The following is a 57,072-nucleotide window of genomic DNA, read 5'->3' on the forward strand; positions in this document are numbered from 1 at the left end:
ATCCTCATCATTAGGATGCTTGATGGCTTCAAAGAGATCAAGACATAATTCTTCATCTTGGTACCTTAATTTCATTAAGCCATCATCAATATCGATCATCATTCGGGCCGTCTTCATAAAAGGCCTTCCTAAGATCAATGGAATCTCAGGATCTTCTTCCATGTCTATGACGATAAAATCAACAGGATACCAAAATTTGTCAACCTTGACAAGCAAGTCTTCCGCAACTCCATGAGGATGAGCTGTGGATTTATCTGCTAATGATAACGTCATTCTTGTCGGTTTCAAATCATTGATTCCTAATCTTCTCACCATTGACAAAGGGATCAAATTAATGCTAGAACCGGTATCTACCAAACCTTTGCCTATGTGGACATTTCCAATAGACACCGGTAAGGTTACCCGCCCCGGATCATTTGATTTTATCGGAGTAGTGCGTTGAATTAACGCATTACAACAAGAGCTCACCGTTACTACCTCCGGATCCAAGAATCTTCTCTTCTTCGTGATGATGTCTTTGATGAATTTTGCATACATCGGCATTTGCTCTAATGCTTCGGAAAAAGGAACATTAATTTGCAACTTGCTAAAAATGTCCAAGAACCGAGCATAGTGCTTTGCATCTTCTTTCTTTGACGGACCGGGAGGGTAAGGTAATTTCTTCACTTGTATAGAATCATCCACCTTCTTCTTTCCCTTTTCACTCACACTCAATTTTTTTCTCTCTTTTTCTACAACTTTCTCAAGAGTTTCTTTTTCCACTAATTCTTTCTCTTTCTCATTTTCAACTAAATCACCCTCAACATTTTTTTCTACTTCAATCACCCTATCTTTTTCACTCTCAACAATCTCCTCCTCAACTATTTCTCCTACACCCATATCAATATTTCTACCGCTACGAGTTAGAATTGACTTACAATGCTCACGAGGATTTTCTTGTGTAGTAGCCGGAAAAGGACCTTTGTTTTGATCGGCAAGTTGCTTTGACAATTGCCCGACTTGAGTTTCAAGGTTCTTAATTGCGGCATCCGTACTCTTTTGGCTTGCAATTTGCAATTGCATGAATTGGCTAAGAGTGTCCTCGATAGAAAGCTTTGTTTGTTGAGGTTGTTGATTGTAACCGCCTTGATAAGGATTTTGACGATTCGATGGGCCCGCTTCCGGCCTCCATCCTTGTTGATAACCTTGATTACCTCTTTGTTGGTAACCTTGGTTATTGTTGTAAGGTTGTTGTTGTTGTCTTCCACCATATCCTTGATTAGGATTAGACACATAATTCACCTCTTCACCCGGTGGAGGACAAAAACCAGTTTGATGGTCACCCCTACACAATTCACAACACATCACATGTTGATTTTTAGAAGGGCTCCCATTTATCTCTTTGATTTGTTGAGGGAGTTTTGACATTTGTTGAGTGAGCAATTCCACTTGTTGTGTCAATAACTTGTTTTGAGCAAGTATTGCATCACTAGTGTTCAATTCAAGAACTCCCGGTTTTCTTTGCAATGCACTACGGTTGTGTTGCCCTTGATGATCATTCAAAGCCATTCTATCAATGATAGCAATCGCTTCTTCAGCAGTTTTTGACATCAACGAACCACCCGCGGTAGCATCTAAAAGAGTTTTTGGTTGAGGTTGGAGTCCATTTCTAAAGATATGGATTTGAGACAATTCATCAAACCCATGACCTTTGCATTTTCTAACCATGGACTTGAACCTCTCCCATGCTTCATTGAGAGATTCATTCGAACCTTGAGAGAACACCGCAATAGAAGTTTTCGCTTCCATGAACCTATTGTGAGGAAAGAACCGATCCAAGAACTTCTCTTCTAACTCGTTCCAATTTGTCATGACATTATTAGGTTGATCAAGGTACCATTCCTTAGCTTTTCCAATTAAGGAATGAGGAAAAAGTCTCCTGAACACCTGTTCTTCTTGGTCTTCCGGAGCACCAATTGTTCCGGCAATCTCGTAGAACTTTGTTAGATGAGTAAATGGATCCTCGTGATCTGCCCCTGTGAACGGATTTTGGTATAACAATTGAAGTAACCCCGTCTTCATCTCGGAGTTTCTTCCATTGGCCTGATCACGAGCAAATTGTGCATTGAGACGAGGGCTGTTAACACATGGCCCTCGAGGTGGTGGTGGATCCGCAGCCATTTCTTCCTCAACCAAGTTTTCAACCGGAGTTGAAGAAGAAGATGCTTCTTGTTGTTGTCTTCTTTCCCTAGCTAGTTGTCTCCTCCTACGAGTTTTGCTATTCTCTCTACGAGCAGTCCTCTCAATCTCAGGATCAAAAAGGAGTTGATCTGCAGGTATACGTCCTCGCATAAACTGTAATCTGAAAAACTAACCAAGCAAATTAACAAACACAAGGAAAATAAATTTAGAAACAAGATATTAATTATAAGACTCAATACAAAACAAACTATTGCAATGCTTGCAATATCTAAACAACAATCCCCGGCAACGGCGCCATTTTGTTGAAAGAGTATTGTGGTGTACTTTTCGCTATTATCGTATCCACAGGGATTATTGCGATATCACCGCCGTTCTATAGCCTATTTTGTCTTGAGTTATGGTTACTTTAAATTTGGGTTTGCAAAAGATCATTCAATTCTTTTAGTAGCAAAGAGTAAATTAATGAAAGTTCTAAGTTAAAGAAAATGTATCAAGATTCGATTTCATCGACCTAAATTTGTATGTCTCCTTATAAATAGATGCTTATGAACTTGCTAACGATCAATATAATTACGTATCGACACCTATATCGTCCGTGTCCGCAACGATATAGTTAGATTTACCGTATTGTTTAACCGACGATTTCTCCACCGTTTAAACAATACAAATAACGTTTTAAGAACCGATACTTAGTAAACATCAAACTCTAAATCCATGTCTGCAACTTATAGTTTGAAAGATGATTAGTTAGGTCTAGATACAAACATTGATGTCTCAAACACTCATACCAAAGAAAAAGCTTTAATAAACAAACTAAACCATCTATATTGATCATCACTTGTTCATACACATATATTCACAAGAAAAACATACAAAAGGCTAGGAAGATTACATCTTATCTTGATACAAAAGTGATTTAGCTATCCATGAGAATGGTAGCTTGCATAAGAAGGTAAGGATGAAGATCAACAAGCATCAAATGGCGATTAATCGACGATCAAGGCCTCCAATCTTCAACTCTATATTTGCTACAGTGTATATTGCTCTTGTTTCTCTCTAAAAATATCTCCACACCTTCAAAAGTGATCTGGCCCATAAACAAATAAACAAAGTTTCGCAGACCGCGCTTAGCGCGGTGCAGCCCGCTAAGCGCGCTATCATTAATTGCTCAAACCGCCCAACCGCGCTAAGCGGGCTCCAGACCTCGCTTAGCGCGGAACTCTCTGCCAGAACTTCCTTCTTTTCTTCAAAAGCGCGCTTAGCGGGCTCAACCTCGCTTAGCGCGCTACCTCTTTTCAGCAATCCTTGGCTTTGGCCTTGGAACATCTTCAAAGTGCTTTTTCCATGGTCCAAGCTTCCAATTATCTATAAAAACTACAAAATCCAACATAGATTGCAAAGATAAGAACTATTCAACAATAATATAAATATAAGAATATATATATACCAAATGACAATAAAATACTACTTATTAACCACAAAAAGACTTGAGAGTTACCAAAAATTACCTAAGATATTTACACAAATTGGTAACTAACAGCGCGATACGGGGGGTATCAGCGGCTCGCTTCTTTCGTGGACGGGTTTAGACCGGCAGTATGTACCTATCCCAACGGGGATCCCTTAGTCGAGGAAGATGGAGGTCCTATGCTGGAGCCTCGGCATATCAACACAAAAGCCATCCTCGAGTGTGGGAGTTACGGGGATGCGATAATTTTGTTAGGTGAGATAACTATATCTTGTTCGAATAATATCCTTTTGGTTCTAACTCTTTATTTTGCAGGAAAAATGGCCGACCTGCATGACAGGATTGTGAAGATGAGGGCAAAGACCAAGGGGCCCGTCAAGCTGACCGTGAAGCGATCGCGGGTCGAGGAGGTCAAGGCGGCTGCTGCGGGTGCGCCTGACGGTGGCTCCCCTTCGTCGGTTGGGACGACTTCGGGAAGTTCTCCGGCCGGGAAAAAACAAAAGAAAGAAGGGACTCCCGAACTTCGCCCCCTTATCAATGACAACCCGTCCAAGGAGGACATTGTGCTGCCCTCATGTACTCTGCACAGGGGGATCTTCTCAAAGAGGAATGTACTGCTGGAGAGCGAGGAGGTGAGGCATATAGTCAGGCGTGATCGGGCGGCCCGGGATAAGGACTTGTCCGAGGATCTTGAAGGGATGATGAGGGTGGCCGCCCTGGCCTTGGCCCTCAATGCCCAAAGGGTCTGCCCTCAGAAGGACTACGATGCTCTGCAGACCAAATATGATGAGCTGGAGCACGAGTTTGAACAGTACAAGGATAAGTATGAGGTTCAGAGCGGCATCGTCGAAGACCTCTGCAAAGAGCGGAACAAAGTCAGGGATTTGGAGGCTGAGGGAGAAAGGCTCCGTGAGCGAATTGCCGAGCTAGAGAGGTCTCATCTCCCTGCTGCCGAGGAAGATGAAGACGAGAAAGCTTTGGTGACCCGCTCCCAGCTTCTAGGCAAGGTGAGAGAGATGGAGGTCGACTGTGTCGCTACTCTGGGGGTTGGTTTTAAAGCCGCAGTGGATCAGCTGAAAGTCCTCAATCCGCGCTTGGTGACGAAGGGCATCGGTCCGTACAACAAGGTTGTGGACGGTCGGATTGAGTCAAATCCGGAGTTCGAGGACTGGGAAGATGAGCAGGAGCCCCAGGGTGAGGACGACGGTGCCGAGGAGGAGGATTGTGATGTCTAACCAATTTCTTGATAGTGGCCTGCGTGCCAATGTTTTGTGGCCTGCGTGCCAAAACAGTTAGTTGGGCGATGCCCGGATAATTTTTGTAATATTTGGATATGCCCGGCCAGTTTGGTCGGTTTTTAATATTGTTCTGCGTTTTATGCTCCAATATTTATGCTTATCTGTTAATCGAATATTTATGTTTGTGCTCGGCCGAGGTTTATGGCCCGGGCGTGTGGGGAACAGTCCGGGTGCGCAGAGCAGGTGTGCGCTATAAGCGAGCTCGAGGCCGTGGTCGGGGCCAGGTGCTCGCGGCGTGAACGATCCCATCGCGAGCTGGGGTTCTGCCGTGCAGGTACTTCCGCGGAGGGTCTGTGTGTAAGGCCTGCCGCGTAGTCGGCTTTGCCTCCTGGTAGGGGTTATCCGACTGAAGCTGTCGTGGAGCATACGCGCTTGTACCATGGCGCGAGTCCTTGCCCAGCCTTTCCTCGTGTTTGTTACGAGCGGCCGGGTAGCGTTAGGTTGTTTCTAACTGTAGTAGCGTCTGAGTTTTTCAGCGTTCCAAGGTCGAGCAAGTTTTTCGCCGAGAAGGTTTTCGAGGTAATATGCACCGTTTTCGGTCTTGTCGTATACTCGATACGGACCTTCCCAGTTCGGGGCTAGTTTGCCCTCGCGCGAATCTTTCATGTTTCTGCGGAGAACCAAGTCTCCGATTTCGAACCCGCGTTTGATAACTTTAGTGCTATGGCGTAAGGCTATTTGTTGTTTCAGTTTCGCTTCTCAGAGGGAGGATCCTCTTCGGATTTCCTCGACCATGTCGAGCTCTTCTCTCATAGCTTCGTCATTGAGTTCCTCCTCGAGAGGTGACTCGGTTCGACGAGATGGTTCTCGGATCTCTACGGGGATCACGGCTTCGGTGCCATAGGTTAACCTGAACGGTGTTTCGCCTGTGGTCGAGTGTGGGGTCGTCCTGTACATCCAGAGGGCGCTGTGTAACTCTTCGACCCAAGCCTTTTTTGCCTCGCCCAACCTTCTCTTTAGTCCACGGAGAATGACCCGGTTGGCGGCTTCAGCTTGTCCGTTCGTTTGAGGGTGTTCGACTGAAGTGAAGTGCTGTTTCGTCCCGAGTTTGGTTACGAACTCTTGGAATTTTTTGTCCGTGAACTGGGTGCCGTTATCGGTTATGATCGCCTGTGGCACCCCAAATCGAGCGAGTATGTTCCACTTATAAAAGCGGAGTACGTTTTGGGACGTGATTTTGGCGAGCGCTTCGGCTTCTATCCATTTCGTGAAGTAATCCACAGCGACCACTAGGTATTTATTTTGGTAAGACCCGACCGGGAAAGGTCCGAGGAGGTCCATTCCCCATGTGGAGAAAGGCCAAGGCGAGGAGAGAGATCTGAGCTCGTTCGGGGGCGCCAGGTGCATGTCGGCGTGTCGCTGACATTTATCGCATTTCTGGACGTATTCTTTGGCATCTTGCTGCATGGTCGGCCAATAGTAGCCGGCTCTGAGGGCTTTCCTCGCCAGTGATCGTCCGCCGAGGTGTTGGCCATTGATTCCTTCGTGAAGCTCTTGGAGTACCTCAAGTGCTTGCGAAGCGTCGACGCATTTGAGGAGAGGGATTGAGAAGCCTCGTCGGTACAGTTTGTTTTCAAAGATAGTATACGAACAGGCTCGTCTTTTAATCGCTGAAGCTTCCTTTGCCTCAACGGGAAGTTCGTCTTTCGTGAGGAAGTTATATATTGGGGTCATCCAGCAATGGTCGTCCCCGATAGCGAATATTTGTGGAGCCCGCGCGTTTTCGCCTATGCTTGGCCTGGGTAGGATTTCTTGGATGACCGACTTGTTTCCTCCTTTCTTTCTCGTGCTCGCAAGTTTGGATAATACGTCGGCGCGCGAGTTGTGTTCTCGGGGGATATGCTCGACTTCTGCTTTGATGAATTTTTTCATCTTATCCTTGACGAGCATGAGGTACTCGGCGAGTACGTCGTTTTTGGCTTGGTAATCGCCGCTGATGTGGGATGCGACGAGTTGTGAGTCTGTGTAAATCTTGACCTCACGTGCGCCCGCATCCTCGGCAAGTCTCAGGCCTGCAAGGAGGGCTTCGTATTCGGCCTGGTTGTTCGACGTGTTGAAAGATAGGACTAAAGATACTTCGATGATGAGTCCTTCGTTGTTTTCTAGGATAATTCCTGCCCCGCTTCCCGAATTGCTTGAGGCGCCATCTACGTAAATGGTCCATTTGTTCCTGGTCGGATCCGGGGAGTCGGCCATCGAGGTCATCTCTGCCACGAAGTCTGCCAAAGCCTGAGCTTTTAATGCCTTCCTGTTTTCGTACTGTATGTCGAACTCCGATAGCTCGAGGGACAACCTTAGCATTCTGCCGGCCATATCTGGTCGGCTGAGGAGCTGCTTGATGGGTTGATCTGTTCGGACGAAGATGGTGTGGGCGAGGAAATAGTACCGCAGCCTTCTGGCCGCTATCACTAGGGCCATGGCGACTTTCTCGATCTGTTGGTATCGCACCTCGGGGCCTTGCAGGGCTTTGCTGGTGAAATATACGGGCTTTTGCCCGCTTTCGTTTTCTCGGATCAGAGCCGCGCTGACTGCCTCGTTTGAAACGGCTAAGTACAGATATAGAGGCTCGTTGTTATCGGGTCGAGAAAGGACGGGCGGTTTGGAGAGCACCTGTTTGAGGTGTGAAAGTGCTCGTTCGCGATAGTGCGGTGAGCATCCCGTTCAAGACTTGGATGGATTTTTTATTGTTAGGAGTGGGTAGTTCGGAGAATGCTCGGCATTTTTCCGGGTTGGCTTCTATTCCTCGCTCGGTCAGGTAGAAACCGAGGAATTTGCCTGCTCGGACGCCGAAAGTACACTTCTCCGGGTTGAAGCGCATCTTGCAGGATCTGGCCCGCTCGAACACCCGCTCGAGATGGGAGGTGTGGTCGGCGTCCTTTCGAGATTTGACGATCATGTCGTCCATATATACCTCGAGGGTGTCGCCGATCTCTCCTCGGAACACTTTGTTCATCATCCGTTGATACGTGGACCCAGCGTTTTTGAGGCCGAAGGGCATTACGTTGTAGTAATAGTTGCCCGACTCCGTCATAAACGCTGTGCACTGCTTGTCGCTCCTCGCCATGGGGATCTGGTTGTAACCTGAATAAGCATCCATAAAAGACAATAGTTTATAGCCGGCCGAGTTGTCGACCAGTCTATCAATGTTAGGTAAAGGATAGGCGTCTTTTGGACATGCCCAGTTAAGATCGGTATAATCAACACACATTCTCCATTTTCCATTAGATTTCTTAACAAGTACAACGTTTGAGAGCCAAGTTGAATATTTGGCCTCGGAAATAAAATTTGCCTCTAGGAGGTCTTTTACAGCTTTCTCGGCAGCCTCCGCTTTCTCGGGAGACTGCCGACGCCTACGTTGAACTACGGCCTTCGCGGCTGGATTGATGGAGAGGTGGTGGCAGGCGACCTCGGGGTCGAGTCCGGGCATTTCTGCGGCGCTCCAGGCGAACAAGTCTGCATTGGCTCGAAGGCAGGCCATGAGCTGCTTCCTTGGTAGATCTGGGATGCCCTTGCCGATTTTTACTGCTTTATCGGGGTTGTCGCCCAGGGGGACCAGCTCGAAATCTCCGTCGGGGATAGGTCGGACGGGATGAGTTGCCTTTGATTGCGTTTCTTCCCCGATCTTCAGTTCTTCCTCTGTAAACCGTGCATCAAGGTCGACTGAGCTGATGTTGGTTGTCTGATGCTGGTCTTCTCGAGGATGTTTGTCTTCGGCTCTTGGCTTTTTGTTGGAGTTGGTCGGAGGGGCGATCAGTTCTAGTCCTTTGACGGAGGCGTCAAAGATTCTCCTGGCAGCTTCGATATCGGCGTTGATGGTGGCCACTCGTCCTGTCCTCGTGTAAAACTTCATCTTTAGGTGAACAGTGGAGGGCACGGCGGTTAGCTCGGCTAGAGTGGGGCGCCCGATAATGCAATTGTACAGGGTTTTGCAGTCGATCACCAAGAATCTGGTTTTGACTTGCCTGGAGGCTTCCCCTTCTCCGAAGGTGACAATCAGCTCGACGTAACCCCATGGTTTGGTGGTAGCTCCGTTGAAACCTTGGAGGTCCGAACCCACATAGGGAGTGAGATGTGAGTCGTCCAGCTGGAGTGTCTGGAAGAGGTGGGAGTACATGATGTCGACCGAGCTGCCTTCGTCGACCAAGACCCGTCGGACGTCGAAATTCGCCATTCTAGCTCGGACGAGCAGGGGGATTGTGGCGTTTGGAGCTCCGCCGGGCAGTTCTTCCAGGTAGAAAGTGATTGGTTCTGACTTTCCCCGGAACTTCCGCAGCGTAGGGCCGAGGTCCGCGTTGGCGCTTAGCAACTCATCGAACTTTCTCTTGACTGAACTGATGGTGAGGGAGCCTGGATCCCCGCCGTTGGAGACGACCATGGTGAATGGGAAATTTTCCCATTTGCTGAGTGCGGTGAGGATCCCGGCTGATGGCACGAAATCCTCTGGGCGAGTGACGGACAGTGCTACTTGTAGGGGCCTGTTATCCGGTGAATTCCCTTCGTCAGAGTTTCTGTGGTCGTCCCTTCGGGAAGGTTCCCCTTTCTTTGTGTATCTCGAAAGGCGACCCTCCTTGATCAGTGTTTCAATTGCATCTTTGAGATGGATGCATTCTTCGGTCAGATGGCCGTGACTTTTATGGTATTTGCAATACTTTGATTTGTCGGTTCCCGGCCTTGCGGGGTTCGACTTTGGGGGCCTGATGTTTGATTTCTTGAAGTCGGTGTTTTGGCATTCGGCCAGAATCCTCTCCCGCGAGGTGTTCAGAGGGGTGTAGTCATTGAAGCGACCAGATGGTCCTCGGCGCTCTTTGATGTCGAGAGATCTGTCGTCTTTCCTTTTTTCATGCCCTCTCTTCAAGCCTGGGTGCTCGTAGTTTGAACTGCGAGCGGCGTCACTGCCTCGCGAGGCTTTGATGGCAGCAGCCTCTCCTTCCTCGAACGCGATGAACGCTTGAGCTTTGCGAAGGAGGGCGTTCATGGAGTGGACCTTTTCAATCTTGATGGCTTTCTTAAAGTCACTGCCGGGGAGAAGTCCCCGTTCTAAGAGGTATCTCTTCATGTAGTCTTCTGTTTGCACTTGGACGGCCTCCTTGTTGAACCTGTCGAGGTAATCCCGAAGAGGTTCGTTGGGCCCTTGTGTCACGGCCTCGAGATTGGCCTCTGATTTCGGTTGTCGTCGGGAAGATGTGAAATGGCTCAGGAAGAGTTCCTTGAGGTCGGTCCAGGAATGGATGGAGTTGGGGCGGAGGTTTCTGTACCAAGTCATTGCTCCCTTCCTGAGGGTGGTCGGGAAGATGCGGCACTTGATAGAGCCCTTGACGACGTGGTAGTCCATGACCGCTTCGATGCTCCGAATATGGTCGTCGGGGTCAGTGGTTCCATCATACTGGTCCAACGCCGGGGGTTTTTCCATCCCTCGAGGAAGGCGGGCTCTTCGGATGTTCTCGGACAAAGGGCTGCGGAAGTCCTCTTCGTCGCTCGGTCTTGGTGAAGTTGAATGTCTGCCTCGCCGGGGTCTTTCCTGGTCATTGTTGCGACCGGCGCGATTATCCCGAGGGGAGGGACGCTCGCGGGGTTTCAACACAGCCTTGGAGGGGCCCTGATGACCCTGCTCGGGGGAGAGGCTTCTTGCTTCAGTGGCCTTTGGTCTCTGATTCTTCCTGCTCTTTCTTGGTGGAGAGCGGGAATATGATCTCCGACGGCGGTGTCTTCGAGGTGGCGAGCGTGAAGAAGATGGGGAACGCCGACGGTGCCTCCTCGGAGGTGAGCGCGAGGAGGAATAGGAGCGCGACCGGTAATGTCTCTTCGGAGGGGAGCGGTACCGTCGCTTCCTTTCCAGCTCGTGGATACGGTCGTCCTGAAGTCGGAGGAGGCTGTTCGTCTTTTGCAGTTCTTTGAGCAGGCAGATAGTGATGGGATCAGTGTCCTCGGGGATGTTGAGTTGTTCCTCCTCTTCTACATGACGGGTTCTCTGCCTCTCGGAGGTGTGAGTGAATGAGGAAGCAGCGTGCCCGTCTCTGGCGTCGGTCTCATTCTCGTTCTGGGGGTGTTCAGGCCCGTTGTGGGTTCGGGCCTGCTCGTCTTCCCCGTTCTGAATGTGTCCCTCGGGAGGGTTTTGTTCGACATTCTGAACCTGTTGGAGGCCCTGCAGCTGCTGGATGTTCTGGACCCGCTGCCTCCTAGGTTGCGAGGTCTCATGCCTCGGCCTTCTCTGTCCGGCAAGGGCATGTTGTGGTTCTTCTTGCCGACGACGATTCGTCACCTCGCGGGTGGAATCTTCGATCAGATGTTCCAGGAGGAAGGGATCGGAGCTTGGGATGTTGTTGTTGTTAGCCATGACGATCGTGAAAGGTTATGCTTTGATCTTTGTTAAAGAAGGGGGAGCAAGGTTCCCACAGACGGCGCCACTGATCGTACCTGATCAGAAGAATCGTCAAGGCAGCAGAATCTGGCTTGGAGAGCAAGATGGGGGGGGGGTACCTGCAAGGTTCTCCGATGCTTAAGTTAGTAGCTATCAGAGAATGAGGGTGAGAGTGAATAGAATGGAATACCTGACCCTCTGGTGAGAGAGGGTATTTATAGCCCCCAGCGCTGGGCCAAGGTTTCCTAATTGGGCCAAATCTAATTGGAGGCCCACGTGCTAGGAAACTGCCAGAACGTCCTTGTGCTAGGGCTGAGTCAGCAGGTGACCCACGTTCTGGATGATCATAGCGTAGGGTTCGGAGGTGGTTGACCGAATCCCCCGCTGCGTGACGCGTGGTCTTTGCGCGTGGATAACTCCTTGACGGTTATCCAGTAAATGGGCCCAATGAATTGGGCCTGCTCGGCTAGTGAGAGGAGCTGGGCCTGCTCGGCCCAGGCCAGAACAAATATTTTTTAAAAAACTTATATGAAGCTCTGACACGCCAATCAGAAGGCGTGTCCCTACACCATACACATATTAGACACCGACGAGCGTACGACACGTATCAAACATGTTTTTGAAGTGTCCAACAAAAAATAAAAATAAAAATCAAGTGGACACAGATATGACACACTATTTCAAATAACGGACCCATTAACCTCTCAAATTCTCATAATTTTAAAAAATAAAAACGTTTTTCATCTTTCATTTTCCATTTTCCCACTATAAGAACAACTTGTATTCTTTGTTTTTTCATCTTCTCTGTTTGTTTTTATCTTCTTTATTTGTTTTCATCTATGCCACATGCTGCTTTGCTGCACGCCGCTATTCCATCTTCGCCACCGTCGGGTTTCCACTCTTTCTCTTCCGATACTCATTTCTTTCTTTCTTAATTGAAAGTACTCAATTTAAGTATTTTTTTGGTTGATTGAGAGTACTAAGTTTAATATACGTAAATTTTGATTCTCATTTTAGACTCTTTATAAATTATGCTCAGAAATTGCATTATTTTATTATTATATAAAATATATAGTCGTGTCCTTGTCCTATGTTTTTTACTTTAGCGGTGTTCCAGTTTCCGTGTCCGTGTCGTGTCCGAATTTGAGCTTCATAGACTTATAGTAATTAGAAGGTTTAATAGTAGAAAAAATAACAGAGAACTATAATCTTTTGTGGTGATATCAAATATATTACTTGATCCAAACTCAGTTGAATTCACAAAGACCTGAGTAAATTCAGCACAACAACAACATCAAACAAAAAATAAAGAAAATTAAATATGTAAGAAAAAAGAAAGCAAAATACTCACGACAAGCACATCAATCTCCAACATACCGAAAAATAATACTCAAGATAACCACATATCTATGTTTGAAACCAACAGTTTAAAATTTCATATGAATAAACTATACTTTCAAAATCAAACACTTTAATTCCTAAAATTAACAATAATTGAGTACAACATTGATTTTCTAGTTAGCATTTAACAAAAATCAAATTCCTTCAAATTTCTCAGCATAAAGACTTCGTTTTTATTATATTCAAATTTAAACAAAACATAAAAAAAAAATCCATTTTCCTCTCATTACTTCATTAACTTTTTTTTAAAAAAATAAAATAGATTAAAAAAATTATAAAGAAAAAAAATTACCTTTGGAGCTTCTGAGAGGTGTGATAGCTATACAATTCCCATCCCATAACATAAAACAATCTCATTCCAAAATACAAAATGATACTTCATATCTCCTAACATACATTTCAACACAAAGAAAACAATTAAAATAGTGACAATAACGGAATCAAAAGTGATTTTAGGGTTCATAGCCATTATTAGATGAGTCAAACGAATTAAGAACACAAATGGAACTCGCATGTAATACCAAATCAAACGTAAACATAAACATCATGTTGTTCCAAATCGAACACAAACAGAACACAAAATGTCATAAATATAACTCAAAGAATGTTAATCGCTCACTTTAGAATATAATCGCAATCAAATGAAGTGGAGATTGAGAAACTGTAATTTTGTTTTAAGAAAGAATGACCAAATTTTAGTTTGAATACAAAGAGGATTTAAGGAGATGATGAATTATATACCACTTGAATTATATACCACTTTTATTAATACAAAGAGGAAAATAAATTAAAGATAGAGATGATCAAAATTTAAAGAGGATCTACGGAATATAATATCTCCATGTTAAACATTTTTTTCTTTTCAAATTCTTAACAAATCTTTTTAAAAGAATATAAATTTTTAGACATATAGAGATATTAATTTAAACGAAATATGAAATAAGTTTGTTTAATTGTTTTAGTGGATAACCCACCCATATTATTAGGGTTGGACTATTTAGGCCCATAAACTTCCAATCAAAAAATTGTATTCTTCTTATTTTCCCCAATAATTTGTCAATTGGAGTCTGTGTCACAGAATAGAGAAAATCCATATCTCAATTTTCGATTTTCTTCCACTCCAGCGTAAAGAGAAGAGGTTTTTTGTTGAACCCTAATCCTAAAAAACCTCAAATCAATGGCACACCGTTTGCTCAGAGATCACGAAGCCGACGGCTGGGAGCGTTCCGACTTCCCCATCATCTGCGAATCCTGCCTCGGCGATAGCCCTTATGTTCGAATGGTTCGTCCTCTCTCTTATCCTTTTTTTCATTCATCTTCGATTTTAGGGTTTTTATTAGCTTACAATTGATAATTTTGAACATAGCCATAAAAATGAAGTTGCTTTTGTTTTTCCCCTGAGTTTTCAATTGTTTGTGTAGTTGCTGTATTTATGTTATGTTTATGTTTATCTATGGATGCAGACAAGGGCTGAGTATGACAAAGAGTGCAAGATTTGTACAAGGCCTTTTACGGTTTTTAGATGGAGACCGGGTCGAGATGCAAGATATAAGAAAAGTGAGATCTGTCAGACTTGTAGTAAGTTGAAGAATGTTTGTCAAGTATGTCTTTTGGATCTTGAATATGGGCTTCCGGTTCAAGTCCGTGACACTGCTCTGAGTATCAGTTCCAATGATGCCATTCCGAAGAGTGATGTTAATAGGGAGTATTTTGCTGAAGAGCACGACCGCAAGGTATGTATTTGTATAACGAGTTGTTATAATTACTTATACTTGATGATAGTATAACATGATTAAAGATGGGAAAATAATGTTGTTTTAAGTTTTCTATGGTTATTACGCCGTGATGATCTTTTTACTAATCATGGTGCAGGCTAGAGCTGGGATAGACTATGAATCCTCTTTTGGTAAAGCACGCCCAAATGATACTATCCTGAAGCTTCAGAGAACGACACCTTATTACAAAAGAAATCGGGCGCATATTTGCAGTTTTTACATAAGGGGTGAGTGTACCAGGGGAGCTGAGTGCCCTTACAGACATGAGATGCCAGTAACTGGGGAACTGTCTCAACAAAATATCAAAGATCGATATTACGGGTATGCACATTTGTTAATGACTTTATTATTTGATTATTATGTATCTCCATACCTGGTATTGCTTTTAAATGCTCTTTTATATTTCCCATATTGTTGTCAATGGAACAACACTTTTTTTTAGTTAACTGCATAGTCAGCATGATGATATCTCTGTATACAACAGTTACACTATGGCGGTGCTTGTATAGGAACCTTTATTCAAACTCTAGTCAAGCTTCATCCTACTAGATGGTGTCAGAATATGGGATACATGAGTTATATAGTTCTTTAATCATTTGAATGTTATTTGTCAATATTTATGCATTTGTGGAACACTTCTTGATAGCTAAGTTTCTAACTTTTGTTTGTGTCTGCATAGGTCTAAACTCCTGCATCTGTGTTTAGTTTTGGTGAAATGGAAAAGCATACTTTCGCCATTGTGTATCAATTTGTTTGTAATTTGTTACTTGCATTAACTGCTGCTTATATGTAGTATGAGATTTTTTTTTTGACATGGATGAAGGAAGGTGCCTTTAATATGCGACTTTAATCCTCTAATGTAGCCAAAAGTGAAGGGAGATGACCATTTGTCAAAAAACATGTATTCAACTTATTGTGATGATAATAAACCTCTGGTTCCCATGTTTTTAATCCATCATGGGCTAACTAGTGAGAAAAGTCTCAGTTATTAATAGTTAAAAACTTTCCTTGTAACTGCTGATACTTCAGACTCTTTCATTTGTTTAGTTTGTTGCTTTTTCTATATACTGCTTCATGCTTTAAACATCGTTTTTATCAAGAAACATTTGTTGATCATGCCTTTGAATTGCAGGGTGAATGATCCGGTGGCCATGAAGCTACTTGGCAAGGCAGGAGAGATGAACTCGTTGGAGGTTCCCGAGGACGAGAGTATTAAAACACTTTACATTGGTGGACTTGATGCTAGGGTCACCGAGCAGGATTTGCGAGATAACTTTTATGCTCATGGAGAAATTGAGTCCGTCAAAATGGTTCTTCAGCGGGCCTGCGCCTTTGTAACCTATACAACAAGAGAAGGTGCAGAAAAGGCAGCAGAGGAACTCTCTAACAAACTTGTTATCAAGGGCCTTAGGCTAAAACTGATGTGGGGCAGGCCTCAGACAGCTAAACTTGAATCCGATGGTTCTGATCAAGCAAGGCAGGCCTCTGTGGCTCATAGTGGGTTGTTGCCTAGAGCGGTGATATCACAGCAGCAGAACCAAGACCAGACCCAAGGACAACTTTACTATAACAATCCACCTCCTCAGCAGGAAAGGAGCTACTACCCTTCAATGGATCCTCAAAGAATGGGTGCTCTTATTCCATCTCAAGACGGTCCTCCTGGTGGGCCTTCTGGATCAGGGGAGAACAAACCCAGTTCTGAGAAGCAGCAAATGCAGCATTATGGCCATCCTATGATGCCACCTCCACATGGTCAATACCATCATCAGTACTATCCTCCATACGGTGGTTACATGCAGCCTGTTCCTCCTTATCAACAATACCCACCACCACCATACAATGCTGCAATGCCTCCATCCCAACCACCTACTGCTAATCATCCCTATCAACCTCCATCCCAACCGGGGTCTTCACAGTCAGGGTCTGGACAAGCTGCTAATCATCCCTACCAACCTCCAACCCAACCAGGGTCTTCACAGTCAGGGTCTGGACAAGCTGTTTCTGCACCAGCCGAAACTGGAACCTCATCATCTGGTTCACAGCAACAATAAAAATGTCTAGTTATTTGTAATGCAATTTTTTTTTTTGGAAGTACTGTGTTGACAAGGAATATATTTAGGCTCAAGCAGTCGATCAGCTTGATATGATTTTTGCCTTGTGGTTTGAACAAATTATGTGTTTCTGTAATACAAGTTGTTTTATTATTTTTCAACTCTTGAAGCGAAGTTTACATTTGGCGACTAAGTTCACTTAAATCCCACAGTAAGAGACAGAAGAATACCTTGGATATGACTTCCAAATTCTTTTTTAACTAAGCAATAATATTAGTTAATTAATGTCTGACACAAAAGCTTAGGATTCAACAAACTATGCTACCTCAGTTTGTATGCAAATCCAAGAAATTCTCTGCTACTACTTACTTATTATCCAAATATATATAACAAGACTAATTAACTAAAATCTAATGTAATCAATCACCAACAAAATGGCACAAATTCCAATTATTACCATTGTAGCTTTTCTATGTGTTTGGATTTGGATGCAAACCAGTGATGGTGAGTACTTAATTGGAGTTGGGAGTTATGACATGACTGGTCCTGCTGCTGATGTGAACATGATGGGCTATGCCAGCATTGATCAGAACACAGCTGGTATTCATTTCAGGCTAAGAGCTAGAACTTTCATTGTGGCTGAGAGTCTTCAAGGTCCTAGGTTTGCTTTTGTTAATCTAGATGCTGGAATGGCTTCTCAGCTTCTAACTATTAAGCTTCTTGAGAAACTTAAATCAAGGTAAAGCAAATTGAGTATACAAAGTTTCTCACAAAAACATATATTCAATTTTTTGTCATGGTTGTTTTTTGAAGGTTTGGAAATTTGTATACTGAAGAAAATGTAGCAATCAGTGGGACTCATACACATGCTGGCCCTGGTGGTTATCTTCAATATGTGGTTTATTCTGTAACTTCTCTTGGTTTTGTGAAACAATCCTTTGATGCCATTGCTATTGCTGTAGAACAAAGCATTGTTCAAGCTCACAATAATCTCAAGCCCGGTTCCATTTTTATAAATACAGGTTTAAGAAGTACTGTACTTGTTTAAGAATTCACCATTTGAGCAATTCTTTCTTGCTTTCATGTGTTTGTTTGTTTGTTTATAGGAGATGTGAAGGAAGCGAGTATAAACAGGAGTCCGAGTGCATATCTGCTAAACCCGGCAGAGGAGAGATCGAGGTATCCGTCCAATGTTGACACGCAGATGACCCTTTTGAAGTTGGTGGATGGTGCAAGTGGCGAAAGTAAAGGAGCATTCAGCTGGTTTGCGACGCACGGAACCTCCATGAGCAAAAACAACAAGCTTATCAGTGGAGATAACAAGGGTGTTGCTGCTAGACTCGTTGAAGATTGGTTTACTTCTCAAAATAAATCTCTATCACCAAACACCAATTCCACAGAACCAGGCATGATCAAAATCTAATCAATATTTTGTTCAACTAGTGTTATGGAGAGAATGATATATAGAATTGTATATTATAATATATGAACAGATATAGGAGAACTAGTGAAGAAAGCGCAGTCGATTAAAGCCACAGGAGGAAAAGATTGCAACCAAAAAACAAGCCAAGCGTCTAAAGTGAGGAAGAATGACGGATCCTTATTTGTTGGAGCGTTTTGCCAATCAAATGTTGGAGATGTGTCACCAAATGTATTAGGAGCATTTTGCGTTGACAGTGGAAAACCGTGCGATTTCAACCATTCTTCATGCAATGGAAATGACTTGCTTTGTGTTGGAAGGGGACCAGGGTAATATAATGAGTATTTTTTATTGCTTGTGGAAAAAGTTAAGTTATATGCTTATAAATTATAATTTTGCATGGAGCAGGTACCCAGATGAAATATTAAGTACAAAGATTATAGGAGAAAGGCAATTCAATAGTGCTGTCGAACTATTTGGGTCTGCTTCGGAGGAACTTACAGGGAAGATCGACTATCGCCATGTCTATCTGAATTTTACAGACATTGAAGTTGAATTGGATAGCAACAAGGTTGTTAAAACATGCCCTGCAGCACTTGGTCCTGCTTTCGCAGCAGGCACTACAGACGGACCAGGTGTTTTTGGATTTCAACAAGGTGATACAGAAGTAAGTATCCCTAAAGCTCACCAACTTATTTTTTTCATGTGAACTATTAATTAACTTAAGAAGCATTTCTGCAGATTAGTCCATTTTGGAAGAATGTGAGAGATTTTCTAAAAAAACCAAGTCAATATCAGGTAGATTGTCAAAACCCGAAGCCAGTTTTATTGAGCAGTGGAGAAATGTTTGATCCTTATCCTTGGGCGGTAAGTCTACAGATAAGAAATTACAACTTATTTCTACAGACTAAGATATCAAAAACTTGCATAGCGTTGTACTGACCAAAATAGTTTTTTCATGGATTTATATAGCCAGCAATTCTTCCAATTCAAATTCTGAGATTGGGAAAACTGATAATTCTTTCTGTACCAGGAGGTTTGTGTTCTTGCCACTGTCATGCTATTTCTATATTCAAAATGGATTCAGGGTGTTTCTTACCATTGTTAAATACATAATATAAGAAAAAGCACATGCTCTAACCCTTTGAGTTTTTATAGAGTTCACAACAATGGCGGGTAGGAGGCTAAGGGAGGCGGTGAAAGAGATGTTAATATCCAACAGCGATGGAGAATTCAATAACGAAACACATGTTGTGATTGCAGGATTGACAAATACTTACTCCCAATACATTGCAACTATTGAAGAATATCATCAGCAGCGGTATGAGGTAAGGCCAAACGGAAGAGGATACAAACTTACTATAAAGTATAAACCTATTGAAAATCCATATTTTACAGAGGCAATTGGTTTTGAAGAAGATTTGTCCTTTTTATTGCTAATAAGTAATATTAAATGTGCAGGCTGCGTCTACGCTTTATGGTCCTCACACATTATCAGCATACATCCAAGAATTCAAGAAACTAGCACAAGCAATGGCTAAAGGTGATAAAATCAATGAAAATGGTCCTTCTCCACCAGATCTTTTATCAGTTCAAAAAAGCTTCTTACTTGGTCCCTTTGGAGACTCAACTCCAAACGGAATCAAATTCGGCGACATGAAAGAAGATATAGCCTTTCCACAAAGCGGATATTTTACTAAGGGGGATAAACCAAGTGCTACATTCTGGAGCGCCAATCCAAGATACGATCTTCTAACAGAAGGCACATATGCTTCAGTAGAAAGGCTTCAAGAGGAAAGATGGATTTCTGTTCATGATGACGATGATTTAAGCTTGTTATTCAAGTGGAAAGTAGACAATAGTTCCTTTCATGGTTTAGCTACAATAGAATGGGAAATACCAAAAGATGCTATTTCTGGAGTATACAGACTAAAACACTTTGGAGCATCAAAGACCACTATAGTCTCCCCTATTAAGTACTTTACTGGTGCTTCAAGTGCATTTGCAGTGCAATAGAATAACATCTATGTTTTTATTAAATGTTCTAATAAAATACAAACAAAAACAGAAGTATCCAATATTTTTATTGTTGCATACAATGACTCAAGGACTAGGATACATAAGAATTTACTCATTTGTCCATCCAAATCACGCATCGAAGACATTCTCCATTTCTCAATAAATCAAAAGCTTTGTTTATGTCCTTAAACTGCACTTCATGAGTGACAAATTCATCCAACTGCAGTTCCTGTTAATAAACCACGTAAAGCTCAATAGGCTTGAAATGCCTCAGATGGTTTGAAATTCTTTTAGTATGTCCTTTTCTTTATTATTTTCACATAATTATTACTATTATGTATCATGAGAATGCTAGAAACAGTGCCAAGAACATAAAAAGAGTCAAAGAGTGTGATGCTGCTAGCATTTGTTATGGGATATATCATTGTAAATGGTACAAAGAACATAGTCCAAAAATGAATTGAAAGAAATTGCATATAGTACCTTGTCCATGTATCGCTGGAGAAGAATGGAAACATGAGACTTAGGTTTGAGTCCTCCAAACAAGTTTCCCTTAAGGGTCTTCCCATCATGAAGGACCTCACTAGAACTGAGGCTCAACTTGGATTCAGGTTTATCCAATCCTAAGACAATTGTTTTTCCCCAACCCTGAAGGCCAAACATTTGTTTTCAACTATTACACGCTCATATAATATTTGTAATTTTTTGAGAAGGTGACATGTACCTTTCTGCAAGAAGCATATGCTTCATGCACCAATGACGCCATTCCAACACATTCAAAGCAATAATCCGCTCCCCCGTCCGTCATCTCTATGATGACCTGCTCAGCAGCCACATTCAGATTTAGTTTGGCAGGCAATTAGTGAAGTCATTGAGTTCATTAATATGCTTAAATTTTTTTGAAGTTTCTTATAATCTTTAATTTCATTCTAAAAAAAAATCATACCTACTTCCTTTGGAACACGAGAGACGAATTTAATAGTAAATAAATTAGAAACTAAAGATTGAAGCTTTCAAGAGACTAGACCTGGCTCACAGATTTGTTCGTACATTCTCGAGCATGGATAAAGTCTGTGAGCCCAAACTTTTTACCTGATTGAATAAGAACAAACACACGAAATCAGATTCGGAGTTCTTGCATAGTAATAACAATAAAGGAAATCAAAACAGAATATATATGATCAAAACTGGAACAGATGCGTTCTTCTAGTATCAGGACCTGTTAAAAATATATATGTGATTTGATTTAATAGTTGATAATGATATGAACTTGTTAAAAAAACATTGCATACCGACTTCAAATTTTTCTGGGTTGACATCTACACCTATAATCTTAGTTGCTCCACAAACTCTAGCTCCCTCAGCAACCTTGTAAACAAATCAATTGTGCGATGAGGATTTTGATAGACACATCTTTCTTTTTTTTGAATTATTATTAATTAAAGTAATAATAATGGTCATTTTACATACCGCTAGTCCAATAGATCCCATACCAAAAATAGCTACCGTAGACCCTGGCTCCACACCTGCAGTTCTCCAAGGAGCACCTACTCCTACAAATGGAATTTCAAACAAGATTTCTAAAAATATTGAATTAGATGAATATTGTTAACTTGTAACGCAAGAAACCTTTCGTTTATTCTTGACCAAAATATAGAATGAGTATTTTTCATTTCTATTTTGTTGTTACTTGTTAGTGTTTGCTGTGCCGAGGAAATTACCTGCTCCTATACCACAACTAAGAAGGCACACCCTTTCTGGAGGAACTTCTTTGTCAATCTTTGTTACATTGGCAATGTCAACCACAGTGTACTCGCTAAAACTTGAAACATTCATGAAATGATATATGATTTCTCCATTTGAATCGGTGAATCTAGAAGTACCGTGTCTAAGCATCCATGGAGACACCTTGAAAGGGAAATTAGTACAAAGGTTGCTCTTGGTTGATTTGCAATCTATACACTCTCCACAATCTGGTAGGAAAATTGGAATAACAACATCTCCTTTTGCAACTTCAGTTACATCCTTCCCTACACTTTCGACAACCCTATGTCACATAAATATTAGTTGAAATACTCGTTAATTGACGCACAATAAGGCAAATCATTTGCAGTCAATAGGACATAGGAAAAATGAAGAAACATAAACAGTCACAAACTTAAATCATAAATCAATCTTCAAGTCATTTTTTAATTTTTAATCATCAAAATGCATGCAAATAATGGAATACTTGCAGTAGGGAGAAATCAGAAACTAAGAATTGAGGATGTGGTTATACACAAAACAAAACGAACCATCAAGAGAGTATAATGGAATACACAATAAAATAATACAAAATTTTAAAGGGGTCTTACAAATTGTTCAATAGAGCTTAATCCTATTTATAGGATGTCTTAGAGGGAGAGGGAAACGGTTAGAGACGGTTTACTGACTTGACTCAGTCAGTTTGTTACACTATAATTGAGTTAGTTACAATGCTAACAGAATCAGTTAGAGAGGAGTGCTATAGTGAGTGATGGTCTAGGCATGCTCCTGTGGGATTCAGCTAACTTAGGCACCCCTATCCTTTAATTTGCCCCTCAAAAGTTTAATAGAGAGTGAGGAAACCTCGCATATAATAAGCTTGGACCTGAATTGCTCAAATTTAGAAGGACGGAATGCCTTAGTCATGACATCTACAAACTTTTGATGTTCTGGGATGTGAACAACTTGGAACTACTTTTGAATAATTTTATCCCTAACAAAGAAGAGATCCAATTCCATATGTTTGGTTCAAGCATGTAGGCCATGACTACGAGGAGAGGAAAACAAGAGCAACCAAAACACTTGAGAAAGTTGTAGTCAGTACTTCGAGCAATTGGTTTAGTATAAGGAACCTCGAACCTTAAGAAGCAAGTAGGTAACCTATTGATGAGGTAGAGACCGGTCAAAAAAGCACAATCCTCGAACTTCTAGTGTAAAGAGGTTTGGCCTAAGAATGTCAAACTCAACTCAACTATGTGTCTGTATTTTGTTTCCACCACACGATTTTGATGATGAGTGTGGGAATATATAAGACGGTGAGAGATACCAAATTGAACAAGAAGGTGGGTGAGAAGATGTAATTCACCACCTCAGCTGGGCTAAAAAAAATAGATTTTGAAAGGGAATTTATGCTCAACCTTAATCTTGAAATATTGAAAAATAGATCCATGTGAACTTAGTAAAAACATCTACAAAGGAGATATAGTTAGAGTGACTAGTGCTAGAAGTTAATGGGAGAGGACTTCATAGGCCAGTGCAAATCAATTCAAGAGGATTAAAGTAAGTATTTTTGAGGGCGACGGGTGCGGAAAATAAAGCAAATAAATTCATAAAAGCAATTGGTAAAATGCAGAAAGCAGAAACTCACCCAGCTGCCTCATGACCAAGAATTCTCGGGAAAAAGCCAGGAGGGTCCTTCATGTTGGAAAAAGCGAGATCAATATGGCAGATAGATGAACACAGAACACGAATCCGGACCTCACGAGCCATCGGTGGCGCCACGATGATCTCTTCAATCACCAATGGCTCACCAGGCCTTCTTACAACCGCCGCTACACAGCATTGCAGTGATCAAAACAGAAGAACATAAAAAAGAAATGGAAGAAGAAATCAACAAATGAAGCATGAAGTAAGTATACCTTTACATCTTATAGGTTGGCCTTCTCCTTCAATTGGAGGTTTATGTTCCATGGTGAAGTGGTTTCTCTCACTGGCTCTGCACTGTGAGAGTGGTAGTTGTATATGAATTCATACACTTTTTATATAGCATGTGATAAGATGGGACCTCTTTCATTCATTCAGTAATTAGAGTGGTTGAAATAGGTGAAATATCTATACCGACAAACGAGAGAAACAAGAACCAACGTTTTATTTGTGTGCAATTCAGTTTTTCATTTCAAGCGGTAAATTTTAAATTTGGTCGGTACATATCTTACGTAAGTTTTTTTATATCAATAAAAAATCAATTGTTGGAGCATACTTTCTTAATGAGACACACCCTTATTTTTTTCAAAATTAGTGAAAGTGTATTTTTAAACAAACTCTAACAATGATTTTGATAATTTAACAACTAACTGATAAATCCGAAAGTGTATTTTTAGAATTGTTGAGCAGAAAATTTAATAAAACGTCACGTCACATTGCATGTTTGCTTCACTATGATCATATCACCATTTTCTGCTTTAAACTCTACCAAAATTTCATTCCACACCCAATAAACTTTTCTACTTCAAAATAATATTTCTCTATATTTTTATATCAAAAGGGGCAAAAGAAATTAGAATTTAAGGTAATTTGTATTTCCTTTTTCATTACTTCCTATAATCTAGTTTTTTGTCTGAAAAAACGATTGTTGTGTTCAGATTTACATTTCCAAATTTTTGTTGACTATCATACGAAAGTGTGTTTCTGGATTAATTCAGAGTTGGCTTTGGTCAGTTTTTAATTATTTTTTGTTATGATTAAACTTAGATATGGTGCATCCTGATGTTGTCCCCAAAACTTTTTTTGTCTATGGATGTCAAACCGGTTGATGTCAAGATAGATGTTAGTAAAAAATTTATGAATGAACATGAGTTTGCTAATCGTGATCATATGCTCCAATGAATCCGTGCGGAGGCTGCCAAATTGGGGTTCGACGTTGAAATTGGGAGGTCAAATTTCTGGCTATTGGTCTCTCAGGTTTGGGGATGCATATGCCAAAGATCCACTACAACATAAGTATGAGCCCATTCAAGACATATGAGATTGCCCATGTGCAAAGGGAGCGGAACATAAGACCATATGTCCCATCAAAACTACGAGGCATGACATGTATCAACCATTCTTTCACTCAAGAAATACTTTACTCAGTCTCTTCACAATGAATGTATTGGCTGTTGTGACACCAAGAGCGACGAAACCGACATAGATTATCTTGATCATGACATGTATCGAGAACAATACTCTACATTTAACTTATTTTTGAGTATGAGTCTTGCACGTTCTAACCATATTTTGTATTTATGAGAGAACTTAAAATATAAGTATCAGTATTGTTGTTTTCTTCAAATGTGGACGTTGTACAAGGTGTCCTATAAAATTTAATACGAAGGAGTCAATGAGCATTTGATGGTAGCATTTTTCTTTTTCATGTCATAATCATATATTAGTTAAATTCTCTAGTGTTTTGAAGGTGCTGTTATTGATATTTACAATCAGAAGAACATATGTGGGGATGTAGCTCAGATGGTAGAGCGCTTGCTTAGCATGCGAGAAGTACGGGGATCGATACCCCGCATCTCCAATTTATGTGGTTTTTTGGCATTATTTGAAGCTGAAATTTTGTTTTTCTTTCTATTACTTACATCTCATTTTCTGCCCTTTTTAAGTAAAACACCAGATTGCATCAACCAATGGCAAAGTCATTACAGAAAGATTTAATAGCTTGATTTAGGACACTCTCCAAGCTTGTTCTGATGCCAAACATATTTGCTTACCCTACAAAATAATGAGCCTCAACAATGTGGTGCCTACTAATGTGGATAACAAGCACATTCTCAAACAAGTGCATAAGAGACTTAGAATCTTGAACTATTGTGGCAAGAGAAGAGTTGAAATTTAAACATTTAACAACAACAAATGCATTAGATTCAATAACTGCATCAACTATATTTTGATCTAGTTTGAGACATCTCAAAATCTAAGAGTACAAGAATAACGATTGTTGTATTCAATGCATGCAGAACACTAAATCAAAAAAACTACAAATGATAAAATTATTGAAGAATGTGGCTTGAATAAAAATAGGAAAAAGTAGCACAACAGCAACTACAAAAGATGTTATCTTCCAAGGAGTGGTGAAGTAGTCGTGTATGAAGATTGCCTTATATTTATGACAAGGGTCTTCATAGAAACAATTCAATTTTCTGCATAGCGAAATATAACCTCAGTTGATGTTTTCCTGAACAACATTAAGGAAAAGATTGTAACATAAGAATGTAATAAATGAAAACGTAAATCGTTAAAATTTGGATTCTGCACAGAATTTTTCAGCAAGTACTGTCTGTGACATGATAATGCACTCATGTTTCCATCCAAATCACACATCGAAGACACTGTCCTTTGCTCAACAAATCAAAAGCTTTGTTTATGTCCTTAAACTCCACTTCATGAGTCACAAATTCATCCAACTGCAGTTCCTGCAGTTAACAATTGGGCCAAAACTTAACACTCAAGAAATCTCCCAAATCACTATCTTTCTTTTTTCTCATAACCTTTTCACTTTATTATTACTTTACTATTAACTATGACATCATGAATGATATTATTTCACAGTACAGAAACATAGTCGGAAAATGAAACAAAAGAAATTGATTACCTTGTCCATGTAACGCTTCAACAGAATCGGAACATGAGATTTGGGTTTGAGTCCTCCATACAAGGATCCCATGAGGCTCTTCCCATCATGAAGAACCTCACTAGAACTGAAACTCAACCTAGCTCCTGGTTTGTCCACTCCTACAACAATTGTTTTACCCCAACCCTGAAGGAGAAAGCATCAGCTTTTTAGAATTTCAACTTAGTTATCACAAACAAAGTGGTCGAGACAAGTGGTTGTTACGCTTCAGTTAAATTCGAATAGATCAGGTATATTTGAGTTCAATCTCTGCATGAAAATAATTCTTGAAAGTGGATTATACCTTTCTGCAGGAAGCATAAGCTTCATGCACCAATGATGCCATACCAACACATTCGAAGCAATAATCTGCTCCTCCGTCGGTCATCTCTTGGATAACCTGCTTAGCAACCATATTTTGATAGATTATTACTAAAGACAAGTTTCTTACGAAAATATTTACAAATTTGACGACAAGAAGGAACTTCGATACTAAGCATATAAAATAAAGTTAAGATTGTAGCTTTCGAGAGGCTAGACCTGGCTCACAGGTTTGTTCCCACTTTCTGCAGCATGGATAAAATCTGTAAGTCCAAACTTCTTTCCTGATTAAACGAAAGCAGCAAACCGTCGGATCAAACTACGAATTCTTGCTTAATATCCTCAAAGTAGTACAATTCCTTTCGGTTATAACAAACAATGCGTTACCGATTTCAAATTTTTCAGGGATGACATCAACACCAATAATCCTAGTTGCTCCACAAAGTCTAGCTCCCTCTGCAACCTAAGAAAACAATCGATTGCAATGAGCATTTTAGCAACCACAACGATACAAAGAAAGTGAAACCTTGTTTAAGAGAATTCATACTGCTAATCCAACAGATCCCAGCCCAAAAATAGCGACTGTAGACCCTGGCTCCACACCTGCAGTTCTCCAAGCAGCACCTACCCCTACAAATGCAAATTTTAAACAACATTGAATCACAAGAATGTTGCTAACTTGTAATACAAGAAAACTATGAATTTGATTCATGAATCATGACCAACTAATTTCACCCTACTTTTTGCAAAGATAAGGAGAAAAAAACCACCTGTAGAAATGCCACAACTGAGAAGACATGCCCGGTCAGGAGGGATTTGTGGATCAATTTTTGTTACATTGGCGATGTCAACCACAGTGTACTCGCTGAAACTTGAAACAAACATGAAATGATATATGATCTCTCCGTTTAGGTCGGTGAATCTAGTGCTCCCATGTCTTGGCATCCATGGAGACACCTTGAAAGGGAAATTAGTACAGAGGTTGCTCTTGGTTGATTTGCAATCTCTACACTCTCCACAATCTGGTAGGAAAATTGGAATAACAACATCTCCTTTTGTAACTTCAGTTACATCCTTTCCTACACTTTCCACAATCCTATGTCACATGAAAATTGGTTGAAAATGAAACACATCGTTATCTTCACAAGGGTCTTCAATGTTTGAGTATTGTAGATGAACCAAAGATAAAATAAAAACACAAACCGCAAACAATGGACACAACATTTGTTTACGCAGTTTGGTTAAATGTGCCTACGTCTGCAAGTCATATTCAAAAATCGGCGCACAATACAACAAATCACTCAAACCACACAAAACAAGAGAAATGAAAAACAGATACTCATAGAATCTATATTACAAAACAGTGTTCAAATTGTGGATCACATCGCATAATTTCTACAACAATATCAACCCACAATTGTGTTATGTTTGTAAATTACAAGATAATCTATATAGTAGTGCAGACTGCAGAAACTCACCCAGCTGCCTCATGACCTAGAATTCTTGGGAAAATGCCAGGAGATTCCTTCAAAACATGTAAAAGGGTATATTCAAATAAATAAAAAATTATAAATCAATAAATAAACATTGATATAAAAAAGTAAACCTGCATCTTCCAAAAAGTGAAATCACTGTGACAGAGAGAAGTACATAGAATACGAATCCGAACTTCATGAGGCATTGGTGGGGCAACAATGATCTCTTCTATAACCAATGGCTCACCTGGTTTTCTTGCAACCGCAGCTACAGTTTTGCAATAAAAAATGGGACAAACTCAAACTTGTAGTAAAAAAACAAAACTGAAGAAATGAAACACGAAGTGTACCTTTACATCTTATAGGTTGTCCTTCTCCTGCTTCACTTGTTGTTGCTAGTTTATGATTGTGTTCCATGGCGAACTAAAAAATTAACAGAAGTTGTTGCTTCTGACTCGTTGCACTTGAGAAACAAAGTAGCAGAAGAAAGTCACTCACCTTGACCTTATATTGTACATGCAGTTGGAGTTGGATGATATCGAAATAGTAGTTGACACGACTAGGAAACGTGGATTTCATCATCCACAATTTATCCATCTACAATTTATATATAGACTAGTAACAAACCCGTGCATACGCACGGGTTCTGGTGCACATTTATTTACATAATATATTTATTTTTTCGTATATCAAAATATTTAGATCAATAATAATTTTTTTCCTCTTATATTATTCTTGGATCATAAATATTTGAATCATAAATATCATCTTTCTTATATATAAATATGTAGACAAGAATATATTTTCAAATATTATTTATGTTTAGGTATCATTAGAATGAATAGTAAATTTACGTATAAAAAAATATTTAGATCAATAATAGATTTTTTCCCGTATATCATTTTTGAATAAATTTTTTTTGGATCATAAATTCCATTTTTCGTATATAAAAATATTTAGATCAATAATAGATTTTTCCCGTATTTAAATATTATTTATGTTCAGTATCATTTACAAAAATATTTGAATCAATAGTAAATTTTTTTATATAAAAATATTTAAACCAATAATAAACTTTTTCCCGTATACCATTTTTTAATTAAAATTTTTGGATCATAAGTAACATTTTTCATATAGAAAAATATTTAGATCAATAAAAAAAAAATTTCCCGTAGACAAATATTATTTATGTTTAGGTATCGTTTACTAAAATATCTGAATCAATAGTAAATTTTTGTATATAAAAATATTTAGATCATTAATAGATTTTTTCCCGTATACCATTTTTGAATTAAATTTTTTTGGATCATAAATACTATTTTTCATATAGAAAAATATTTAGGTCAATTATAGATTTTTTCCCGTATACAATATTATTTATGTTTAGGTATCATTTATAAATATATCTGGATCAATAGTAGATTTTTGTATATAAAAATATTTAGATCATTAATAGATTTTTTTCCGTATACCATTTTTGAATTAAATTTTTTTGGATCATAATTACTATTTTTCATATAGAAAAATATTTAGGTTAATTATAGATTTTTTCCCGTATACAATATTATTTATGTTTAGGTATCGTTTATAAATATATCTGGATCAATAGTAAATGTTCGTATATAAAAATATTTAAATCAATAATAAATTTTTCCCGCATATCATTTTTGAATTAAACTTTTTGGGATCATAAACACCATTTTTCATATAGAAAAATATGTAGATCAATTATAGATTTTTCTCGTATACAAATATTATTTATGGTTAGGTAATGTTTACAAAAATATCTATATCAATAGTAAATTTTCGTATATAAAAATATTTAGATCAATAATAGATTGTTTTCCCGTATACCATTTTTGAATAAAATTTTTTGGATCATAAATATCATTTTCCGTATATAAAAATATTTAGATCAATAATAAATTTTTTCCGTATACAAATATTATTTTTGTTTAGATATCATATATAAAAATATTTGAGTGAATAGTAAATTTTCAGATAAAAAATATTTAGATCAATAATAGATTTTTTCCTGTATACCATTTTTGAATAAATTTTTTTTAATCATAAATAATATTTTTCTTATATAAAAATATTTAGATCAATAATAGATTTTTCTGATACAAATATTATTTATGTTTAGGTATCATTTACAAAAATATATGAATGAATAGTAAATTTTTGTATACAAAAATATTTAGATCAATAATAATTTTTTCCCTTATATTATTTTTTATTAAAATTTTGTGGATCATAAATACCATTTTTTTTTAAAGAGTAAATGGAGTATAGAGAGATTAGGGTAGAAAACTAAAAGGTGAAGAGAGAGAAATAATTGTGAAAATAAGTTATAATATAGTTGAATAAAATATTAAGATATAATGGATAATTGTGTGGATAGACCAAAAAACCAACAATTTTAATAGGTGTACAAAATATAAGGATGGGTAATTTTGTAAAAACCAGAGCCACTTATTTTCTTATATTATAGATATTTTTAGTCATGCCTAAAATGTGTGAATATTCTTCTAACCTTTATATCTAATACTCCCTCCGTCCCATAATGAGTGATTGGAATAATTTAGTGTCCCAAAATGAATGACCCATTTCAATTTTCAATAAATTTTTTCCTATTCTACCCTCTAATTAATTAAGCTTTCACAATTTCCAATACATGACTAAGAGTGCAATGGTAAAAATGTTATTCTCTCTCTTACTTTTCTACACTTTTCTTAATATGTGTGAAATGGTGGACTGGGTCACTCATTGTGGGACGAAGAGAATACATTTTTATGTAGAATTAATAACTAATTTTATAAGAGTAACCTCAGAGGGTTAGCCCAACGGAAGGGACCTCGGGTCCTCAGAGTAGCAAAAGAGTTCGAAAGTGTCCGGGACCAAAAGAGTTTTTTTTAGTTCTAGGAGAGAATATAAGCCAGATACCACTCTCCACGATGAAGAAATTTAGAGGAAAGGGGAACTCATCAAAATGACTTTGACATTAACAAACAAGTCAACTACATTATCCTTATGGTGTTATGTGTTGGTGAAAGTTGGTGACTTTGTGTTTACAAATGATTTTGTTATTCTTGATTTAGAAAAAGATGACAATGCTTCTTTTATTCAAGGTAGACCATTCTAATTGACCGAGAGATAAAATATTGACTTGGAGTTGGGTGAGCCCATGCTAGAATTTATAAAGGAGAAAATTATGTTTAATTTCTTTGAAGTTGCACATCAATCAAATGATAATTTAAAATGTTAATAAATTGAGATGTTTCAAGAAGAAAGTAACCAATGAGAAGTAACAAGAAATAAAGAAGAATATATAGAGGATATTTCTTCAATAATTATGGCCATGAAAATATGAATATTGGCAGGTGACAGATCATGGTTCAAAAGAACTAAGAAACAACTAATGAAGTCAAATATAGTCATGTATCTTGTATCAAACTATCATATGCAATCGTTTTAAGAAAGAAGGTATCATGGTAGGATATGCCTCAAATGATTAAAGAGAAATTAATTCAAAAATCCTTTAATTCTTAAGCTAACAAGATAACTAATTTTATACATTATTAAAATTTCATGCATGCAATAAAAAATTAAATTAAAAACATAATTATGTAAGTATTGAAAGCACAACCTAACAGGGGTGAATTAGTTTTGAAGGATTTTTAGATATTTTAAATATTTTTCTAGTTTCTTGTAATTTTCCAGAATTATGAACATATGAATGAATAAGAAACGGAAAAAGAGTGCATTGAAATAAATGAACACAAGAAATTATACTAGTTCCATTTATCAATCAAGGATACATCTAGTCTCCTCATAATCCGTGAGAGATTTTCACTATTGTTATATTTTTGTACAAATCTCACACCAAGACTTCTCCTACAATCTTTTAACAATGACAAAGAAGCACACCACTCTCTTGATTTTCAAACACCAACAACTATGGTGGACTTTGAATCACCCCGATTCAAAGGACTTTTTCAACAAATAAAAAACAACATTTCCTATTTCCAACAATCTATAATAAGTATAAAATTTTCTTACAGATAAATAATCACCACACATTTGGTGAAAAATACAACAAATTGTATGAAATTTAGTATAGACAAACTTTGCAACAACGGAGTTTTTACTGCTTTTCTGATATATGAAAATTCAATCTTCTCCTTTAATGAACAAATTAAGATGGTATATACATTTAAGTGATCAAATCTTTCTCTAAACCTTTTCACATTTAAATGAAAATTACGTAGAAAAAATTTTCTATTAAAATGTTACAGACACTTGAAAAATAGTAAATGTTCATGAAGAATGTGGTTTTGAATTTGAAAAATTATTTTGTTTATAATGAATCATGCATCTCTTGATTTTCATAAATAACTGCAAGAAAATGCTTATGAACAATTGTCATGATAATGAAAAGATTTGGAGATGAAGAGGTGATGCATTGGTTCAGTAATTTTAAAAAATAACAAAGGTTAATCGATTAGCATATAAGGGGTTATCTATTAGTCATGTTTTAACCTTCAAAAAAAATGTGGAAAACAACTAGGTTAATGGATTAACTTAGTTCAAAATTGGAATGATTAACAGATTTACCAAATAGGTTAATCGATTAACCTTATGAAAAATGAAATTTTCGCTACAAGTAGAGACATAGTTAATCAATTGAACAAGGGAGGTTAATCGATTAAGTACCTAAATATTTAGAAAAAAATCTAAATTAAAAAAAACACACTCAAAGATTGAACCAACAACACTTGAGTACTTTAACATGCCCACTCAACCAATAGGGCAAATCTTCGCTTTTTTAAAAAGTGCTCATTAAACATTCTTATGAGAAAGATTAAGATTTTCATTTAATTAATATATTAAATGATTTCTAAGTTAACATGCAATTTTAAAATAATTCATGCTTGAAAGTTTATGATTAATTCCTGAGCACATAAATCTTACAACAACTAAATTGCACATTGTACCTTAGTTTATGATCTAATGTCATTGAAATCCAAAACTTATTCAAAGTTGATTACTTGATTCAATCTTTTTCTTCTTTGATCTTTCTTTTAAGATAGCCTTTTATCTTCATCAAAATCAAGTTATGATTGATGAGGAACATTTTCTTCACAATCTCTCCCTTTTTTATAATGACAAAACACATTGATGGAAGTTTTTGCTTAATGCTTGATTTGTCCCTCTATCTTGTATATCTCTCTTACCTTCCATATCTCTCCTTTATTTTTGAAAATTTCTTTAGCCACCTCCCTATGGGGGTCACCCCCAGCGAAAAACCAAAACTACCCCTGCTTCGGAAATGAACTTCCGAAGCGCTTTTTTTTTTTGAATTTTTTTTGTCTTCGGAAATGAACCTTCGAAAATGTCAAAACCGTTAATATTTTCGGAAGTTCATTTCCGAAAATATTTCTGCATATACAAATTTCCCTCCTTCACTATTTCATCATTTTTCTCCAACACTTTTCCAAACCCTCTCCAAAACCCAATCAATCTCCATCCATTTTTCGTCCTAAAATCAAGTTTCAAACCGTTGATCACGTTAAAGGGAGCATAGAAAGCTACAATTTCAGGTAAACATCACTTATTTCATTCCCTATTTCACTACATTGATTCAACAAAATTCTGCTGAACACTGATATAATTCGGAAGTTCATTTCCGAAATATGTTACCTAACATATTTCGGAAATGAACTTCCGAAAATAGGCCTGGCAGTAAAAAAAAACAGTTTTGGCCAACTTTTGATAATTTATTCATTTGTTAGGTATGGTGCATCCGGACAACATTGTGCTAGACGATGGAGTATTAGTTTCAGAAATTGTCAACGATAATAACGATCCGGTTATTGACGTTACTCCTATGATCAATGCGGTCGATGTTCGGCAACATTTTACAATTGATCGGAGCTTCGGCGGTCGCGAACAATTGCTTGATTGGGTTCGGAAGGAAGCTAACAAATGACACAAACCTACCCCCACCTAGCATTCGTCTACTTTGAAACCGGCTACCCGATGCCGTTCCAATTTCGCTTCTCGCGCGACACGCCGTTTGCGGAGTTGATACCGTCGCTCAACACGCTTTTGCACTATCCCGAGAATCGAAAGGTTGTCAAGCTCGAGTACCGCTCGCCATCGCTTAACGACGAGGGAGGCATTAAGTTCACACCTTTTGAGATCAAGAACGACGAAGATTTGGCGGTTTTGTGGACAACGTTCGACCGATTTTCTTCGAAAGGCCCGATCGAGTTGGACGCGAAACTTCAAAGATCGGCGGACGATGTTATCAAAATGTTGACTCATCCCCACCTACCTGTGATCAACAATATGTAACTTTAATTATATGTAATATTATCGTTGTAATCTTCACCCGATTAAATAAAGCGAATTGTTGTTGTTTTTCATTTTCGTTTGTCCAGACATATTTTCGGAAGTTCATTTCCGAATTCCCCAAGGGGGGTGCGTTCGGAGATGAACTTCCGAAACACCACATTTTCTGAAAAAGTAACTTTATTTCGGAGATGCATCTCCGAAATCAATATTTTATATTAAAAAAAACACGTTTTCGGAGATGCATTTCCGAAAACACCTTTTTTAAGAAAAAAAGTACAGTTTCGGAAATGAACTTCCGAAACAAGGGGTATTGTGGTAAATTCACCAGGGGTGGGCAAGAAGGTTGGGAGGTGGGTGAAGAAATTTTCTTATTTTTTCATTGCAATAGAAACAAGTAGGTCTAAAAGTATGATTCCTTTTATTTACATAAAAGTTATTTCAATCATAAGGCCTTTTATGATGATTTACAATTTGTTTTTCTTTTATTCCTCATTGTTGAATTTGTTACTAGCCTTTACAAAGATAGTTTGACTTGTACTATCTTTATCAAAATTAGAAAAACTAAGTCCACATTTATTATTCAAATATCATTGACTACATAACACATTATCTAAGTCAATTTGCCATTTTTCATATTTGACAATGACTTGGTTTAATTCCACAATTTTTGACTCAAAAGAATAACAATTATTGCATGTTGAATTTTTTATTAAGTTTAACTTCAGTTTTGTGAAATTAGCCCCACTTTCTAGATTTAAAATACTTTTCTTTTGTTTTGAATTTTTTTTAGAAAGTTTCAAAAATTCGTCATGTAATTCATTAAAGAACTTTACAATTCATCATATGAAGGTCTATCATCAAATTCATAATCACTAACATGGTGTTCTTCATCACTTGAATGATGTGATGTCATCAATGTCTTGTTTGCATGATCTTCATCTAAAGATGAACTTATTTCATTGTCATCCCATGCTACATATACTTTCTTTGGTCTTTTGTCCTTCTTGATTTTGAATTTGTTCTTCTTTTCAAGTGTAAGACATTCACTCTTGACATATCCTCTTTTTCCACGTTCAAAACATGTAACCCTCCTTATTGGTGCTTCTTTCTGAATGATCTCCTTTTTCCTTTCTTTTCTTAAGAACTTTTCAAACCTTTTGGTTAGATCACCATCTTCATCATTAGTTGACTCATCATCTTAATTGTTATCATGATTTAGTCTTTAATGCAAGACTTTTTGAATTCTTTTGTTTCATCTCCATGCCTTTCTAGTTTTTCAAGTTCTATCCCGTGTTCTTGAAATTTACTGAACAATGTCGTAGAATATTGTTTTGAAAGACTTTTCTTTTTCGAAATAATCGTTATCTTTAGTTGCTAAGCTGATGTCAAAGATCTAAGCACTATTAGATTTAATTCATTCTTTGTAAAAGTTTTATCGAGAGCCATCAAATAATTTGTTAAATGACTAAATCTCTTTTGCAAATCAAGAATAAATTCATGAGGTTGTATTATAAACATTTCATATTCATGTGATAAAATGTTTAGTTTAGATATTTTACCTCTATCGTGCCTTCATGTGTGACTTCTAAAGTGTCTCATATTTCCTTCGTTGTTTTGCATTGAGAGACACGGAAAAATTTATCCATGCTTAGGGTCGCTTGAAGTAGATTCTTTGCTTTGTTTTCATAGAGAACTTTTTTCTTATCATCATGAGCCCACAAAATTTTGATCTTTATTGAACCAACACCATTGACAACACTTTTCGGAACGAACAAATCATTTTCTAAAGCATCTCAAACTTCTTCTCCTTGTCCATCGAGATGTGCTTTCATGCAGATCTTCCGAAAAATCATAATATTCACCACATAACAAAAGAGGTTTAATGTTGCTACCACCGTCTCTAAAAAACGGTTTGCGAAAGCCTTTCTCTAGATCTTAAGAGCAAGTTACCTTAACATGCTCTAATGTCAAATGTAAGTATTGAGTATACAACCTAAGAGGGGGTGAATTAATAAGTTTGACAGATTCTTATAGACTCTTTAAAAATATATAAAATATATTTGTATTTATAATTTTTTTTATAAATTAATATTTTTGTGTTGTCAACTTGGACATTATTCTTTTTTCTTAAAAATTTTGTCTTACAAAAAAATACATTTGATTAAATATTAAAATTTAATATACAATTATTTTAAAATAATATATAGCTTATGTAAACAGATTCTATTGCTTATCAAAGTACTATTGTTGAACCGAACCGGGGTCCTGTCCGGTCGGATCGAAGTTGAACCCTGGTTACATTATCTCTTACTGACACGAACATCAAATAGTTTGAGAAGCTTGTTTGCTGCATCAAAACATCACCACCACCATCTTCCACTTTCACCCCTTTCTACCGCGTCGTTCACAGCATCTTGTAATTTTCCTTTTCCCTTTTCTTTCTTTATTTTCTATATCAAACTTTTTCTTCTTTTATTTCCTCAGCTACTTGGGTCCTTTTGTTTTTCATGTTTTGTGCATTGCTTCTACTGTTACTATTGTTGTTTTTCCTCTTCTGTTTTTGTTAATTATTTGAGTTCAGAATGCAGTTGGTAGAGGTAGCAGTAAATGATGACGTTTCTTTCTATTTTGGCTACTTCAGTTTTGAACCTACTTGCTGTATATCAACTGTTTGTTTAAATGCCTACATGACTGCAGTCTTACCCACAACATTTCTTTCAGTTCTGTGAACATTATTAAATTGTGCTTAGCTTAGCAACCTTGTAAACTTTTCTTCCAAATTTTACAAAATTTTATCCGTTTTGTTAAATCTAAGGTTTAGGTTACAATGGCTGTCTTTTAGTAGTACAATCGAATGCTTAATAATGAATTAATATTCTTATGTAAATGAATGCTAGGGAATAGAGTTGCAAATTGCAATGGCTTCCTGTTACTTCAACCCTATTCCTACTAGCTCTCATCTCATTTCAGCAGACTTATCTACAAAATTCAAGATTCCAAAGCTTCTTCACCGGGTAAATTACTTGGGTTCATATTCATTTCCATGCTGATTAATTTCCCTTTTTAACTAGTGTATTTTTTTTTCTCTTTTTTCTGATTCTTCATGTGATATATATTCTGTATGGTAAGTGGCAAAAAAATTCTGATTTTTGCTGGTATGTTGCTTTCTCAATTGTATTTATGCAGAAAAAGAGGTTTGGTGTGTTGTCCAGATCTTCAAAAATCACTGCATATTATGGCTTGAAGACCCCTCCTTACGAACATGTATGTGAACCATATAGTTAGCTGAATCCATGTTTTTATTTGGAGATATACTGTTTTAACCTATATACTTGGATTAGTTGAGTGCTGCACTATGCTTATCTAAGAAATCATTGCAGTCATAGGTTGCATTGTCATATTCAGCTTTATTTTAGATGGTTACATAGTTATTCCGATTTTTTAACGATTAGAATGACCAAGAAAGAAACTAGAATTGAGAAAAACATTAGTGATTGATAACAAAATGACATCGAAGGTGATATTCATGATGAAAAATACAATTAAGTCCAACCTTTATCAAACTCAATTTTTTTACATAGCTTCATATCATAATTGTAACTTCATTTGTTGCTTCAATATTCATAGGATGCATTAGAGCCATACATGAGTAAGAAGACAATTGACATACACTGGGGGGAGCATCATCGGAATTTTATTGAAGGTTTGAACAAACAACTGGCAAAGGATGATATACTTTATGGTTATACCTTGGATGAACTAGTCAAAGTGACATACAACAATGGCAATCCCTCGCCTGAATTCAATAATGCAGCTGAGGTAATAATTAAATTGATAGCTTACTGGATATTTTAAAGTCATGAATCTGAAGCTTCTTGCTTATTCATATAAAACTATTCAAAATGCTCAAGTTTATATTGCATAATAAAAATAGGAAATACACTCTTCAGTGTTGATAATATTAACCCCTTTAATAATCACAAAATTACAATTGTGGCTGCTGTGCGCTTTTATATTCAAATGATGCCTATGTGAATTGTTATACCTAACTATTTCCACACAGGTTTGGAATCATGACTTCTTCTGGGAATCCATGCAACCGGGAGGGGGTGATAAGCCCATACTAGGACTCCTAAAACAGATTGAAAAGGATTTTGGATCATTTACGAATTTCAAAGAGAAGTTTACAGAAGCTGCACTGACATTGTTTGGTTCTGGCTGGGTTTGGCTAGTTTGTAAGTCCTTTCCAAATTGGTTCCCTCTTCTCCTATCTTGCTAAACTAATGCATAAGTTATTCAAATCCCATATTATCTTAATGCCATGAAATCATTGGATTTCTCTTATAACAAGCATATATCTAAAATAAATGTAAGATAAGAACCTAGTTTTTGTTTTTCTGCATTGTTAAATTCTCGTTTCTTTTGTCACTAGCTGGTTTAGTTCTAGAACAATTGCATTCTCAGACTGTTCCGTTGTCGATGTGTACTATCTTAAACGAAACCTTATCGTTGGACATTTTGCTTTCATATTGCGAATAATTGATTGTTGCAAATATTTGCTGGTTGTTTTAGTGAAGAGAGAAGAGAAACGACTAGCCATTGTTAAAACTTCAAACTCCATTTGCCCAATTGTGTGGAATGACATAGTAAGTTATTTCTCCCTTTCATTTATAAAATTTGTCTGTTTTAATATCGGAAATTGAGCTAATAATCTTTTCTCATGCAGCCAATTATCAATTTGGATTTGTGGGAGGTATGATTAGCTCTCTCCCTTTCCTACAACTAAAAAAGAACATGTGGATGCACATTATAATTACATCGCAACAAGCTTTATGTTAGTCATCACTGACATTTTTTTTTTCACTTCACTGCAGCATGCATACTATCTGGATTACAAGGTATGTAACCATCATATATTGTCTCTTATTTTCCATAAACATTAACTTAACAATCCTCGTGTCGTGCAACTTTTGGACAGAATAACAGAGCAGAGTATGTGAATGTATTTCTCAACCACCTTGTGTCTTGGAATGCTGCAACGGAACGATTGACATGGGGAGAGGCTTTTGTGAATTTGGGAGAACCTAAAATTCCTGTTGCATGAAATGCTGAATGATTACAGTACTTGGAATGTTATGGCATCTTAAGTAAGCTTATATAGAATTCAAAGGTTTCACTTATCGTGAGTTTGGTCATATAGCCAGAAATGAAAAAGTGGATAAGTCATTATTTAACTAAAACATTCACTGTGCCCCATGTGCTTCTTTCTGGTTATCTATTTTTGCTGTGTTAGTGTAGGACTGAGGAAAATCTGTAGTCTGAAGGGATCTAGTGAACTTAGAGTAGGAGACAAGGATGTTTCAATGTATATTGAGATAGAGAAAAGGTGCACGTTGTTTGACATTATAGTCACATTGTTCAATTCTTATTAGTTGGTCAATATTTTAAAAATCAGTTATTCTATTGGTTAGATCTCATTTGAATCACAGTTTGGTCAATCCAAATTGAGTTGGGCTGAATTATGATTGGTTCAACCAGTTTTTTATTTTATGCATCTTTTAAATAATATTTAGAATATTTTATCTAAATAACCTAAATTTTCAAAATATTCAAAATAATTCCCCAAATAACCAACTTTCCAAACCATTTCGCAAACAGTAGAACACCATCGACAAAAAATAAATGTGATAGAGGTGGTTAATTACGAGATAATCTGACAGGTTTCCAACGATCTTCATCGTCTGCCCTGATGATTGTGTGCAACAACAATTCCATGCAAATAACAAAGAGATAGGGTGAAAAATGTCACCTTGCCGTAATCCTCTAGTGAGAACAAAATTTGGTAGCCGTCTTTCATTCCAAAAAATAGACAGAGGAGATGGTTACACAATGCTTGATCAATTTAATAATGGGAGGAAACCTGTTTGACTTCAAACAAAATTCTAAGAAATCCCAACTAACATGATCATATGCCTTCTCAAGATCTATTTTGAACACCTATTGAGCTTTTTTCTTTTTAGTTTAACGCATAGAATGAATTGTTTCTTGGAGGATAATGACATTATCAGTTGTCCCATTACCAGGAAAAAACTACTTTGGAAGGATCCAACTATCTGATTTAGATAATGCCGCAATTTGTTAACTATAATCTTCGTAATAAACTTGTAAATAGTGTTGCACAAGCTAATGAGCCTAAACTCCTTAGAATTTTTGGGGAAGTCTACCTTAGGAATTAATGTAATAAGAGTCTTAGAAAGAGAGGAGTGAAAGTTACTTGTCACAAAAACATATGATATAGGTTGGACAACATCATCCCCAACTGTATGCCAAAAATATTTCAAGAAAATATCCTGCAATCCATTAGCGCCAGGCGTCTTGAAAGGGTGCATTTGATTCAACGCATAAATAACTTCTTCCCTCGTCACCTATTGAGTCAAAGAGTGTTGGACTTCTTCAGTAAGACTCATAGTCATAGCTGAGTCATCCATACTAGCGGAAAAATAATTAATTTTGCATAAAATGTCAGAAGTGGGATTTGAACCCACGCCCTCTTTCGAAGACCAGAACTTGAGTCTGGCGCCTTAGACCACTCGGCCATCCTGACAGATGTTAAAGATTTTAAATTCATATCTAAAATACCTAACAACATGCTCAATGTTTGATAAGTGTATGAGAAATGACGGGTTTTAGTTGTTAGATAAAAAAGTTGAAAGAAAGATAGAGAAAAATATAAGCTTATTTTATTTGATTAAATGAGAAGAAAAAAATTGTCTTATTAACATTTAAGTGAATTGAATATCATAAAGTGAGCACATACATATTATTCTTAATCAATAGTAATAAAAAGTTTTAAAGGAGCATTATTTATAAATCTCATGACCTAAGCATGAATTGAAAAGTAAAGGAAATATCGAAATTAGGGACTAGGTTTTAATGACTTTATGTTATCATAACTTTGATAACTTTGGTTCACAATTTATTTTTTCACACTAAAATAATATTCACTAATTATCCATTCATCTATCATGCCAAGCAAAGTTATCAAAGTCACCCAAGCCACTCCCTGAAATTAGAAGCATAAAAACCAACATAGTTAGCTATATAGTCTTTGAAAACACCTCCACATGATGCAATGCTAAGACTATCCAACTTGCGATAGACCATTTGATGACTAGTACAAGGTCTATTTCAAGATAATTTTTCACCGATCATGTCTATTTCAACTAAACTACGTTTATCAATGACATTCAACAAAGAATCTGCCGTATAATGATTAAAATTACCTCATTTTTTTCACTTGGATGAATGATATGATCAAAGTTTCCAATCAACATCCAAGGACCATCAACAATGTTTCTCTGGTCAATGAGGTGAAGCCACAGATCAAGACGAGAAGTGTACACGAGACTAGCATAAATTCTAGTTGCATACCAAGAGGAAATTCCCGATAATAACTTAATAGTAATTATATCCATAAAGACATCATGCACGACAGTTACAATGTTACTACCATTTTGCTTTAACATTCAAATTCCCCCTGATTGACTGCGTGCATCTATGCAGTGATCACTCACATATTCAACTTTGTCCTCGCTATCTTTCAGCCGTAGAATGCTAAAGACCGTTTAATATGTTTGCGATGTAAATTTCCTGCGACGAGATACAATACAATTTAATGGTAAAAAAAAAGATTCTAAAAGTGCGACCAGATAACAATTGTATATATTGCAATCCTAAATGGTCTATCTCAGAACGATATTCATAGTCTCGAAGACTTTTATCACACGTTAAGCCATATGTCTCTCTTTGAAGCCTCTTTGCGAAAATGAGAATATTTTAGAAGTTACCTTGATTAGTTTATCAGTCGATATTTAAAGAATTGTTTTAGAATTAAAATATCTAAAAGATCAAACCGATTAAAACATCAAATTTAAAATACTTATAAATATATTTGGTCAATAAAATAAGAGTTAATCACTATTTTGTCCCTGTCATATATGGCGAATCTCAAAAGTGATCAACAAAAATTATGATGTGGCGCTGCTTTGTTGACTTTTTGAATGATTTTATTATTACGTGGAATGCTGATATGCTGACGTGGAATTATTTTTTTATATTTTAAATTCTTTTTAATTCAACGTAATAACCCTTTATTTATTTTTTTTATTTTTATTAATTTATTTTTATTAAATTGTTAAAATTCAAAATATCTAATAATTCTAAAAAAATCATCTTAAGTGAGACATGAACACAAGACCATCCAATCTTGACCACATCACCCTTACCAACTAAGCTATTTAATTTCTTTCTCTATTATATTATTTTTCCAAATTAATTTTAACCAGCTGAAAGAATTATTTTTGAATATATATATATATATAATTTCCAAATATATTATACAAAAAGTAGACCATCATTAATTATATTAAATTAAAATATATTATACTAAAAAAGTAAATAATTATTGTAAACTAAAAGTAAATAAATATTTTCTACATAATTACTTCAACATATTTATTTAAAAATAGCTAATACATATTTATATATTTCAATATTTATTTTAAAATAATATTTATTTATGTATTTAGTAATAAAACGTTAATTCCTTTACTATTTTTCAAAGATTAATATAATATTTAATAAATAAATAAATAAATTAGTTAATTTAAATAAATTAAGTAACATATATTAGTCAACGTTGTTATTTATTTGTTTGGTGTATTATATTACTTGTTTAGTTAATATTTATACATTTGTTTAGTTGACATATTTTAGTTTTAGTTTAATATAATTAAGAGTAAAGACTCATTTTAGTCGCTCATAAATATTACACGAGTCAAATTAGTCTTTCACAATAAAATAGATCCAATTTAATCACTTATAAAATTTAACCGGATAGTATTAGTCCTTATGTTAATATTTTTTTCAAATCGGGTTTTTCCTAGTTTTAAACCGTGACTGGACTGCCAAGTTGGATTTTATTTATTTTTTCATTTTTTAAATACTAAATTGATTTTTATTTTTAATTTCATTTTTAAACAATTATAAATTAATAATATAAAAAGGTCAAAATTGTCTCTTATAAGGAGTTGAACTCAGACCCATGTGGTAATCTTAAACAATTCTAAATTTAAAACAAAAAATACAAATTTTGTATCAATATGGTCTCGAACCTAAGTAAGTCTCTTCAGATTAAATGACAGTGAATTTAATACAATAGAAATTGATTTGTCTATTTGTAAATGATAGTCACTTTACTAACAATAGAAATTGATTTGTCTAGTTGTTATTGATAGTCACTTTACTAACCGTAGAAATTGATTTGTCTAGTTGTAAATGATAATCACTTTATTAACAATAGAAATTGATTTATCTAGTTGTAAATGATAATCACTTTACTAACAATATAAATTGATTTGTCTAGTTGTAAATGATAGTCACTTTATTAAAAATAAAAATTGATTTGTCTTGTTGTAAATAATAGTCACTTTACTACCAATAGAAATTGTTTTTTTAGTTGTAAATGATAGTCATTTTATTAACGATAGAAATTAATTTGTCTAGTTGTATAGTGAAAATCATTTAACTTGAAGGGACTTGGATTTGAGACCTCATATGTAAAAATTTATGTATAGAATTTGTTAATATTAGTAGAAATCATGGAAATTACGTGTTTAAAAATTACTTTATAAGAAACAATTTTGACTTTTTTGATATTATTCATTGATAACTATTTAAAAACAAAATAAAAAATAAAACATAATTTAGTATTTAAGAAATAAAAAATAAAAAAATAATTCAACGTGTCAGTCCAGTCACGGTTTAAAAGTATGAAAAGAACCGATTTAGAAGTAGGAAAAACAGATTTGAGAAAAATATTAGCAGAAGGGCTAATATGATCCGGTTAAATTTTGTAAGGAATTAAGTTGGGTCAATTTTTTTGTGAGGACTAATTTGACTCGTGTAATATTTGTGAGGGACCAAAATGAGTCTTCACTCTATAATTATTAATTATTTACCATCAATTAAAACAAAATATATAAACAATAATGCAAAGAAATTAAATTTGTAAAAAATTTAGTACAACATTTATTTAAAATCAATTGGAAAGATAATTGTACAACATGAAAAACGTTTTAAACAATAAATAGTAGGAGTACAACATCTAGAATAATCCAATTTAATAAGATGTTTATGTTAAATTAATCTTAGTGTAGTTAAAAAACAAAAAAAGAACAATTGAGTATTTGGTTGGCAAAATGATAGTACATGGTTCGAAACGACAGAGATGAAATCTGTGTTTTTTTATTTATTCGTCCTATATGATAGGGGACAAAATTGTGATTAACCCATATCTTAACAATAAAAATAAAAAAATCACTTAATTATTACTTATTTGCAAAGGAGAAATTACGATTAAAATATAGTAAATTAAACTTCTTTTATTATTCATTATTTTTTTCTAAATTAAAAAAAGTAAATTTAACATTTACTATTAATTTGTCAACGATACCTAAAATAAAATAGTCAATAATTAGAACTAAAAAAAATTATATAAAATTAGCGTGGCAAAACGAGATTGATCCGTCAAACGTATTTGTTAGTCCGCATATTTTGAAAAAATAAGTCAAAGTTTTAGATTCGCACGCTCTACCATTACCATTTTTGCTCATTTTTTTCTTTCGATTACTATTTCTGCTCTTTTTTTTTTCCTTCCAAATTTGAATGTTAATATAAAATTTCTAATTTTTATGTTTTAAGAGTGCTATGCTTGGAGACTCACCCCATCCTATTTTTTTGTTTAGCTAACTAAAATTTTAAGTTCACATACTTAATGCATTCCGTCTTATTTTTTTCCAGATTTTTGCGACGATCAGGATGGACATTTTGTTTGCGACTATTTCTCAACCCACCCCATGGTTATCTTACTCACCACACAAATTTCAATTTTGCCTACAACTTTCGTAGATGCACATCCGGAAGCACCCCATATTTTGAAAAAATTTGATTCCTTTCGTAGATGCATCTACGAAAGCGTAATAAACTAATGTATATGGGGAAAAAATACATATAAAAATCAGTTAAGGGAAGCTTCCGTAGATGCATCTACGGAAAAGCTTAGCGCCACATTGTTCCGTAGATGCATCTACGGAAGTGTCTAATATAGTTTGAACCAGAATGACCACTCCCCCATTATTTCATTTCTTCAAACTTTTCATACTCCACACCCTAAAAACCCTACATCATAAATACCCTATTTCACTCCAACACTTAAATTTTTTGGTGCAACAAATCAAAGGGAGCAAGAAGAGTCTGAATTTCAGGTAAATAATCACTTTCAATCACTACATTAATCACATTGTCAACGATTTTTTCAGCAAAAAAGTTACGTAGCTTCCGTAGATTCATCTACGAAAAGTGTTGAAGATGAACACATTCGTAGATGCATCTACGGAATAGTCCCTGCAGTTTTTTTCCAGCATTTTGTAATTCTGTGTGATTTTGACAAAATAGGTATGGTGCACCCTGATAATATTTCAAGAGAATTAGCTACTTTTGTCGATGTTTGTATGAGTATCGATGGGGTAGTCGCAAATGTGGTATATGTCGGAGGTGACTTTCGTAGCAAGCAAGACTTTGATGATCGTGAAAGCATGCTAACATGGATTCGTAAGAACACAACTAACCTTGGTTTTGGTGTGGTTATAGGAAGATCGGATAATGGTACGGCAAGAAGAAACCCGTTTGTAACAATATTGTGCGAAAGAAGCGGGAAATACCATCCTCCTCTAAGGAATTTTAAAAGAGACGACACGAGTACTAGAAAATGCGAGTGTTCATTTAAAATTCGTTGTTACATGTTGGCTAGCACGAAGTGAGATGCTTTGTTGTTTGTGGTTTGGATAATCATGATTTGTGCGCAAAATTACAAGGCCATCCTATTGCAGGTCGGCTCAATCCGGTTGAGAAGACATCTATTAAAGACATGTCCTTGAATTTTATCCAACTGAAAAATATACTTGCCACATTGAAAAGGAAGGAACCCGCAACATATCAAATATAAGGCAAGTGTATAATCAACGACACCGCAATAAAAAGGCGAGTAGGGGAGATAGGAGCGAGATGCAACATTTGTTGAAAATGTTAGATAATAACAAATACGTGGTGCGGTATAGAAATTGCGATGTTTACTGCTTTCTGTTCTGATAAAACAATAGGAGGAGAACTTTTGTAGATGCATCTACGGAAGGGTGTTACATTGAAAATTATAGGTGTTAACCGTAAATGCATCTACGGAAGGGCGTTACATTGAAAATTAAAGGTCTTTACCGTAGATGCATTTACGGAAAGGAGAAATCTATGCCCCTTCCGTGGATATATCTACGGAACATTCTGTGACAGATATTGTGTGGTCCATAGTCTCCAAAGGCTTCTATAAATTTGGGGTTTCTAGGTTTTCATTACACACAAGCATAAACCCTAAACACAAACACAAAAGTGTATCGCATGAAGCGTCCCGATCCTGAACCGAAATACAACATAAGGGAAGGGCATGTCATTTTCTCTCCCGTCAAACCCCCCGCGTCGGTGAAGTTTTGGAACATTCATTCCTTCAACCAACTCGAAAGGACTATCATGTCTTTTTTAGAGGGGGAGTACAAACCCGGAGAAGAAATCAAAAGGATCCAGAGGCTTAGAACAAGGACCTCGTTTGAAACCGAAAAAATGGAACGTTGGTGGGATGAAGTGAAATACGACATTGATTTCATTCAAATGATGCATGGAATGTATGACATTGTCTTAACCGTTATTATTTCTTAGATCTCTTATTTTTCTTAATTTTCTCTGTAATACCGATTAATCAATGAATCAATGCAATGTCTTTCATGGTTAAAAATTATTCTGCTCTGGTTTTCTGGGTCTGGGTTGATTCCATAGATGCATCTACGAAAAACTTCCGTAGGCGCATCTACGGAACAGAACAACGGTAAAAAAAAAGAGGTGCTTTCGGAGATGCACCAACGGAAACACGAGAGCAAAATGATCAATTCAGTGGTGCGTAAGAAGACTATGTGATTGGTTGAGAAATTCTCTTGTTTGCCACTCCTTTATAAAATAACAAAATTTATTATTTATTTATTTATTAAGAAAACTAAAAAAAAATGAAGAAGAAAAGAAGTGGGAGTAACTTGTTCGTTTTGTTTTCCAGTGTTATCTGTCCCGCCAGAGCCATATTTATTTCCCCCAAATTTTCGGCGACAAATATCCTTATTTGTTTTCCCTCTCTTTTCCTCACTTATTTTCGGCAACCTAAACACTTCAACTTCTCTAACCCCTAATTTCTCCTTTTCCGGCACCACTCGCACCGCTCATTCTCCGTCTTCGACTAAAACCTTGCTGCTCCATCATTCAAATCCTTCAAAACTTTAACCAATCACTTTTCATTCTTCAAAAAATCTAGCAGATTTTAGATAAATTCCAAACCCTAATTTCCTCAAAGTTGATTCCACATTAGGGTTTCTCATGTCGGGTGGTTTAAGCCCAACACACCATGTCATAGTTCAAGCTCTTTTGTCACGGGGCCCACTCAAGGAGAAAGACTTGCACTCCATGTTTGAGGACCTCACTAAGAAAAGTCCAGGTTTTTTATTTTCCATTTTTCTAGTTTTTAGTTTCTATTGGTACTATTTGTGTTTCATTGGTTATTGAATTTGGTTGTACTGGTTTGTTATTGTATAGGCACTGATCGTCGGCTATTTGATGCGTTTATTCTGGCAATAAACAAGGCTCTGACTTGTGCTAATTTTGAGTTGCGTGCCTGCATTGATCAATATGATGGCCAAGTTTATTATGGGGTTGTTAATACTGTTTCGGATGAACAATCGAAGCTCGGGACAAAGTATACTGTTCCGCAAATTGCTTTTTATAAGGCCATTGTAAGTGTAGTTGAACTTGCCTCTGTTTTGCGCATGTCCATTAGATATTGATAGGGAGAAGAGATACTGGGGAAGTTTTTGAATATGCATGTTTCTATTTGAACAATATCATTTGGTTGTTCAGTTTAGTAGTTTGGTGCTTGATATTATGACATCTTGAGACTAACTTATTATGTTCTTTTAATGGAAAACAACAGATTGAAGCGATAGTTCAAGATGGCTCTGCAAATGGTTTTATCTCCACCATTGGTGCTCTCAATCTTAATTTGGATAGCCAGGTTATACATTTTCACCTGCCTTCATTTTTCTGCTCATCAGAAGTTAAGTTTTGATTTAATTTACTAGCCTTTGATACTGTGAAGTATGATCAAACATATCAATGTAAAGCACTTGCAATTTACAAAATAGATACACGAGACTTTTTTGGTAGGTGGACAGGGCCAAGCATCCCTAATTAGTGAGAATCTACTTGTTAATATGTGCAATAAATTGTAAACTATGTAACTTGTCTTATTACATAACTCCTAGTTTTCCTCTGATAAACATTGCCAATTCTCATGTCATAAAACTTGGATTCTATATACTTCTTTCGCTCTTGTTTAATGACTGGGAGGACCTTTGATTGCAAAGTCTTCTTCCCAGCTCATGTTGAGAATTTACACGTTGTCTCAATGGCGGGTCTAGAAAACATTCTATACATTTTTATGAAGAAAAACATTACAGTATAAACTTTTACAAAGTATGTAGTATATAATCTTATGGGAAAAAAAAACTCCAAAATAGCAAAGCTTATACAATTACAATTGTCATTTACATATTCTGAAAATGCTGTATGAATTTTCTTTGTCAAAATTATCATAAATAGTTCTCTTATAATTCATTCATATATTTTACCTTTATGAGGGCACAGCAAAACTATTAAATATATTCACATGAACTTATTTGGCTTTGTGAGGGCAATTGCCTTTATACTACATAACACAGGCCCACCACTTGTTGTCTCTCTTCATCAATTAGGATTGTCATTTTGTGCTATACTGCTACCCAGTTTTGGGGGATGCTATCCGGGATTTACAACCTTGATGTTATTGTGAAAATGCATGCTTTATGGTACTGGCTCTTCAATAGAGTTTTTTTTTTTTTAAACACAGCTCTGAAATATGTTGTAACACCTATAGAGTTAGAGTGATATAGACCCATGCAGTTGCAGTTCTATTGTTATATGAAAATCTTCTATACAACTCACGAGTTTATGGTTGTTGACAATAGTATACAAATTTCATGGTCTATGTGCAGATCACAACTGTGACTGGTTCAGAGCCTCAAGGGGGCCAACAACAATCTCAAGGAAGCCAATCACAAGTGCCATATGCATTTAAGAGTTTTAATTTGTCTCAAAAGGAAAAAACTCTACATGAACTTGTGAGAGACTCGTGGCTTTATTTGACCACAGATGGTGATGTTAGACTTGGTGTAAAATCATTCCTTGATCTCCGCAGTTGGTTTCGAAGTAATGATGTTCCATCCTGTCAAGTTTGCAATGAAGCTGGAATTAAGGTTGTCCCTCTTTACATTTTTACTGTCTTACTCTCAGTTTTTTTTCCCTTTTCACATCATTGGTTGTAGTTATTTTGAATCAGCATAGTTTTTTATATTTACTCTTTCTGTTGGGTTTCCAATATTCTGTACCATGGAAATTGTAGGGAAAATGTTGAAAAAGATTACTGATTTGGTTATTTACTTATTTATTGATCACATTTAAAACGTCATTAACAAGTTGTTTCTATTACAAGGAACAAATATGGAAAATTTGTAATATGTAGTTAGTACCTGGCGTACTTACCCCACATTGTTGCTATTTCTACGTCTGACAATTCATCGGTCATTGCATAACAGGCAGAGTTGTGCAAAAATGAAAATTGTACTGTACGAATTCATCACTACTGCCTGAAGCAACTTTTCTCCCAGATAAAGGTATGAAGTCAAGCTCAATTTTTACCATCTTATAAATGTGGAGTTCCTGTCTGTCTTAATGCTTCGATTCACTGGTGTTTAGGCTGCAAAAGTTTGCCCAAGTTGTGGCACTTCATGGCCATTTACAATACCCAAAGCAGAATACGTACAGACTGAAGATGACAATGGACCTAGTCAAAGCCAAAGAGCTACTGGTTCTAAAGGAAAGAAGCGAAGAGCCAATATGATTGTTGATGATGGAGTTGGATGCAGCAATCAGGATGAGCTCAATGAACATAGAGGAAGCCAGCACGACAATGGACGTGCACAGACAAGGACTACTAGACTACGTAGAACTCACGAAGCAGATATAGCAGGCACTAGTGCGTCTCAATCATCATCAGCTGTCCCTGATTTGAGAAGAGTTACTCGGAAATCTTCTCGTCCAACGTAAACTGATAATGGTATTTTGTTTTATCAGGGAATGCTAGGTGTACTATATTTTGCTGCTGACTGTGCGCGCACACACAGCTGGCTACTTTTGAGTAGCTATTTCAAATCAGCAATATCTTGTTATTACGGTAGGCCGACACGTGGCTTGAAACACCAAGCTTTTAGCTAGTAATCTAAATAGCAGCTTGTAAATTTGTGTTGATGTTGAGATAGAGGCATTGATGTTATGCATATGCTCAGCTTTGTTATTGCTTATATGTGTTATGCATCTTCCATCGTGTCATTATTTTTTTATTATAAAGTCGACCCTTTATTTATTTAGCTTTGTATTAAAAAAGAATATCAGATGCCTAATGTCATTCACTTGTTTAGGGATATTGCAGCACAAGTTAACCTTTGGTTGGCAAATTTGAACATTTCAGGAGAATCTATACGGATTTTATTGCATGGTTGGTGTATATTTAAAGTAAATTAGGAAGATAGGAGACAAGTTAATAAAATTTGATTCCATTTTCCATCTTAGGTAGATCCAAAGAGAATGGCATATTTTCCCAACTGTTCTATAAATAATTGATTGTTTATCTATTTTGTTGTCGTAGCCCACGTGATGTTATGCTTGGGATCTTTTGCTACAAATGACCTGTTATTTATCTTAACTCTAAAGGATAGATTGTAAAGTTGGTCTTTTGATTAAACAATTAGCGAAAAGCCGAACCTAACGGGACTGTATCTGGTGAGTTTTTTTTTTGGGGAGATACACACGCCCCAAAGAAAGTCAACCACAGGTCCAAACTTAGCAAAAGAATCTGTACTTAATTGGCTTCACATTAGACATAGGATGCTATAAAATAATTAAAAAGAGAACTTAGCGAGCCACATAAAGGAGTTAAGAAACAAATAATTCCGCGTGGGTATCAATATTCATGTCCGTACTCGTACCTTGTGGGTACCTCAATGCCCATACCCGTACCCGTTTATCTGCATTTATAGTAAAATTAAATCGTTTAATTACAAAATATCATATAATTTAAGTCTTTTTAACAATATTGAAAAAATTATGTATGTTATTGTTGAGTTAAGAAACAAATAAACACTTTTATTAAAATGTGTAATGATTTAATAGCGATATATTTTTAAAAAAATTCAGAATCATGCATTTTTATATAATAATATAAATGACATTATAGAAATATGTAGTGTGGGTATGGGGCGGGTTGGGTAGTAAGGTACCCGTACCCGCACTCATACCCGCATATTTTAATGGGTAATTACCCGTGCCCGTGCCCATACCCATTTTTATGGGTATTTACCCTACCCGATATGGGGTTTTTTGTGGGTACCCATTGGGGATGGGCCAAATTGACATCCCTACTCGTGACTCACATATATGAAAATTCAAAATTGTTTTTGAAAATTTTTGGTGATGCATCTTCGACGCACTTTACCATGTTTTTAAAAATAAGTTTTTGGTCCCTCAACTTCACAACTGCTAGGAGTTAGTTGGTTTCCCTCTAATTTTGCACAACTGTCCTCATTAATGACGTGGAATTGATATAGTGGAGCCAAATCAGATTTTATTTTATTTTTAATTAAAACTATTTGTTTTTCATTTTGTAAATTACTAAAAATGTTTTATATTCCAATTTATATAAATATTATGGTAACTTTAATTTGCAAAAAGAAACATTTCCTTAATCCCTATTTTTTGGAAAAAAATGAATAATACTAACCCTCTTCTCCTTCTCTTCAGTTCACCATTGTTGCTCAGGCGAAATGAAGTTCAATCACCATCTACGACTGCTTGCAGCTCGCATGTCTAACATATAAGTAACCATTGTTTCTTGGGAATCAAAGTTCACGAAGATAAGCAAGAGGCATTTTCATAGCAGTGAAGAAGTGAAGTTCTATTTAAGGTATGTTTTGTTGTCCCCTTTGGAGTGTCACCATGTCCCACTTGTTTTGTTGTGTCATTAATATGTTAACTTGTGGTCCACCATGATTTTTCTATGTTAACTTGTGGTCCCAACAATTTTCTTATTTTATTTGTATGTTGTGGTCCACCATCTTTATTTAATGTTAAGTTGTGGTCCCATTGCATGTTAATTTATTTCAATGTTATTCGATTAATTTTCAGGCTAACTAAGAGTCATAAGGTTAATGTAAGAATACACCATAAGGGGAAACTAGTTCTTGAACATGTTAAGTGGTACGTTGATGGAGATGTATCTGAGATGAATTGGTAGTGGGATGTTGATTACATGTCATACATGAATTTAGAGAGTTTGATTAAAAGTGAGGGTTATAAAGACATGAGCTGTATGTGGTATTGGAATCCTAAGTTCAACTTTTCTTGTGGTCTTAGACCCTTGAATAGTGATAATGATGTGCTGTAGTTTGCCAAAGATGTCATAGGATAATGATGAAATGATTGGTGATTTTAATGTTGTTGATGATCATAATGTTGGAGTTAACGATGAAAATTTTAAAGAAATTAGTGGTGATGGTAATGTAGCTGATGATCAAAATGTTTAAGTTAATGGTGGAAATGTTGAAGAAATCAGTGGTCATGGTAATGTTGACGAGGATTATGTTGCAAGTGAGGATAATTGAGGATATTTGGCTTCTCTTTAGGGAAGAATCCGAGGAGATGGACTGGACCAAAATACTACCCTTAAGACTTTAGATGAGTTTTCTATACATGGTGATATAGAACATGAAGAATTTGAAGATTTTGATCATTTATACACCCCTCACGGGAGTGATGATGATGAAGAGGTAATTAAGTTTCCAACTTATAAGAGTGGTGATGGAGTGAATTTTCATTTAGGGATGATGTTTACCAACAAGGAAATGAAAAGAGATCCTATCAAGGATTATGAAATGGAAAAAAAAGTGTTCATTAAAAATAATGATTCCAAAAGGATGGTGATTCAATGTATGATTGGTGATAAGTTATATGTGAGGTTTAGTAAAAGTAATATGTAACAATATTGGCAAATACCAACTTTATTGATGATCATACATGTCCCAAGATTGCACATAACAAAAATGCAAAGACTAATTGGTTTGAATTTTTTTGTGCGAATATCCTTAAACATAACCCTTATATTAAACAAGCAGGGCTCATAGTTGAATCCATTGAGAGGTGGGGAGTGTATTTATCAATAGATCAAGCATATAGGTAAAAAAGGAAGGCAATGAAATTGATTCAAGGTGCTGAGACTGATCAATTCAACCATTTGAGAAGTTATGCAAAAGAGCTGATGAAGTCAAATCTCAATAGCACTACGGTTATACAATGTTATGAAAGTAATGACATTTATGTTTTTGAAAGGATCTATATATGTTTAAAGGCCTGCAAGGCAAGATTTGCAAAAACATATAGCCATTTATAGGTTTGGATGCTTGCTTTTTGAAAAGGGGAATATGGTGGACAATTAATGGCAGTAGTAGGCATAGATGGTAACAACGAAATATTTGCAATTTCATATGCTATTGTTGAAGGTGAGACCAATGACTCATGGGAGTGATTCTTACACATTCTTTTGAAATATTTAGATGCATTCAATCAAAGATCATATGCCTTTATTTCTGACCAACATAAGGTATTATCTTATATATCTTATTTATGGTTGTGTCTTATTTAATTTTATTACATCTAATTATATTTTGATTATATGTGACATAGACTGCTTCGCGCAATTCAAGGTATTAGTACCCATGTGGAGCAGAGACTCTATGTAAAATATCTATATGGTAATTGGAAGAAGAAGTACCTTAGTTTGGAATTAAAAGAGGTCATGTGTGCAGTAGTTAGGGAAACTACAATACCAGCATGAGATAGAGCAATACAAAGAATGAAACCTTTAAATGAAAGTGCATGGAAGGGCATGTTATAAACCCATGCAAAACTTTGGAGGAGATCACACTTCAAGACATACCCAAATGTGATATGCGAGTAAACAACATATGTGAGGCAATTAACAAGGCAATATTAGAGCATATAGACAAGTCTATAATCACCTTATTGAAGAGGATTAAGCATTATATAACAAAGAGAATAACTGTCATACCCCAAAATTTGCCCAACATATTTATTCATATTTCAGTCCATCTGACTTTCAAATGCTCAAAGATACACAAGAAGGAAGCATCCAGTCTCTCTCTCTCTCTCTCTTATGCAACAGCCTCTAAATTAGGGTTTCAAATTTAATCAAGGAATTTGAACTTCTGATACCTCAAGTGGATTCCATAATCTCTCATATGATTCAAAGTACCCTCATGCCAAGTTTCAAACCCTGATTGCTCACTCAATGGCCCTAACGATCAATAATCGACTGGTTGACCTAAAAGTCAATTGTGGTCAAAGTATAGTCAAAACTCCTGATTTTTTGTCAACATCCTTATTATGAAGTATCATTCATCATTTGATCAAGTATTGATCATGATGCATCAAAGAAAGCTCCAAAATCATCAAAAACCTAAGTTTCTAAATTAGGGTTTTTAAGGAGAAAGTCAGCCCAACTTTGACCAGCCATAACTTCCACAAGGAACATCAGAAATTTCCCATCCAAAGCTCATCTTGAAGGAAATTGAATTCTCTACAATTTTCTCTCTCACAAGCCAGGGCCAGAAATGCACCATTTGGGAGATATGAGCCAAAACATTACAGGTCCTTCTAGAAGATCGCAAAAAGCTGTTTTTTGTCAGGAGCGATATCATCAAGATAAATTCTCCAAATGAAAAATATGTTCCAAAGTAGCTTTTAGAGGATATCTTGGGCTTTCCAAAAAGTCCTAGAACATCTTCATATGATAAATAATGAGGGAGATATGCCTTGTCGAAGTTGGGCAAAATTTGAGAAATGCATGAAGCTTTAATTGACAAATTTCATATTTTTTGACTAATGGGCCATGGCTTTTGGATTACCCACGAAATTTTAAGATTATAGGAGGCCTAAGATCCAAATATTATTTATTTTATGATATTATTTCATTTATCTTTGATTTTATTCAAATTAAATTAAACTAAATCAAATAAAATCAAAATTTAAATAATAGAAGATGATATGGAATAATCTCAATTATTATTCAGATTCAAATCATCATGCAAGTACCAAGAATACGTGGAAAATATGCAAGATTTAGAGAAGCATCCAAAATAGCAAGATTTGGTGCAAATCCCATTCAAATATTTTCTCAAACTTTCTCTCATCAATCACATGATTTGTGTCCATATATCCAACCCTAATTCATCACATATAAAAACACAACAAACTCAGCTTCACGGAGGACGAAATTTTGCCAAGGGGGACTAGGGTTTCCAAGTTCCAAATGTTCAAGAAACTAGGGCAAGTGTAGAACTCTCATCCAGCCACTTTCAAGACCAAAAGATCATCTCAATTCGTCCTCAAGGTGATGTAGAGTAAGACTATATTCTGGATTTAGCTTCATAATGCGCTTAACCATGCTATCATACTTGTCATGTTCATTCATATTCTTAAAATTTGTAGGTCATGATTCATTATTTTTTAATACAAACTAACTACGCTTCTGAGTTTATAATGTTGTTTAGAGGTTGTTAGAACCGCAGTTATGGCGTTTTCACGCAGGAATGAGGGGCCACCATGGTTAGGGCGTGATGAAACATCATCATCATTTTCATGGTTTCCGAGGGTTTCCGGCCAAACAAAATCCATGAATATGATCAGAAGGTTACATTAAGTGGATCTGCAGGTTTTGCTATGTACAAAATCGTAGCTAAAAAGAAGCCCAGTCGTAGCTAAATTTGGGAAGAAAAAGGTAGGGGTTGGTGAACAGTAATGTTGACCGGTTGATCACGCATGAAGCTCCATGATTGGTCAGTCAACAAATTTAAAGTCTCCCTCTGTCCCTTATTGGTTCACGATAGCGCTTGTGGGACCCAGTGTTTGACTTTTCTTCCATTTAACTTTTTCCTTTTAGATATATTCTATTCGAATTATTTTCATGATGACTAATAGATGCATCGCAGATGGCAAAGCAATGGTGTGATAAACCTGGGATCACGAGTTCAACCCCTGGGTGAGACATTTTATTTTTCTAAGGAATTGTTCTTGATTCAGCGCATCGCACCCACATGATATACGATGAACCCTCAGTTGCTACCTTTGGATCTCTTGTGCGCCCAGATCTGAAGGCCTGGGAACGAGCCTCCATGGTAT

The 57,072-nt window shown here is 36.6% G+C and overlaps 5 protein-coding genes, 1 non-coding gene and 1 pseudogene across 6 annotated transcripts; 4 read left to right on the forward strand and 3 right to left on the reverse strand.

Annotated features, from left to right (window-relative positions):
• The first annotated feature begins 13,736 nt into the window (after positions 1–13,736).
• LOC131661724 (zinc finger CCCH domain-containing protein 40-like) lies at positions 13,737–16,693 on the forward strand. Its single transcript, XM_058931328.1, has 4 exons — positions 13,737–13,988; positions 14,170–14,439; positions 14,579–14,802; positions 15,614–16,693. The coding sequence occupies exons 1-4, from the start codon at positions 13,884–13,886 to the stop codon at positions 16,530–16,532; spliced, it is 1,518 nt and encodes a 505-aa protein (XP_058787311.1). The 5' UTR covers positions 13,737–13,883; the 3' UTR covers positions 16,533–16,693.
• Positions 16,694–16,846: 153 nt separating this feature from the next.
• LOC131661726 (neutral ceramidase 2-like) lies at positions 16,847–19,968 on the forward strand (annotated as a pseudogene).
• Positions 19,966–23,912, reverse strand: LOC131661725 (alcohol dehydrogenase-like 7). Its single transcript, XM_058931329.1, has 9 exons — positions 23,634–23,912; positions 23,363–23,546; positions 21,693–22,018; positions 21,442–21,524; positions 21,264–21,339; positions 20,999–21,063; positions 20,696–20,791; positions 20,455–20,619; positions 19,966–20,200 (listed from the first exon to the last, which is right to left on the reverse strand). Exons 1-9 carry the CDS (start codon positions 23,683–23,685, stop codon positions 20,084–20,086), a joined length of 1,164 nt encoding a protein of 387 aa, XP_058787312.1. The 5' UTR covers positions 23,686–23,912; the 3' UTR covers positions 19,966–20,083.
• A 1,730-nt stretch (positions 23,913–25,642) lies between these two features.
• Positions 25,643–28,721, reverse strand: LOC131655992 (alcohol dehydrogenase-like 7). The gene is made up of 10 exons (XM_058925782.1): positions 28,518–28,721; positions 28,299–28,435; positions 28,171–28,217; positions 27,463–27,788; positions 27,240–27,322; positions 27,080–27,155; positions 26,912–26,976; positions 26,676–26,771; positions 26,354–26,518; positions 25,643–26,174 (listed from the first exon to the last, which is right to left on the reverse strand). The coding sequence occupies exons 1-10, from the start codon at positions 28,582–28,584 to the stop codon at positions 26,058–26,060; spliced, it is 1,179 nt and encodes a 392-aa protein (XP_058781765.1). The 5' UTR covers positions 28,585–28,721; the 3' UTR covers positions 25,643–26,057.
• Positions 28,722–36,786: 8,065 nt separating this feature from the next.
• Positions 36,787–39,999, forward strand: LOC131655993 (superoxide dismutase [Fe] 3, chloroplastic-like). Its single transcript, XM_058925783.1, has 9 exons — positions 36,787–36,943; positions 37,425–37,541; positions 37,714–37,791; positions 38,155–38,346; positions 38,591–38,762; positions 39,100–39,173; positions 39,254–39,280; positions 39,402–39,425; positions 39,506–39,999. The coding sequence occupies exons 2-9, from the start codon at positions 37,446–37,448 to the stop codon at positions 39,629–39,631; spliced, it is 789 nt and encodes a 262-aa protein (XP_058781766.1). The 5' UTR covers positions 36,787–36,943; positions 37,425–37,445; the 3' UTR covers positions 39,632–39,999.
• Positions 40,000–41,047: 1,048 nt separating this feature from the next.
• Positions 41,048–41,131, reverse strand: TRNAL-CAA (transfer RNA leucine (anticodon CAA)). The gene has a single exon. It is a non-coding gene; the product is annotated as a tRNA-Leu (tRNA).
• A 6,579-nt stretch (positions 41,132–47,710) lies between these two features.
• On the forward strand, positions 47,711–51,495 carry LOC131655994 (uncharacterized). The gene is made up of 6 exons (XM_058925784.1): positions 47,711–48,169; positions 48,268–48,464; positions 48,662–48,742; positions 49,761–50,021; positions 50,361–50,438; positions 50,521–51,495. Exons 1-6 carry the CDS (start codon positions 48,052–48,054, stop codon positions 50,869–50,871), a joined length of 1,086 nt encoding a protein of 361 aa, XP_058781767.1. The 5' UTR covers positions 47,711–48,051; the 3' UTR covers positions 50,872–51,495.
• The last annotated feature ends 5,577 nt before the right edge of the window (positions 51,496–57,072 follow it).

Source organism: Vicia villosa, linkage group LG3 (assembly GCF_029867415.1).
Source record: "Vicia villosa cultivar HV-30 ecotype Madison, WI linkage group LG3, Vvil1.0, whole genome shotgun sequence".
In the NCBI taxonomy this organism is placed as follows: Eukaryota; Viridiplantae; Streptophyta; class Magnoliopsida; order Fabales; family Fabaceae; genus Vicia; species Vicia villosa.

Bases quoted from the DNA above. Each gene is read 5' to 3' on its own strand.
- LOC131661724 (XM_058931328.1), top strand. From the start codon at position 13,884: ATGGCACACCGTTTGCTCAGAGATCACGAAGCCGACGGCTGGGAGCGT. The intron at 13,989-14,169 runs GTTCGTCCTCTC...CTATGGATGCAG, and splicing joins ATAGCCCTTATGTTCGAATG to ACAAGGGCTGAGTATGACAA. The intron at 14,440-14,578 runs GTATGTATTTGT...ATCATGGTGCAG, and splicing joins CTGAAGAGCACGACCGCAAG to GCTAGAGCTGGGATAGACTA.
- LOC131661725 (XM_058931329.1), bottom strand. From the start codon at position 23,685: ATGGAACATAAACCTCCAATTGAAGGAGAAGGCCAACCTATAAGATGT. The intron at 21,525-21,692 runs GTAATTTCCTCG...TTCCATTTGTAG, and splicing joins TAGTTGTGGTATAGGAGCAG to GAGTAGGTGCTCCTTGGAGA. The intron at 20,792-20,998 runs GTCTAGTCTCTT...GCTGCTGAGCAG, and splicing joins CGAACAAATCTGTGAGCCAG to GTCATCATAGAGATGACGGA.
- LOC131655992 (XM_058925782.1), bottom strand. From the start codon at position 28,584: ATGGAACACAATCATAAACTAGCAACAACAAGTGAAGCAGGAGAAGGA. The intron at 27,323-27,462 runs GTGGTTTTTTTC...TTGCATTTGTAG, and splicing joins CAGTTGTGGCATTTCTACAG to GGGTAGGTGCTGCTTGGAGA. The intron at 26,175-26,353 runs GTAATCAATTTC...TGTTAACTGCAG, and splicing joins TGAAGCGTTACATGGACAAG to GAACTGCAGTTGGATGAATT.
- LOC131655993 (XM_058925783.1), top strand. From the start codon at position 37,446: ATGGCTTCCTGTTACTTCAACCCTATTCCTACTAGCTCTCATCTCATT. The intron at 38,347-38,590 runs GTAATAATTAAA...ATTTCCACACAG, and splicing joins AATTCAATAATGCAGCTGAG to GTTTGGAATCATGACTTCTT. The intron at 39,426-39,505 runs GTATGTAACCAT...ACTTTTGGACAG, and splicing joins CATACTATCTGGATTACAAG to AATAACAGAGCAGAGTATGT.
- LOC131655994 (XM_058925784.1), top strand. From the start codon at position 48,052: ATGTCGGGTGGTTTAAGCCCAACACACCATGTCATAGTTCAAGCTCTT. The intron at 48,465-48,661 runs GTAAGTGTAGTT...GGAAAACAACAG, and splicing joins TTGCTTTTTATAAGGCCATT to ATTGAAGCGATAGTTCAAGA. The intron at 48,743-49,760 runs GTTATACATTTT...GTCTATGTGCAG, and splicing joins ATCTTAATTTGGATAGCCAG to ATCACAACTGTGACTGGTTC.